The sequence below is a fragment of the Coptis chinensis genome, unplaced genomic scaffold (assembly GCF_015680905.1).
Source record: "Coptis chinensis isolate HL-2020 unplaced genomic scaffold, ASM1568090v1 utg1407_pilon_pilon, whole genome shotgun sequence".
Taxonomy (NCBI): domain Eukaryota; kingdom Viridiplantae; phylum Streptophyta; class Magnoliopsida; order Ranunculales; family Ranunculaceae; genus Coptis; species Coptis chinensis.
The window spans coordinates 47,582-119,670 of NW_028238103.1; the positions used below are offsets into that span (position 1 = coordinate 47,582).

Here is a 72,089-nt window from a genome sequence, read left to right on the forward strand (position 1 = left end):
GAAGTGAATGGTATACTAGAAAGGCGTGTTTGTTAACGTTGTCGGTTAATTACGTTAGGCGTTTTTCTTCGGCCTGACCTTAATCTCATGCAAGACTAAGACCAACCTTAATAAAAAACAACAACACTCCAAACAATCCTGATATGCTAGTATGAACCTCTAACAGAAGATGTGAGGTGTGGAAGAAAAGAGTACCTGAAAGCATCCTTGCTTCGCTTATGAATAACGTCTTGTTTACGCGTGCTCAGTGTATATAACAAGTTATAACACTAAAAAACTTGAAAGCAATGGAAGTTTGAAACAAACCTGTGGAAATCGGGTTGTTTCAAAGAGAGGGCGTGGCGCTCAAAATATTCCTAGACATGTATGTAGGTCACGCCAGGCAAAATTGGGATTCCGTGCATGTGGGGCAGGTGGCTTCCAAGTTGGCCTTGGTAGAGGCAATGATGGCTTTCGGGCAAAAGTTGGAATTCGGGCATGTGAGCTGGTGTGCTTTGTGTTTTGCCTTTTGGTAGGCGCAGTGGCTTCAGGCAAAATTCGGGATTCCAGCGTGTGGGGCAGGGTGCGCTCCACTTTGGCTTGCCTGTATGAGGTGGCCTCGAAAGTAATTTTTCGTGGAAACTTGCAAAGTCAAAAACAGCATAAACCACGGTGAGAATCCAAACAAGGGTGGGTGGGTTATGGGACTTTGAAAACCTATCAAGTCTACAGAAAACAATACTAAAGAGTACTAAGATAAATAGCCATTTGATATAACGTAAAATTGAATAGTTTTGCTATGAAATGAGCGTTGAACTCAAAACGCAAGTAAAACTAAACTTAATTACGCGTTGCTATCAAAGATTTCTATACTCTCAATTCTATCGAAATAGAGTGGAGTAAAAAGTTCGTTCCACTTTTAGTTCCTTAGTATTGAAGTTTTCTACAATTGACTAGTAATCCAAAGTCTAATGAGAGCAATGGTGGGAATTATACTACTATGTGAATTAAGACTAGACGTAATATAAAGATTATGACTTTATTAAATTTAACTAAACAATAATTTAAATCTAAACTAATAACTAAGAATTGAATAACAACAATTGAAATTAGATCTAACAAAATTAAATGACAAAAATCGAAATGAACAAGAATAACTATTTTATTTATCTAACTAAATGAAGAACAATGATTCAAAGGATTAATCTAAAACAAGGAAATGAAACTAATTAATTTAACTAATTCAATTAAAAAACTAGATCTACAAGCTATTTTAATGGCTACTTTTTATTCTAGATTATCTAACTATATCTAACTTAAGAGCTAAGTCTTGTTTTATACAAAGGAGGAGACCAGATCCACAATTTCGTACATGGGCTGAGGAGCCATGTTTTGGGCCGGAAAATCGAGCCCAAAGCCCAATTTCTTCGGTCTACAGAGCCCGTTTCAGCTGGCTTTGACTTCAGCATATTTTTCATCCACTTCTGCTCCTCTGATTGGGTCAAGGCTTGGACCATTGGGAAACTCTTTCCGAGCCGGCCATTTTGACATAAGGTAGGCCCAAATCCGAGGCCTGAGTCCAAAGATATGGTCTTCGAAAGTTCTGGTGTTGTTTCTTTACGCCGCGGTTGACTTTTCAGCTTTTGACCGGGCTTTACAAAGGCTTTGTCTCCTTGAATCTTGGCCTTTATCACAGAACTTCTTAGCAACCAACCCTTGCTCCTTTATCTCGCCAAAGTGGCACATTTCTGCACATAATTGGCTTTACTGCCTGAAATACATAAAAACACGTAATCAACATTAACTCTTATTTATTACTCGCATAATTGGTCTAAAAGTATGATTGTTAAGGGGTTAGAACTACAGTTTTGGGCTCTTATCACCCCTCTTATGGAAGAAGACAAAGATCACAATTTTGACTCTTTGAACATAACTGAACTAGAGAAAGAATTTTCCACCCTGCCTTCCGACCCTACAAGAGATGGAGTAAACCTCACAATAGACGAGATAGATGAATACCATATTTATATGGATGTGAACAACCTAGATGAGGAATTTGATGAGTTTCTAAGAGCCTATGAGGACCCACCCTCTCAAGAACTACCTAAAGAGCCACCTGATACCTTCATTTTCAGATGTGTGATAATACCAACCCATGCCACAATTAAGTTTTATGCTAAAACCACGCACTCATTTTTTCCATTCCTTCAATCTAAAACTTATCCATACCCTACATATCTTCCACAACCATCTATTTTCTCACGATCATTCACTTGGACACCTTTTCGTTCAAAGAAAAAGAAGAAAATATATGCTCGATTAGATTCTAGATCTATCAGAATTCACTCCCATTCTACTAATCCATGCCATAGGAAATCTTGGTGCTTAATTTTGTTTGATGGTGCATTCCGTGTTAACTATTTATGGAAAAATCGATCCACAATTATTTAGATTATTGATATATGGGAAACTGCATGTTAATACATATATATCACATTAAGTCTAGGGAATCTGACTTTAAAAGACCCAAGTTTTCGTACAATACCAACTTTCTAGAGTATAGGCCAAACAAAAATTCAAACTTAAAAAGAGTTTTCCAATTTTGTTTAGGGGTGGCGTATTTTGGTATTTCATTTCAAATCTTGTTGCCACCCTTTGCCTGTCATGTTTACTCCAGTAGAATTTGTGTTAGTCAGTACGTAACAGTTTAATTGTGTTTCATGTTATCATATCATCTTTATAATATTTCTGTTATAGGTACTGCCAATTTTTGCCACGTTTCTATGGTAAATTCTTTCCTTATCTCTTTACACTTTGAGGACAAAGCGATCGATTGTTTGGGGGTGGGATAGAAACATTTGCAAAAATTAGACACTTTTAGAATGTAAATTACACACTTTTATTTATAAAATTAATGTTAAAAATCATAAAAATTAGTTAGTTATATAATTTAATTGTGCTATTGAATTGTTTCATGAACCCCCCTCTCCCAAATTGTTTTGGGGTGGTATAGAAATACGATGTAAATGTTAAGCACATATTAGGTTGTATATTACGTATTATTTTTCTTATAAAAATTTAAAAATTTAAAAATATAAATAAAAAGTTTATGCTATACACTTAGGAATATTGGTATTGTTTTCTTTCGATGCTCTTAATAATCTAGAAATCTTACGTAGTACTTGAATTAGGATTTAATTTTTAAAACTTAGATTAATATATAGGTAATAGTCATTGCATCTTTCATGAGCATCTTTGATTGTACTTGGCAGTATTTTTCTGAGACCTAGGTTAGAGTACTTAATACATATCCTGTGAGCATCTAGCCTAAAGGTCTCATAAGAGTGAAATATTTGAGTGATGACACGAGGGAGAAGTAAATTCCGAGTAGAGAAATTACACATCCACTTGCTTGATCACCAAACCATATCCTAAGCGAGAATTTAGGCCTTCTTTAGATCCATATAGCCAGAAATTCACACCTATATGAAATTTATTATCCGCTAGTTGCCCTAATCGAGCCTTTCATTAGCCTTTCCACAAACCAAAAATTTTTTACCAAATAAAAAACATATATATATATATATATATATATATATATATATATATATATATAATAAAATCAGTCTACCTATCTAGATAAGTCCGAGAAATAGGATAAGTGAAGAAAAAGAGAAGAAAAACATGTGTATAAAAAAAATAGTTAGTTGCTTCAGAAAAGAAAAAGAAAAAAAAGTTTTCATCCAAAGAAAATAAAATAAAAATAAAATAAAATAAAAACTCCAAAAATAGAATAAAATGAGTCAAAAAGCCAAAATAAAAAGGCTAAAAATGGAAACAAAGCGTAGAAACAAAAGAACAAGGCTTTCTCTAGTTACATAATATGAAGACCCTATTTTCTCAGACTTGTCTTTTTGAATATCCATTTCCTTTCTTCTTTAACCAACACATACGCCCCGTATCACCTAATAAAGACCTTTAGCTCAATTAGGAATAAATTGGTGTGATAGTAAGTGGTAGATGTGTTTGATCGACCTCGGCTTCCTTGGATTGTCATTGAGATTGTGAGGAAACGTGTGCCCACTGCACACTGGAGTTAGCAAACTTGAGTGGAAAAATCAGAGTGTTACGTGTTTTGACACATTCCTTGTGAAAACCTACTTAGGCACGCTACCCAAAAAATTTAGAAACGAACCTGCCATTGCATTTCATATCATAGTTCATTGTATAGTTGTTTATCTTAAGATGATTTGATTATTATGCATGTATTAGTTTAAGTTTTAGAATGATCATTCTTGTTTAAATACTAGTGAGATGTATAGATCATTGAGACATAAATAAGGAAACAATAGTTTTATTTCTTAGTCGTTGTAGTATAGATGAAGTTTGTGAGTACCTTTAACTGGAAAACTCTCACGAGACTATAACTCTTCCACTAGGGAATTCCTAGTGGTTTAAGGCCTTGTTGCAGATATGGTCAATGCAATCGCGACTCTAAAAAAACGAGTAGTTAGAACTCCATTTTTGTCACTTATTCTAATTTCTCATATTTGCTTGAGGACAAGAAAAATGTTGTTTGGGGTGGTTTGATAAGAGCCCAAAACTGTAGTTTTAACCCCTTAATAATAATACTTTTAGACCAATTATGCGAGTAATAAATAAGAGTTAATGCTGATTACGTGCTTTTATGTATTTCAGGCATTTGAGTCAATTACGTGTAGAAATGTGTCACTTTGGCAAGATAAAAGAGCAAGGGTTGGTTGCTAAGAAGTTCTGTGATTAAAGGCCAAGATTCAAGGAGAAAAAGCCTTTTTAAAGCCCGGTCAAAGCTGAAAAGTCAAAGTCAACAACGCGTAAACAAAAAAAAAGAAAAGAACTTAGGAAGCCGTATCTTTGGACTCAGATCTTGGAATTAGCCCTACCTTACGTCAAAACGACTGGCTCGGAAAGAGTTTTCCAATGGCCCAAACCTTGACCCAATCAGAGGAGCAGAAGTGGACGAAAAGTCTATTGAAGTCAAATACAGCTAAAAAGGCCTCTGTGGACCGAAGAAATTGGGTTTTGGGCTCGATTTTTTGGCCCAAAACATGGCTCCAAGCCCATGCACGAAATTGGGGATTTCTTTCTCCTTTTCAAAGGAAGAAAGGAGGCATACTCATTAGTTAGACCTAGATTAGAAAATAAATTAGTTTAGACTCCATTAATTAGTTTTAGAACTTAGTTTTTAGTTAGTTTAGATTGGAATAACTTTGTTAGATCTAGTTTTATTGCAATAAATTAGTTTTTATAGATCAATCTAATTAGTGTTTAGAACAAGATTTAGTTTTTAGAATCAATAATTAGTTGTATTTCAAGTTTATTTTAATCAAGTTTAGTTTAATTTAATTATGTATTCCTATTATTGTTTATTGTCAATGAATCCAATGAAACTAGGCTAAAAACTCCATTAGAGGAGGTTAAAGAAGCCATGTAAGGATGATTGCTTGTTAGAATAGTTGTTATTTAGAATAGAATTTCAAGTTCATTATTATGAGTGTTTAGAGATAAACCTCATAATGATGAACTAGAGTTTAGGGCCACCATCAAAGAGATTTGTGGTGGAGCTAAACTCTCATGCTAGTGGAACCTTGATTCGAGAGGACTTAGTATTCACTAGGGATCAATATTCGATGACTAACTAATAGCCAATCGAATTGCATGGTGGAATTTTCCCCCTCTATGTTCTTCCAATTCATTAAATTCCCCTTTTAATTGCTTAGTTAAATTAGTTAAATTTATAATTAGTTTTAGTTAAACAAATCACATCACACATTGCTCTCACCATTGTTCCTTGTGTTTGATTAGTTAAATTCGGTTAAGTCTTGCTAGTTTAAGAGTGGAACAATTACGTACTCTATATATTGCATGAATATACATGTGAGAGTAGGAAAAAAAGATAATTGATACCGTAAGAATTAAGTTAGAGAAATCTAGTTATAGTTTTTACAGGTTATCAGCCTCTGAGGACACGAACATTTGCTTTAACAGCTAGGCTTGTGAAGGCATTGGATGCGTTGTACCCTCGAATGTTTTGGCGGAAATTCTTTGCTAGCCAATCACCACCTTCGAATAGTGATTCAAGGGGTTGGAGTAAAGGTTGAAGGCAAGGGACTTTTATTTTTCCTTGTAGACAACACGACCCAAATAACGGCTTCTTCTTGGTAGACCTGGTTAATTGCTCAGCACTCCAATGGAAGGCAGAGCAAGACCGACATTGGATGTTCATTTCACCAAGATCATGGCGCACATCTGGAACAACAGGCAGGACCTCAGATGGGATCCCAAGCTCAAATACATCATAATCTTCTTCATCGGACGTTTCTGCGTCGCTTTCAGAGGTTTGGTTAAAGTCCACCTCCTTTTGAGAATGTATTAAGTCTATATCAGACGTACTCATAAGAGTAGTATCAACCGATCTGAAATTCAAAGTATAACCAATCAGATTTTATTGACCACAAGATACCAAAACAAAGAATTTGCAAAAGTAATATATATCATACTTACTCGGCATTATGCAAGGAAGAATATCCTAATTGGGAAGCAGAAGCGAGATTACGTGTGGAACGTGGAGAATGATGACACATATTTTCGGCACCAGAATGTGATGCAACCAGTTGTCTGAAAAATTGCCTATCATTTGGACGTTGTAAAATTGCTGTGTCATCATCGATGACATTTTTACCTTTGTCGATCAGGCGAGACGGGGCCAATATAGAATTTTGTGAACCTGTGGAAACATTGTCTTTAGTTGATGAAGAAATTAGACTTGCCACTTGAGAAACGCTCTGCAATCGTAAAGTTCTTTCCCTCTCTCTACGCGCACGTTGAGCCAATGCATATCGATTGGGTCGTTCAATTATGTTTGAACGATTGACCATCACGACTTTATGTAGGCTTTAATGGTTTCCGTCACAATTAATATCTTTTTGAGAATGTAAGTCTATCTCAGACATACTCACAAGAGTAGTATTAACTGATCTGAAATTCAAAATAGAGATACCAATGAGAATCTGATCACCATAAAATAACAATATGAAAAGTTTATAGGAGTAATATTAGACTTACTGGTTGCTTTGCAAGGGAGATGATCCAAGTTGGAGGCCAGAGGTAAAACTACGGCGGTCCATCCGGAGAAGTGTGGGGCACGTCTTCGCAAGTAGAATTTAATGGTGACAATTGATTGCCAAATTGCATATCATTTGTACAATCGTGATATCAGCATGGGATCATGTATGGAACCTCTGAAACATAGTTTTGTAATCCATTGAAGGAACAAAAGTTCCAACCGGAGAAGTGAGCTGCAATGCGCAAAGCTCATTCCCTTTCTCTACACGCACGTTGAGCTAGTTCATATTGATTTGGTCGTTCAATAACAGAAGAACGATTTACGGTGATGACATCAAGTGGCAGAGGATGTTCTGTTGTTGGGTGTAATGTTGGAGTTACAATTTTCTTTGATCTTTCACGTCGTATTTGCAATTGAGGTGTTCTACTATGACAATGTTGCGCCGAAACAGACCCACGAAGAATCTGTAGTAGCAATAACTTTAAAAGTAATATGATTTTATTTCACCTGAATTGAAGTTATACAAAGGAAAACTAAGTTTTGAATGTGGGTTGACCTCAATTTGTGCTGCTGTTTGTGTTCAAATGTACTATTGCACTATTTCTCGATTCACTGGCGCTAGTGTTTCACAATCCATATTTAACTTATGGAGTAAATTTGAATCAATTTGTGTCATTGTTTGAATAAGCATACTGAAAGCAAATATAAGATTATATTAGATATACGTACATTGAAAGTTAGACTTTTTGTTGAGACGAAAACAATAAGGATTAAATCATGAATGAACATTGAGTAGGGGAATCTCACCACCGGCGGGCCGACCGTTTGCGTTACCTTATACCTAGAACTCAATAAAGTTGTTATCTTTAAATCAAAAAACCAAGCAAGGGACTAAATCCGTTAAATCCATTTTGTCTTACCTAAAAAGATCCTTTAAAAAATAACTAACCTTGTATCTTCAATGGAAGACATCATCACAAAACAACACTGACCATCATTGAGGCAATCAAATTTTTTTGGTTTCTCTATGTAAACAACCGACCTATGCAACCAACGTATGCAATAATTTCAACAAATAGTTTTTAAATTAACTTTGAATTAACACTGACAACCGACCTATGCAAATAGTTTTTTCTAACCACTTTCATTTGTAGAAGTATGCAATGGAAGACATCATCACAAAACAACACTGACCATCGTTGAGGCAATGAAATTATTTTGGTTTCTCAATGTAAACCACCCACCTATGCAACCAACCTATGCAAATAATTTCAATAAATTGTTTTTCTACTAACTTTCAATAAACACTAACAACCGGACTATGCAAATAGTTTTTCCCCTAACTTTCTTTGTTTGATCTATGCATTTTTCTAGAACTATGCAATAGAAGACATCATAACAAAACAACACTGATCATCGTTGAGGCAATCAAATTATTTTGGTTCCTCAGTGGGAACCACCCACCTTTGCAACCAACTTATGCAAATAATTTAAATAAATAGTTTTTCTACTAACTTTCAATAAACACTAACAACCGGACTATGCAAATAGTTTTCCTGCTAACTTTCTTTGCTGGAACTATGCATTGTGTATAGAATGCACAAATGTGGCTCAAAACATAATCCTGTGCATTGAAGAGATATTATTTGTTTTCTTTACTGGGAGGACCATGGTGTCCGCGGAGTTGATACGGATGGGAGTCGTTGTATACTTCGCACTGAAAAATAATTTCTTTATATATTACTGACTGTTGAATGATCTGACATTTTTGCACAGTAATTTATTTATATAGATTAGTAACTATGTCCTGATATGACATCTGTTGCACAATGTAAATCATGTTGTGTTTTATTGTATAGATTATTAGATAGACTAGTTGATGCCCGTGCCACCCGGCACTCAAGACGCAATGTTTTTGCTTGTACTTCTTTTTCGTAAAATAACTCATTTGCATAGTGAACGATTTTGATATTGTAAAGGTAACTGTAGAAGATCAAGTCACTGGACTTGTGCCTTTCTGTTAAGAATGCCCACTTTCTAGTTTGTACTGAGCCTTAAGCTTACGCAGGTTAGGGAGGCAGGAAGATGAAGCAGACCAAAAGGTTAAAATATTAGGGTGTGAAAAGGTTTAATTGTCTAGCTACTTCCCTAGCATGCAGACCTGACATATCTTTCCAGGCATCAGAATATGAAATGTTGTGAAGAAAAGGAAATATAATCAACTGATAAAGCAACTAATTAAGCTCAAACCCAATTTATTATTTTTTTTTGGCTTCCAGGGTGTTCTATAAGAAAGCTTCAATGAATACATATAATCTTTCAGTGTTCACTTTAATAACCCAAGACTTAAAAAGAAGTTCAAATGATAAAAAGAGTCCATTCCAGTTTGATGCAGCCAACCTGCATAGAATTTATCACCGCAAATAAAAACCTTAAGCATAATGTAGGTACCCTCATATTCAACGGCACACTAAATACACAAAACTACTTGAAACTTGCTACTTGCCTGTAGTTTTCGAGCAAGGATGCTAGAATTTCTTTCCTAGTTTGTTTGTGAGCAAGTAGTGTCCAGTTGTACAGATGAAATGAATGAAGTTTATTCCTAACAATCTCACAAACTTTCTGCAAGGTCTCAAGTTTGGCCTGCCAATCAACCTAATATAGGCATATGCGGCTTTATTAGACAAACAGTTCCTTGTGAACATCAAAGGAAGAAAAAGAAGTAAAAAAAATCGCAAAGTAAATTATTTACCGAGCAAGACAACACACAGAAACCAATGCACCTTAGAGAAGGAAAACTCTTACTTTTCCAACCTGCATGAGTAAACTTTGCCGTGGATGTCCTCACATTTACCTGGACACATTTTCAAGTTCACGACTTCATTATGTTGTCTTCCATGCATTTTTAGATTTAGAACCTGAGACACATTTCAAAAGCTATATTCAATCAGACATTTTGTGCATAAATTTTTTTTCCCATGCTTGTGATCACAGGTGGGTCAAGATAATTCGTAAAAATTATTATACTATATTTTATTAACTTGCTTTCTTGAAATCATTATCTATCTAGTGCATATTATCGTTCTTGAAACATTATGGAAATGAATAAAATAGTTTTGTCAAAAGGAAAATTTTTAACTTGCCGAACCTTCTTTATAAGCTGCAAACCTATCACTTTAAGCACTTTTATTAGAATTTATTTATTTTTATTTGTAAACCCCTCTCTAGCAATTCTGTGGTGAGCAACTGAGATCCTATGCTAGATTGCTAGCGTGTCGCCAGGTTCACACTACTGCTACTACTTGTTGGTTTCTCTTAACGGTAACAATGAAACTAAACAACTAGCATAAATAAAAGAGTAATATCTAACAATTACACAGTTGGTTCTCAACAATACCTGACATCACCTGGATAGTATGCACTTCGCGACAGTGGAACACAGAAGATAACATACGTAAACTTATGAATTCCTTCACTTTACCATACGGAAACTTCTGAATTCCTTCAAGATTAATCCCATCTTGAATCAATGATGGATTAATATATAGAAGCTTCTGAATTCCTTCACTTTAACATACGGAAACTTCTGAATTCCTTCAAGATTAATCCCATCTTGAAGCAATGATGAATCAATGATGGATTAATATACGGAAACTTCTAAACTTCTGAATTCAATGATGGATTAATCCCATCTTGAATCAATTCTTCAAGATTATTTGTAGTCACAATCCGCCCACTTCCAACTCAACACCATTACATTAGTATATAGCCATCCTACTTGTAAACATCCGGTCAAAGTAAATTCAAACAGACAATCAACCTAATATAGGCATATGCGGCTTTATTAGACAAATAAAATGATTTATTCAAAAAGCACCGTCAAACTACATAAACAGTGCCTATTCTCTCACACTGCTCAGTGGGAGAGGTAATAAAGAAATAAATGGCCATTTCTTTAGAACAGCATATTGGAACAAAAAAATTCCATAAACATAACCAATCTGCTCAATTGAACCATGCACAAATGACCTATAGAAGATCCACAAGTAACAGCCGATGCGTTCATAATGTATGTCAACGGACTGGTCAACTTCGATTAGTACCAGATGCCTCTGAAAGTTAATCCCCTGACACATATGTCCTACCCTCATAATACCGCCTTTCGCTTTCAGCTTTCTTCTCATTACGTTTCTGGTGGAAAGTTAAAAACAAATTTCATTCAACCAGCAGTTACAATAAGAAACTATACTTCAAATAATGACTACAAATCAAAGTGAATCATCAGTTCACTGAAAACAGGTGTCTTAGCTGAATTGGCTGTTGAGACTACTTCATATCCCAATAGTTTATTCTGGGACATCTAACAATGTGTTGAGATTATTAACACCACATCGGGAGTCTAAAGTCTGGCCAATCAATATACAAATCCTAGGGCCCCTCTACTTCTCACCAATTGGTTTAGGGTTATGGTATTAGAGCGGCCTGCTTCTCTAACCCAAAAGACCCATGCCACCAATTTAAAAAAAGTGTCCACGTGTTCGCTTAAAAAATACACATGTGAGGGGGGGTATTGAGATTATTAATTAATCCCACATCGGGAGTCTAAAGTCCAGCCACATCGTGTTGAGATTATACATATCCTGGGGGCGATCCAACTGTCACCAATTGCTTTTAAGTTGGATGCCCAAATGCAATAATCATGAATATATCGTGAATATATAGCAGCATAATGACAAAGCCAAAACAAAGAAACTAAAATAAAATAACCTGAAAAGCTTCCTGATTTGATACGATTCTTTTAATTATTGTGGTAGTAGTAATATCAAAGGGGCTCTCTAATCGGCGATAGATACCCATACTTATTGGAACAACATATGGATTGCTTTCCCCCTGAAACATGAACAAACCAGATCTCAGAGATCAGCACAATAATTCAAGTCAATATATTAAAATTAATATAATCTGAAAATCGTTGTTCTCTGCAACCGTACCATGGACAACCAGTTAGATGTTAAATGTTGTAATCTGCAATCATCATATTTCACACAAGTTAAAAGTTATACAAGATGCCCCTACTGACATATAACTCTCTTGTGTCACGGCAAAAGAGGACAAAACAGAGCACCGTACAGTTGCATAAAACCAAGCAATGAGTTTATGTTCTACCCACATTTCAACCTCTCTTTTTTATCAATCAAGTGGACAATGATATTAGCATAGTGTAAGCCGTCTGAGATTACCTACGGGTACAGCGACAAAGTAGAAAAAGAAAACAACACTACATCCACTATAGGCCTATAACAAAAAGTCCCAAACTCAATGACCCAGTCTAGCTACAAAATCATCAAAAGGATCACCCTTAAACTCCAGATGTGTCTTGACCAAAGATACAGGAGATTCAATGACTGAAATGACCTTCTGGAGATCTGTAGTTGTACCCTGACGAAAGTAAATGGGAGCAAACTACAACCCTCCTGCCATTAGATTAAAAAGGACATGTATGACATTGAGTAAAAACATCCACCACACAACTGGATGACAACAAAGGTAACCTAGACTCCAAACCTAATAAAGACCATAGCTGTGGAGGAAACAGGCAGCACAATAGGACCAACACCGCTTCTTATTATTAAAAATATTCAATTTTTCTTTTAATTAATATAATTAATAAATGAAAAAAGTCGATCTGTACCTAACAAAGCTTTTTACAATTTTGAATATTTTCTCCATTTACTATTAATTTTATTTTTGTAAAAACTAAGTTTTTTTGCGCCATACAGACTAAAGCTCGAGCCAATTTTGTGCCATGTGGCCGTGACAAGCTTTGTCTCATCCGGTTTGAGCAAGGATCCTAAAACATGGCAGCCAATGTGCCATGTGACTGTGACAACCTTGGTCTTATCCGGTTTGAGCGAAGGATCCTATCGTCAGAACAGGGAAAAAGGAGGGGGCGTCTTTGGAATTAATAAATGCTTCAAACAATTAAGGAATTCATGATTGCACGAGGAAAAAATTTGAGACCATTTTTTTCAACTTAGAGGTAATATATTCACCAGTACTCCCCCTCCTACTTTTTTTTTTTTTCTCAGTAAAAGTGATATTCCATTAATAAAAGAAAAGTATGCTGAGAAGGCCTACATTACAAGAGAACAACCGAAAAATAAATATTTACAAGCGATGAAACAAAACATAAGAAGAAAAAAAAAAAAAAAACCCTGACATGCACCGTCACCCCATGTCTAAAAACATAAGACGATCCCCCTCCTACTTTGCTAACGTCACCCACTCACCCCTCCTAATATACACTAAAACATTTGATGAAATTAAGTGAGGTGGGTTTGTTTGCAAAATTCTTTGCCAGCTCAAGGAAGAAACAAACTCATCGAGATATTGAGAAAATTTACCTGCGCAACTTTACTTTCTCCTAAATATTCGTAATACAAAAGGACATTATGCTGGAGCTTCATCATTGCTTGAAATTATAATCATGATATCAAATATAATATTATGTGCACAACATTCACTAAAATGGGCTAGTAAGCCATTTACTAACAAAGACTCATCAGAGAAGAATACAATCAAGAACTGAATATTCGTATTCCAGAAGGACATTATGATGGAGTTTGATAATTGCTTTTGAAATTATAATCATGATATCATGTATAATATTCAGTGTACAACATTCACTAAAATGGGCTAGTAAACCTCTTACTAACAAGGGCTCGCCAAAGAATACAATCAAGAACTGAATATAAATGTTGAAGAGCATAATCTATAAACTGAAATGAAAAAGAACTTACCATGTCTTTTGAAACTTCCCAAGGAGCGCCAATAATGACCTCATCGACGTATCGACAAGCCAAAACGCTCAAGCTTATCGGCTCCTCTGTTAGAGCTGTGTTAGCATAGCCAAAAAGTGCAAACATATTAAACTCAGTGGAATTTTCTTAAGCCCGCGTACCCCCATAAATAAACAGTAAGGAGAAACTTATAAAAAGAAGTGAGAGCCTAGTATGACTATATTATACAGGATTCATGTTAAAAGCAACTAACTCATGAAATGCAGGTAAAATAACACTAAATATATTGCTTTCAAGAAACCTTTTGTTTCACAAAACTGAAAAAATAACAAAAGATAGAGAAATTCAATTACTAGTTTAAAAAGTGTATCAAGTACGTACTTCCGTATATCATATACTACTGGGAACCCTTGGCTACAACACTCGTGACATAACGGCAATTTTACTAGCCCATTCAAGACATTACAGTAGCCGGCATCACACCGTGGTGCATCCAGGAAAACTTGTAGCACAACAACGCGCCTTCAACACGCCTCGACGTGCCCTCAAGGCATTTGCCTTTGGCGCAATTCTGCACAGCCATGAAGGCATGAAGCACTGTCAGAGATTATATTATTATGAAGCCCTAGGGGCAGTTTAGTACTTTAATCTGTTTTCACATTATATTAATATAGGAGGAGGTCCAGTATCTCTCTCTTTCTCACTTCTCACATTTCTGCTCTTCTCCATCTCCTTCTCTTCATGTTGTTCTCCATACCATATGTTGATCATATACTCGTCTTTTGTCCAATTGTGGCTAGCATTTGGGATATCTTCCTTTCTTCCTTCAGTATGCCTCGACCCCCGAACATTGGAAAAACGTTGGGTAACAACACCCTCATCATCCATCCTCTCTCTACCAAGGATCGGTGCTTTGCAGACTCCTTCCCCATGTATCTTTCTATCTATGTTACATGGACATGCCATATTTTGAAAAAAAAATATGTGTCGGATAGGTATCCATGTGTCCGTGTCGGACACATATCGGACACATTTTGTATGTGATTTACCTCAATATTTGATATTTTGCTGGGTCAGACACTTTGTACCCATGTCGGACATGGCTACACCTATCTGTGTATGTAACTTAGCTTTCTATACATTAGGTTTACAAATTCAATCATTTTCCTCTAATTGCCGAATTTGTTGGATTTTCCGTATATGTGTCCATCACCGCCTCATTTGATAGCGTTATAAGAATATAAATTGTGACCAAAACGCCTCATGTACCCTCTTGCACCTCTTACACATATTAAAGCACACTCTTTTGCCTCTTTTGTGTTTTGCCTTTCAAGTGATATTTATTTAGAAACCATGTCGTGCAATCTAAAACCAACATCAACCATTAATGACTGGATCCAGAAATCTTGCCCTCCTGAGCCGTGTGATAGCCGTTAACAAAGATTCAGTTTTTTCTTCTAAAAATAATAATTCAAATAATAATTTGTTATATGGAAAAATTTATAATTACAGTATATGATATAACACCATAGTTGGTAATATTAACAGATTCAAATTGAAGTTGATTTCATATACAGAACTATTTAGTTCAAACAAACAGTTACAAGTCACACCCCCAAAGAAGAGCAACACGTAAATGACAAAGCAAACGCTATGCCTTGGAACAACCGAAATGGGGTTGTAACTTTGGCATGACTACACTTGTCTCCTTGAGATTCTTAATGTGATACTGTAATATTGGCATGACCATGCATATACTCTTGCAGTTTGTGATGTGGTTCTCTCAGTCACATTACCTAACAAATAAAAGTTATTACTTTGCCATAAAAAAAAGTTAACAACGTGTCATGACAACTATATATTCATGTCAGAGGGGTCAAAGGATCGAAGTTCTGAGATACAAGAGCAAGACGATTATTTGCAATAGCTAATGCACTAAGTAGTTATTTGAGCTGCTTAGGTAGCCATGAAATTACCATAGAAGTATGTGTGTGTCAAAGAGACAGAAGACTGATAGGAATCTCAATGGCAAGATGATATAAGATTCCTTAACCAGGGGCAGTCAAGACTACCCTCAGTCTTAGTCTTAATCTTAATAAAGTACTAAACCAAAATTAATTAGCGGAAGAGGGAAACATTAATAACAAAAAATCCAACCTGAGTACACGTGATAGATGCTCCCATGTTGAAAGCACTCACCATGAGCTCATAAACTACCCTTGCCAAGGTAAGGCCGTTAGATACAAATATATATACGCTACTATTAGATTGATCGTATCTCACAGCACTCATTCAGAAGAACCTATGAGTGTAAAAGAAATAAGAACAATACCATTTCTATCAAGTAAATTATATCTCAACCCTCACTCAAGTCAGCAGAAGCCTAAAACCTCAAACCTCAACAATGAGATTATATCACCTCATGGCCTCACAACTAAGTAATTGTCTCGTTAGGGGGAAATTAGGCGAGGACTCTAGGAGCATCACTCACTTTAAGGACTTGAGACTTTGAGATTTTACTTGCAATTGGGATACAATATCTTGTAATTTGTAATTTGCTTTGACGGATTTTGTGACAAGCTATTAGTGAAAAGCTTTAACAAAGGATTGTTTTTATATGGGGACTCACTCTCTTTAAATAAAGACTAAACACATACTATCACTCTTACCTACTCTATGCAGGAATAAAATCCTATATAATAGAACAGTACTACTTATATTTCTCTACTCCCTTGAAGACGTAATATGCACAGTGTAAATTTTAGGCTTGCAATTACATTGACTAACCCCAACAAAATACATAGATACCATCCCGCCCTTACGCAAAATCACAAATACAATGATAATTTTAACAGGTGCAAGCATCCTCCTCGAACAAGCACCCACAACAACAACATCAACAAACAGTAACAAAGGCTCTAGGTTCGTAAACCTCTGTAGCTCCAACCTTAGTCACCAAATCGTTGAGCGGGAGAGGGAGAGGGAGCGGGAGCGCCTATGAATATTATATATAATATAATTTTACTTCGGGATAAAAACAATAATTTGAAATCAAAAACAAAAGATCTTATACCACATTAAGATTGATTGCTGTTAAGATTATTTGAATAAGCTACCTCAATCATGATGCATCAATAGATACAACGAAAATGCATTAAGTAGGCAAGCAATAGTTAAACACTCAAACTCCAAACCCTATACCACTTTTATACCCCACTTTTAGATACATTTAAAACCAATATTTCGTTTTCCTAAGCCACTCATCTCAAAATTCTCTTTTTACGGTAACTCTTTTCTCTTCTTCTTCAATTTACTGCTGCCAAGAATCTCTCCCTAAAGTAGGCCATCTCCACCCAACCCTTTTTGGTTTCAAAGGAGTGTTTGAATATGGCAGTTCAAGAGCAAAATCAATTTTGGCCTGTTAAGAGTGATTGATGAATTTTCAAACACCCTACCACAAATTGAGGCAATTCTGATGGGGAATCACTTTGTGAGTGTTTGAATTTTCATTTGTGAGAGAATTTTGACTACGAATTGAACTACAAAAACTCAGAGCGCAGTTTAATAGCGATTTTGCCAAAAAAGCGCCAAAGCGCGATTTGAGAGCGGTGAGGTATACCCACGGTTTGTGTGACTAAGGCTCCAACAAGGCTCGGCTCGAGGCACATAGGTCTCGGAAGCTCCAATAGCAAATGCTCTTCGCTTAGAAGAGAGCTTGTCCAACAAGACGAACAAAGGCTGGGATGGATCCAAATTGCTAGACGCACAAGAATCAAATTTGATAACATGGGAAGTACAGATGATGAACCGACTAAAAAGGAAACATCTTCAACTTACTATTAATAGACAAGTACTTATAATCCAACTTCCAACTGGTTGTCTACAACTTCTGAACAAGAAAATGTGGGTTGCCTCTATCAATACTTCCTACACTTCCCTTCAAATATACCCACAGGCCTACATAGTAAGGAACTTCTCATAACATCAGCAGCAAAAATAAAGACGGCACTAAAGAAGACATACCTCAACAAGAGGTAGAGATAGTAAAAGTTGGTAAAACACCTTATTACTCGGCACCACTGCGGCATAAAAGGGAATCAAACCCTGCTGTCACTGACAGCAGCATATATATAAGTAGGGCCGGCTCACCCTATAGGCAGTGGTGAGGGCCTCACCTTAAGGGGGCCTCATAATTTTGTAGGCCTATATTTGGTTGGGTATTTTTCTTTTTCTTTTTTGTTTCCCCGCTTCAAAAGCCCACTAAGAACATGTTTTATTGAGGCCCAAACTGTTTTCTTAACCTTCATTTATATCGACAACAGCTAAATAATGGCAAGTTATACATTAACTAAACACTTAATTAACTCATTAACTACAACTCTTCGTTTACCACTACTAACCCTCTATTTATCTCCACACTCCCCTTCGTTATTCTCTAGAAACTACTCTTGGCTCTAGCTTCCTTGTCTTCTCTCTTCAATCACTCTATCTTTCCATCTTTGTTCTCTTCTCATACAACAACCCAAAAAAAAAAAAAATGTATGTGCATTTGTCCTCTCTCTGAAAAACAACGCAAGAATTTTTTTAAACTGATTTTGTGAATCCAATCATCCTTTCAGAGGCTGCAAGACATTAGAGGTAACTTTCACTCATAGAATGGGCCTCGGTACCTACCCAAAAAAAAAATGGGCCTCGGTCATACTTTCGCCTAGGGCCACATACTGTCTTGAGACAGCCCTGTATATAAGCTCCCCAAGAAAAAAGCTAAACCAAAAAACTGGTGAAACACAAGCACAACATCAAAAGGAGACAAACACTGAGAAAATTGAACCATCAATCAATGGAATTGCTTACAAGTATACCCAAGCAATAGACTTATATTGCAGCCATCAACAACCAAAAAAACTTTCCACGCCATCAACTACCATCTCTAAGCATCAAACAACAACACACAAATAGCCTCAAGCATACTTGCCTTGGACGCAAAATGGGCCACTAGCTAGGTTACATGGACACGCCATATTTTGAAAAAAATCCGTGTCGGATACGTATCCATGTGTCCGTGTCGGACACATATTGCATGTAATTTACCTCGAATTTTGATATTTTGCCGTGTCCGACAATTCGTATCTGTGTCCGATACGGCGTGTCAATGTAACCTAGGCCACTAGTATCATGCACTACTAAACAAGCCCAATAACATCACTTACTCTGGCATAACAATCTTACTCAATTTAAGGAACCACACATGATGCATAGAGAACAGTGGAGATAAGGCTTGATTAAAGCCAGGTATATCTGACATGGCGGTAGCTCTAACTCAATAGTCCAATAGCGCACAAAGGTACATGTCATCAAAGCTGCAACTCACGTGTCAACAAAGCTCACACACACACACACACAAGAATCAATAACAATAGACAAACTCAGTACTGTGGTATAAAGAGCAGTGAAATTTCCCATAATTTGGTGAAATAATCCGGCGAAATAAGTCGATTCAATGCCTGGGAATAGGAACTCATTTTACCGGGAAAAAATCAAGATAATTTCTAAAAAAATCGATTTTTACTTAATTTACCATAAAATTTTGGTTATTAATAGGATTATAGAAGCTCTACACAACTGACTACAGAATAGAAATTGCATCATTATTTTCTCTCTTCCACCTCCAGATGATTGTTACTACAACACTAAGTTTATAGTTGAAAGCTTCTAACACAGGTAGTCTCCTTCCTCCTCAGTCTGCACAAATCCCCATACCTCTGCTCTAGTGTTTATCTAGAGGATTGCTCCTTTCCACCAATCTCTACTCTTTCCTCTTCAATTCTCTTATTTACCCTTTATTCTCACCAAAAAACATTTCAGTAATACCTCATCTTCTCCAATTTAATACATCATAAATCATCCATTATTCCAACCCATCGCTAACTGCTTTTGGGTTCTCTTTCAATCTAGCAAGTTAACACATCTTCTTTATCTTATATTAATTTGGGTCCTTTTTTTTTTTTTGTAATCTAGTAATTTGGGTGTTGGTTTTGGTGAAATTGTTTTTAATAAACCTAATCGTTTTTTGTATATCAATTCTTTTTAATGTGCATAAACTCATAGTCATAAACAGATGAATTACTAAAGTCCGGTACAACATTTAGAAAACTCACCCTTTACCCCTTACAGCATACCTCATCTTACCGTCAATACTTATCGTAATATCACGATATATATGACAATTTGCCAGCATTTCAATCATTCCAAAACTCATCTTATCAGCCCTAGATGAATAATATATACCAAAAATATTGCAAATTTGTACTATGCTCAGCACCAATTAGTTCTTCTTTTATTTCTTAAACCCATGTGTGTGGTCCACTATAGCTGAGACTTTAGAGCCCCATGTGTGTTGTCCATTTGGAGTCTAAAGTCATAAAACCAACTAAATAGCAAGGAACAGGTTGCACAATATGTATTCTCACAAGCAAATTGGATCGCACATTCTATCTGATGCATAATAACAAGCCAATAGCAAGCGTGCTTCACATGGGTGCACAACAATAAAACCATTTAATGTTGTACCACACAAGGTCGAAAATATCAGTGATATATCGGAAATACCGGCGATATACATCAGGATTTTGGGTACACAATATTGAAATGTGCGATATATCGGCGCAAAATATTGAAGGTTTTTCAAGGTGATATATATCGTTTGACTTTTTTACGATTTGACCGATATTTCCGATATATATTGTTATATATCTGCGATATTCTCGATATATGTTGATATATAGCAAAATTTTGACTTGTTCACCAAAAAGATAAATATCTTCAATAAATCGATATATACCGATATATATATATATATATATATATATATATATATATATATATATATATATATATATATCGGAATTTGGGGTTTAGGGTTTAGGTATCACATACGGGAACCTCAAGATTGAAGCAACGACCAATATGAGTATATTCATCTTTTTTAATGTAACAATGCCTTCGGCCCACAAAAAAAGGACTCGTCTATCTACTAGCACCAAAACTTAACTGAAAAAGAAATCAGTTAATCGTCGAAACTTGTGATGCCTTTAGGTCTGAATCCTAAAGGTCCAATAGCAAGTAAAAAGCTTTGTTAACATCAGGAACTCACTCTCCTTAAATAAAGACTAAACACATACCATCACTCCTACCTACTATAATTTTTAACTTGGATAAATAATACAAATGACTCTCCATATAAAAGGAGATGAACACTTAAACACTTCTCTTCTAACCTATGTGGGACTAACCCAACACACTAACAGAACATATATCTCAACACTCCCCCTCAAGCTGAAATATACTGACTGTATATTTCAGGCTTGCAATTACAATGTCAACCCTAACGAAATACATTGATAAGACTCCCCCTTAAGCAAATACAAAGACAATAGATAGATAATGTCTACATCTCCATGCTCCAGCCGGAAGACACCCATGAATGAGCTGGTAAGAACAACAATAATGACTCCACTCGGAAACTCCAAAAACAAACTCAGCAACTCCAACAATAAATGCTCATTGACTAGAGATAGCTTGAGAACCAAGGCAATGCTCAAAGGAAAAGCTTGACCAACACAATGAAAAATGGTTGAGCTGTATCTAATCCACACAATCATAGCTCCAAAGGGGTGAAGTATCCAATCAATCAAATATTAACCAAGGGGAAGAATTAAACACAATAGCTTCCACTACTCCCCCTTACTAAACAAAACTTTCCCACACCATCAAATACCATCTCCAAGCTTCAAGCAACAGCGACAACAAACCACAAGCTCTAACATCCAACAACACACAAATAGCCTCAAGCACACCTCGGGAACACAATGGGCCACTAGTATCACGTAGTCACGTACTAGGGCAAACACAGCAAGGCCGAAAGCATCACTTATTACGGCACAAAAATGTTCCTCAATTTGAAGAACCACAAATGGTGCATAGAGAACGTGGTGGATACGATGCGTGCTAAGAAGAAGTGCAAACATGCTAGAAGATTCAACTAATCATGAATACAAATCACTTCGAATCAGTAGCGTCGGGGTTGTGCAGTAGAAAATCAATACTGGGAGTGCATCGACGAAGACAAAACCAACTCAAATAACCAAGAACCAACAAACAGAAATTCAGCATGACCTCTAAAAGAACGTTTTCTCCATCGAGACAGCCATTGGATCTCCATACACCAAAGCTGAGGAAAATATCCACCGACTGTTGCTGCCTAAATTCGTTATTTAGGACCAAATAATGGATCAACGCAACTCCAATGAACATTCACCATGTCCAGTCAAAGGAACTCGATGCAACAATTCTTCGCAAACGTATTCACTCCAATCCACACTTAAATTTGAAACTAGATTCATAAACCAATACAGAGTTCGTGCATTGGCAACGCAAAGGTTACTCCATAGAAACAGACTTGATTCATTCAATACACCTTGTAAAAAATGACCTGAATCTTCAAACGTTTTTCAGCAAAAAATTAACCCAACAAACAACTAAGAGTAACTAACAATCAGACTTGAGTAAAGCCAACGAGAATCAGGACTAATCAAATCCACAACAGAGGAACCCACGATCAAAATTTTCCTTGTTGTCGAATTAAAAGAACCAAAACTGGAACCATACTCTAGCATGAACAGTAACGTGAAGAGTTACTCGAATAGTAACGCTAAAGGCAATGCTAAAAGAAAATTAATTCTGAAGAACAAGACTTTGGTGAACAGTAATGCTAACAAACAATTTTTCCATGGACAGGTATGCCGATGAACAGTATCTTTGAATACCCTGGCCTTTGAAGACAGAGATATAAAACCCGAACCAAAATACTATCCAGAAGCACCAATTAAAGACAAACGAAATTTCAAGAAGCATTAACACCAAAACCAGAAGAGAAAAGAACAATTAAACTCACTGAAAAAAAACTGATCTTGGCCGGAGCTCCGGAAAACGTGAAGCCCCAGGTCTGAATCCTAGAGCTCTGATACCATATAAAAGTCTAAATACTTAATATATTTTTAACTTGGATAAATAATACAAAGGACTCCATATAAGAGAGGACACTTAAACACTTCTCTTCTAACCTATGAGGGACTAAAATCCCATACGGTAGAACACTACAACTTATAATTCTCTACACTATTCTTAGCAACTTGCTAAGAGCAAGCTATACAGTTTTACCATAAATGAAATATAACTTTTACAATTCAAAAAAAAGATAGAAAAGAAACAAGTAAAGAAACTTTTATGGATTAAAGATAAAAATTTGTTACCTGACAGTTTGATCAGTGTGGATCCCAACAAGCAGAAAATCACCAAGATCTCGAGCAAGCCTAAGTACCTATGAATCAAAGTCATAAAAAACAAAGACAACAGTGTTAAGGTAAACAACAATAGGCCATGACCCCCATACACCTAGTAACATACCCACCAAATAATTATGTTTAAGAGAAAATGATTTTGATATGGGTAAGAGATATACATGAAGCAAAACATGTCATCATAAAACACAATCACAGTACCAACTTTGATACACAAAAATACTTAAAGAGTTGGGATCAACAAGAAAAAGAAGAAGTCGGTAGAAGATTATGCTCACTTGTTTGTATTCCGTTGGTGTTTGGGGCCCCCCTTCTGGAGGCCCAATATAGGTCCGGACCAATAACAACAGACATGGGATCCGGACTGACACAAACATAATGGGCTCCTGCCCAGTTACGGGATATTAGGCTATGGCCCAACAGACTTGGTGCACTACTTGAATTCAAAATTCGGACAGCTGCTTGCTCCAGAAGTGAAAGGATCATACAGCTCTCAATCAACCAAGGCAGATTAGGCAACCAAGGCCAATCACAGATCTACGAATATCTCAATCAGATGAGATATTCCTTCTCTCTCTACTAAGGGATTCAGGTCCCCTACTATGATTGGTACGTAGGCAGCCCATCTGGGGTCCAGTCTAATCCCTCTCCCAAAACCAATTACATTTCACATTTGCAAGCGTTTGAGGTGAAGTCGTCAAATTCTACCCAAACAGTCAGGCATTTGTATTCTGTTTTATCCCTATCATAAACTTTCCCTCAATTCTAGAAAGGATGCAGCTATGACAGTTGATTTTCAAAATAGGCATTGTGAGAAAGTCAGGAATTCCTATTCTGTTTTATCCATGTCTTACACTAATCTTTCTTTCGATTCTAAAAAGGTTACAGCAATGACAAATTGCCAATTGATTTTCAAAATAGGCATTTTGAGAAATCCTTTGTTCAAAGGGGGGGAATAAGCTCGCTTGGTGATTCCATGTTATACTACAGAGTGACAAGCCACAATGTGACACAGTATCACAAACCACCAGTCAATCTTCTCCCTACTTAGCCAACCAAAGGCCCGAGCCCAAAGCTTGGCAATACCATGGGTTTGGGTTTTGTCAAAAGGCCACGACACAAGTAAGAGGTGGATATTACAATTTATCCAGGATCCAAAACTGCTCCTATCTAATGTTGGACTAAACCTCCATAGGCATCACATCTAGGGTTGGCAATGGGTCGGGTAAGAACCGATACCCGATCCGGTCCGAACCAATAAAAGCAGGTCTGAGACAGGTAGTTAGCATATTGGACCGGTTCTGGGTCTTGAAAATCAGAACCGGACTCTTATTGGATTGGTTCTGGATTAAGTATGTACCGAACCGTTATGGGCATGATCCGATTAAAATTTTTAGTCTTATTCTTCATAATTTTCCTCCACCATATATTTCTATTACCTTATGCAATATTGCAATATTTAAAGTTCCAAAATAAGATATGTCAAATACATATGTAATATTACGATATTTTTTTACATAATTAAAATATGGTTTCTATCTAAAGAAAAATTCCCCTTTACAAATTTGGATTTCAAATCATTCATTATGCCTTTTAGATTTGTGTACCTTGTTTTTGTGTTTAGCAAAAAAAATTATTTAATATTTATATAACGAAAATTATGATCTAATTATAAAAAAAAACTCGATTCATCGGGTTGAAATTGAGCTTATTGGTTCGGAACGGATCGGATCCGGAATCAAAAAAATGTTTTCGGTTCGGTTCTGGTTCTGTAACTCAAATATCCATTCGGGTTGGGTCCGGTTCTGGGTCTATATTGTTGAAAAGCGGATCGGTTTTGGATTTGCATATATCCGGACCGATCCAACCCATTGCCAGCCCTAATCACATCCCACCACCATAGGGCGAGCTATTTTGGACTCTCATACCAAATTTGCAACGACACACCACATACTACCTGTCAATATTGTCCCCACTTAGCACCCGAAGGGACAAGCACAAAGCGCTTGGCCTGTTCATCAGTGCAGGTGTTTTCTCAAACGCTTTGACAACCTTAAATTGTCTATACAGCTCAAAACAAACAGAACATGAGAAGGCCCAAGAAGGCTTACTAAACATATGGAATACTAAATACCATTATAACTAAAAGAAAAAATGCTACTAGAAGGGGTTATAAGATCGAATTTTTACTTGAGCCCTCTCAAAATTGATGATTCTTATTCCCTTTCTCTCCTTTGCTCTCTCTGTTCTTCCGAGTCGTTCACTTGCTCATCCTCTTCAACTCTTATGCTTTTTTTGAGAAGTAATTTTGTTTGTTTTAATATTTGAGTTATGGTTAATGTGAGGTTAGATTACTTTCGTCGCACTTTTTATAAGTATTCAAAGTTTGATTTCTTCATTTCTTGTACTTGTGGGTGTGGTTTGACTATATACAATACATATGTATCATACCAAGAAAAAACCACCTAACTTACTTCGCCTTCTCCCTCCCACCACCCACCACCACCTCATCCCCAATGGTCCACTCAAATTTCATGTATGAGTGGACAATTTTCCAAGACACCCCCAATGGTTCACTCATCCCACTAATCCCTCCATTCATCCCTCACTTCATCCTTCAAAAATGAGCAAGTGTTTCTCATCCCTCATTTCATCCCTCAAAAATGAGCAAATCTTTGAATTCTTATTGTGTTGCTTGTTATTTTTATTGTGTTGCTCATTTTAAGCCACAATGTGACCGTACGCATTGTGATTAGTAGTAAGTGAACAAAATATACATTATTCACGATATTGCTATTGGGCACATATGTTTTCAATATATGGTTAGGCGTTTGGTGCATGGCGAACAAAATTGAGGAAGACCAAAACATACCATAGGGAGTTGATTTGTTTTGACTCATTTCAATTCCTAAAATCATGGACAGCAACCTTTGTGGCACACTAAAATTTGAGTGTACCATTGGGGCTCTTATTAGAGAACCATCAGTAAACAATTTTATCTCTTACTCATTTTGCTTTTAGGTTACTTTCAACTACTTACTCTCCCAAGATTTTAAACCCTCTCGTGGCTAAAGAATGTGTATGCTAATAGTTCGGCTTCATCGTCTAATTATTGCATTGGGACTTTTGCACCCTAATGCTCATTGCTCAAAGGTAGGCGCATGCTGCAAAACTATATCGTTTTACTCATCTAAAAACAAGGGAAACAAAAATTGAAAATTGAAAATTCATAAATTCATAAATTATTTGAAAATTTTCACCTGATCGAAATGTGAACAATTTGATTAACTCTTAAAAATATAAGTTGAATTGCATCAACGATAATAGATCTGTTGCCTTTATTCTTAAATTGCTTGAATCCTTTTAATAAAAAAATAATAGTGAGTAATTCATGTTTCAATCCAAAAATCCAACAATATGCTTCAGAATAAATCCAAAAAACTTTAAATCAAGGTTTGAGTAAATCAGCAAACATCATGATGCATGGGCATGGAATTAATAGTATTTGGTTTAGTTGGTTTCTATTTTTATTTGTTATGTTAGTAGTAGTTTCCTATTATGACTATAATTAGAATTAGAAGTAAGATTTTATTATATGAAGGCATTTAGGCCTTCATTGTGAGGTCGGTTGTTTTTGGATTGTTTAATTACGAGATTGAATTAAGAAAATTTGTTTTCCCTTTGAAACCCTAGTTTTTTTGTGTTTATCAATTTTATTCATTGGTGTTATTAATTCGAAGTTGCTTCCACCTTCGTATACATCAAATTGGTATCAGATTTTTAGGTTTTTCCTGGTTTGCTCGTCATGGACACTCAACACTCAATGAAGAGGACGTGGACGACCACTAGCAGTAAATACACGACTACACCGTGTAGAAGAAGAACTACAAGATAGCAAGATGGAATTGCGAGAGATTAAGGAGATGTTGTCGAAACTCTCATACCAAACTGTTGAAGAGTAACTCATGCCAAGGGAAGAAGACAATGCCCCTAGTGATCACAGTTTGCATAGTTCCAATTCCGATATCGAAGTACGCGACCCTCCAGCACCTCACCGTAGTAGCCACGCACCTTCTAGGCCACATTCACCAACAAACTCTCGCAAGACAGAGATGTGTATTGCACAATGGGTGGTTGCTGCCGACCCCCACAATCACAGCTTATCACACTCACCGTCTCCAGTTCGTCCATTGCGAACTCCAGACCCTAGTGATTTTGGAGAAGAACGCGGAACTCTCCACCACCAAGTTAAGAATTTGGATCCTCCAAATCAAGTTGGCAACCACCACCATCAGAGAAATCAAAGAGGTCGACAAGGCGATCAGCAAGCTTACCACACAGATCGAGTATTTGCTCCCCTAGCAGTTCGTCTTCCACAACCAGTTCGTCAGGGAAGAAGACCTCTTCCTTCTATTTTTGATTGTGCCATTGAAACCCCACACTGGGCTTCTACTGACCAAGCCCAATATGCTACTAGCACTGGACCAGGACTAGGTTCTAATTATGTTGCACCTAATTTCCAACTGTGGGCTTATGCAGACCAAGCCCAAGGCCGAGAACAACATGCTTTCAGGCCCAATCCTAATGGTCACGCCCATCAGAATTTTAGACGCCACCAAGGTGCTCCCATAGCCCGTGGTCGACAAGCTTCACCCCTAAGTTCTCCACGACGAAATCGCCGACAGCCACGCCGGTTAGCACCAGCTTTTGATCCTCCAAACCCTTCAGATTCTCTATCTAGTCCTTCTCCACCAAGGCGCAATAACCACAATGGTCGCAATCAAAGGCGTGGGCATCAACAACATGTGCACCATAATGCAGGTAATTTTGATATTAATCGTTTATTGCGCATTTTAGAGAAGAATCAGATAGGTGATATTAAATTAAACATGCCTAAATTTGATGGAAAATTACATCCTGATGCTTTTGTTGACTGGTTAAATAAAATTGGAAAGGTTTTTTACTATAAAATTTGGAGGATCCTAAGTTTGTTAAATTGGTGGCAACTAAATTAACTAGTTATGCACTTGTTTGGTGGGATGAGCTACAATTGACACGTGCTAAGTTGGGTTACAGTAAAATTACCACTTGGGATAAGATGCGCTGAGAGCTGAAAAGGGAATTTATACCTCATGATTATGAGAGGGATTTATTTATGCGCCTCCAAAATTTAAAACAAAAGCTTAAGAGTGTGACCGAGTATACCGAGGTATTTCTTTTATTGGCCATCAGGGCTGATTTATCTGAGACTATGGAACAGAAGGTAGGAAGATATTTGAATGGTTTGAACCAGTCAATACAGAAAGATTTGGCATTTAAAGATATTTTTTATATGTTTGACACTATCAAATATGCTCTTAAGGCTGAAGAACTGCATAAAACATCTCTGTCTATTGCTATACCACCTCCAGATATTGTTTCCAGAAGGGCTCCTGATGCTACATGTTTTGAGTGTGGCAGAGTTGGACATAAGAAAAGTGATTGTCCACAGTTAAAGAAAGTGGCATTACTCCATGATGATCATAGTGTGACTCAGCTTGTTGTTGTTACACCTCCTGATTCTGGTGTTCTTGCTTTGATGATCCGTCGATCCTTGGTTACATCTTCTACTGAAAAACCTTTTTGGTGTAGTTTTGCCATTTTTGAAACTCGTTGTATTGCAGGAGGCAAACTTTGCAATGTCATTATTGATAGTGGTTCTAGTGATAATCTTGTCTCGCAAGAAATGGTTGATACTTGATAAGCTCCAATTGAAGACTGAACTGCTTCCAGAACCATACAAAATACAAGGCTTGAGCAAGAGTAGTGCAATTGAGGTTACTCGTCGTTGCTTGGTTTCTTTCTCCATTGGCTCCATGTACAAAGATGCAGTTTGGTGCACTGTGATTCCTATGACTACTGTTTGCCATATATTATTGGGGCGACCATGGCAACATGACCGAGACACAACTTATGATGGCACTGCCAGTACCTATTCTTTCATTTTTCAAGGCCAACAGATTGTATTGACTCCACTTCCTCCTACATCTACTGTTCAAGGACTGCCACAACATTCTGTCTTTTCTTCTTCTTAAACTCAAGGACGAGTTTGATTTTAAGTCGGGGAGTCTGATGCATGGGCATGGAATTAATAGTATTTGGTTTAGGTAATTTTTATTTTTATTTGTTATGTTAGTAGTAGTTTCCTATTAGAATTAGAAGTAGGATTTTATTATATGAAGGCATTTAGGCATCTAGGCCTTCATTGTGAGGTCGGTTATTTTTTGATTGTTTAATTAAGAGATTGAATTAAGAAAATTTGTTTTCCCTTTGAAACCCTAGTTTTTTTGTGTTTATCAATTTTATTCATTGGTGTTATTAATTCGAAGTTATTTCCGCCTTCGTATACATCACATCAGCTTCCTCCTTCAAATATGAATAACATATAGAGAATTTTAAGTGGATGAATCTCAACTTCACATTCGACATATAGATTCCATGTACATACTTAAATTTCATATTCCAATTGAGATGGACCCTTTTCCTTTAAGTAAATATGTTTCCTCGCATTCAAGTGTTGGGATTTTGACAAATTGCATGTCAAGGTGTTGTGCTAATATCTTAATCGAACTTTTACGAGATTAATATAGGAAATTGGCTATCATGTCAAAAATGGAGGTGGAAATTACAAAGACCTTCTGTTTAATACAAAGAAAAATCAAATTGAAGAAAGGAATCAAATTTTTGATGGAAATGAATGAGTTTAATAAGAACATATATTCCACAACTTTCAACACAAAAACTCAGGCATCTTAATAAGAAAATATAGAAATATTTCTCAAAGAACAAGATATAATGGAAGCGGCAAAAGGATCAAGCTCAAAAGGAATACCTCCACATGCCCTGCGTGAAAAAGATCAAAAGCACCATCTATACAAACTATACGAGCATGTGGTCCTGGGCCCTGCAATAATGACCGCAAACAACTTCTTATTTTTTAAAATTCTGCAAACACAAATTAATTTGGAAGACAAGGCGATATTGACAATTACATATTCTTAATAAATGTATAAGCTACCATCACTCGTAAAATGACTAGGCGGATCAAATTTGGAAAGATGAATTTCATCAAATTTGATCGATAGAAGTAGGGTATATTATGCAAATCAATAAAGGGAATAATATAGATTTGTTGATGCGAGGGATCTGATAGATTATCATGTGCACAAAGACATGCATAATGCTGACTAGAGTTTATCTTTTATTCTACTTCTATTTTAAATCCTTAGTTAATTAGAATTAGACTAGCTTCTATTTTAGTTTCCCAAGTTCTATTATGATTAGGATTTGTTAACTAGTTCTCTATATAGCGGATGTAAACCTTAAGATTTTTGAGGACTTGATTATTATTATTGAATTAAAAGAATTCGTTTTTATTCATTAAACCCTAGTTTTGGGTATTTTTATATATTGTGTATCTATTGTTCTTGCTTCCGCGACAAAGATACATCAAATTGGTATCAGATTTTTAGGTTTTTTCCTAGTTTGCTCGTCATGGCCACTCAACGAAGAGGACGGGACGACCACCGCCGATGAATACAAGATTGGTTCGTGTTGAGAAAGAATTGCAAGCAAATTCGATTGATTTATGCGACATAAAAGAGATTTTGATGAAGCTCGTGCGACTTTCAACCCAAACACACCATTGGCGCCAGGATGCCGGGCGATTGGGTGGACGATGACCCCAAGATTCCCACCACTGGTTACGAAGTTGAGTTAGTTGCAGCCCAAAATACTCAATCGAATCGACGCCAGCTTATGCACCCTCGCGAAAACTTCTCCACATCCATCTTCCATTGAAAGCGATAAAGAATCGCTTGTAGCTTCAAGCACTAAATCACCATCTTCTCAATTCGCCGATTGGGGACGACCTATTGTTGATGGAAGTGGTCCGATTTTGAATCCCAATCGATCGGGTCGATTTCCTCGTCGTTGATTTGGCCTTCCCGAAGTCAAGATCGCAGACGAATCACATAATTCGAGTTCCCCATGTTGATCAAACTTTTCAGCTTAAAGATTTTGCTACCGAAATTTATTATGATCACGGATCTCGATGCAAATCGCGATAAGCCATCGTCAACATCCGTCCGGGGCCTTGGCGTGGTCAAAGGCATATTGATGCTTACATTTACTCCGGTCATCTTCTCAAAGAGAATTTTCGATCGGCCAAAGAGGCGATCCTATTTGCCTAATTCACGGGCGGGCAAACTAATGCTCCTTGGGCTTCTAATAATGCAGCCCATGGAAGACCTCATGATACTTTCGGGGCTACAAATTATATTCCAATCCAACATAATACTAGGCCTGCCCGCAAAGAACGGCTGTTATTGCTGGCGACTAGGGTGCACCCCATTCCCGACCCGTTGTTGATTCGTCACCCCGCCCCGACCGATACCACGTCGGTTAGCACCGACTTTTGATCCTCGGACCCTTCCGTGATTCTCCATCTAGTCCTTCTCCACCAAGGCTAATAACCACAATAAGCGCAATCAAAGGCATGGGCATTAACAAAATGTGCACCATAATACGGGTAATTTTGATATTAATCGTTTATTGCATTTTTGAGAAGAATCGATAGGTGATATTAAATTAGGCGTGCACGAATTTAATGGAAAATTGCGGACCGATGCTTTTGTGAATTTGGTTAAATAAGATTGAAAAAGTTTTTGATTATAAAAATTTTGAGGATCCTAAGTGTGTTAAATTAGTTCGCGACTAAATTAACGGGTTATGCACTTGTTTGGTGGGATGAACTTCAATTGACTCGTGCTAAATTGGGTTACAATAAGATTACTACATGGGATAAGATACGTAGAGAGTTGAAAAAGAATTTATTCCTCATGACTATGAAAGGGATTTATTCATGCGCCTCCAAAACTTGAAACAACGGCTTCAAAGTGTGGCTGGGTATACTGAGGAGTTTCTTTTGTTGTGCACACGGGCTGATTTATCTGAATCCGTTGATCAAAAAATTGGGTGTTATTTGAATGGGTTGCGAAAACCACTTCGAGAGGCATTAGCTTTCAAAGATGTTTATGATATGTCCGATGCTTTATTAAATATGCTCTCAAAGTCGAAGATGCGCTTCGCTTCATCCCTTCACTCTTTGCTAGTGCCACTTCTACCCATGTTCCTTCTTCATCCAAACCTCCTCCTACCCGAGTGGGTCCAATCACATGCTATGAGTGTAAGGAAATTGGACATGTTAAGTAGTGGATCGTCCTAAACGCAAGCGTGGGTTTAACACGGGATGAAGAAAATCTCAACCATCAGGAAGAAGACGCCACCGAGATTGATGACTTTTTAACTTATGCAGATTCGGTTGTCCCCAATTGATTGTTTCGTCGTTTCTTTAATTACTCCGGTTGTTAAGCATGATCCTACGTCATGGCTTCGTCATAATATCTTCCGTACTTTCATTTGCGACTTGAATGGCATGTTATGTAATGTTATCATTGGCCGGTTCAAAGATGATAATATTGTTTATAAAGAAATGGTGGACAAGTTGAAACTTCGAGGATGAGCCACATCCACGAACCTTACACTATTTCTTGGTTACGGGATGGTGCCACGGTCCAAGGTTTCGCCGTTGTCTAGTTTCGTTCTCCATTGGTCCTAAATACAAGGATGATGTTTGGTGTTGGCGATGCCACTTGTTACTTGGTCGCCCCCGGCAAGTATGATCTCCTTGTTATTCCAACGGGCGGAGAACACTTATACTTTCACTTCTAGTGGCGAGAAAATTGTTTCGGCACCCGACTCCATTTAAGCCCCGCTACCGATACGCCCACCGGTGCTGAAACGGGTTTTCTAGCGGGACGGACGTCATTGCGGTATGTTTCTTGCTCTTCTTGCGTCATTTCTTGCAAACCCTACTACTATACCCACGTGTTACAAACCAATGCTAGATTCATATTCGATGTTTGTCGCGAGCACGCTAATGGAGGATTGCCCCCCTTTACGAGATATCCAACATGCTATTGATCTTATTCCTCGAGCTCCCTCCCTAACTTACCACATTATCGCATGGCTCCTTCCGAACAACCCGAGTTCTGAGAGGCAAGTTCTTGAAGTTATTAGCTAAAGGGATTTGTTAGAGAGTGTATGTCCCCTTGTGTTGTGCCAGCTTTACTTACTCCTAAGAAATATGGGAGTTGGAGGATGTGTGTTGATAGCAGGGCTATTAACAAAATCCCTGTGAAATATCGTTTTCCCATTCCACGCCTTGAGGATATGCTTGATTCATTGCATGGTGCTAAGGTGTTTTCCAAGCTTGATTTGCGATTTGGATTTCATCACATTCGTTTCGCCTTGGAGATGAATGGAAAACGCCTTTAAAACAAAAGCGGTTTATATGAGTGGTTGGTCATGCCCTTTGGTCTTTCTAATGCTCCTTCTACCTTCACGCGTCTTATATTTTCGGGTTTGAAGCCTTATCCGGAATAAATTTTGTGTTGTCTACTTTGATGATATTTTGATTTCTGATTCTTCCCGAAGTCCGAACATATCAAGCATATTGAGATTCTTTTTGGGTGTTTTCGTCTTGAGAAGTTTTATTTACAACTCAAGAAATGTTCTTTCATGGTTGACTCGTGGTATTTTTGGGTTTCGTGGTTTTACGCGATGGTATTCGTGTTGATGATTCCAAAGTCGGGCTATTATTGAGTGGCATGTTCTTCTACGGTGACTTCGGGCTCGTAGTTTTCATGGTTTAGCTTCTTTCTATAGAAGGTTCATTCATAATTTCAGCAGTATTATGGCTTCTTTAACTGCTTTGACATGTGAGAAAGCTTTCAAATGGACTCTTGAAGCTAATGAGGCATTTGACTTGATTAAGAAGAAGATGACTTCTGCTCCTGTTCTAGTTTTGCCAGATTTCACTCACCTCTTTGAGGTAACATGTGATGCTTGTAAGCACGGCATTGGTGCTGCTTTTTTGAGCCAAAATGGCAAGCCGGTTGCTTCTATAGTGAGAAACTTTCGGTGCTAAATTGAATTATTCTACATATGACTTGGAGTACTATGCAGTTGTCCAAGCTGTACGACATTGGCATCATTATCTTATTCATCGTGAATTCCTCATAAAGTCTGACCATGAAGCTCTTCGTTATCTTAATACTCGGAAGGATGTAAGTACTTTCGACATATCAAGTGGAACTCTTTCTTTGCGAAATATACTTTCCACTTACGGTTTAATTTGGAAAAGGATAATCGAAGTTCTTGATGCTTTGAGTCGTCGTCGCGATCTCTTGGTTACTCTCCATACCTCTTTGTTTGGTTTTGATGAGTTTACGCGACTTATATGCTCGGGATGCCTATTTTGGTCCTATTCATGAAATTCGTTTGGTACATCATGGTGTATCGGTGAATTTTTTTCTCCATGATGGTTTCATATTTCGGGGTTCACGGCTTTGTATTCCGTTTCTTCCCTCCGTGATCAGATTATGATTGAAATGCATCTTTGGGGGTTGAGTGGTCACTTTGGGATCATAAAGACCATTGCCTCTATCGAGGAGAAGTACTTTTGGCCTACTATCGTAGAGATATTAATCGGTTTATTGGCGATGTTACGTGTGGGGCATAAATAAAAGGTAAGCACACTAATGCTTTGGTTTGTATACTCCACTTCCGATTCCCCGACAAACCTTGGGTTGATGTCTCCATGGATTTTGTGTTGGGTTTACCACGCTCTACACACGGAAAGGATTCTATTTTTGTGGTTGTGGATCGTTTCTCAAAGATGGCTCATTTCATTCCTCGCACTTCGCATTTCGGATCTTTGCCCACGGTTGCACATTTATACTCCGTGAGATTGTTCGTTTGCATGGTTTACCTCAAGACTATCACTTACGCCGAGAGATGTCAAATTTACTAGCTATTTTTGGAAAACATTATGGAAGCTTTTTAAGAGTAGGCTCAATTTTCTCTGACTTTCCACCCACGACCGATGGGCGGGCGACCGAGGTTGTAAATCGTAGTTTGGGTGACCTATCGAGGTGTTTGATTGATGATAATCCCAAATCTTGGGAGTTTGTTCTAACACAAGCGAGTTTGCTTATAATAACTCTGTCAACCGTTCTGAGGCCTTTCTCCTTTCATGATTGAATGGAATAACTCCTCTTAATGTTCTTGATCTTGCTCTTATTCCATCGACCGTCCCGTTTGTGCATCTGCAGAGGAATTTGCTTCCGGATTCACCTTATTCATGAGGATGTCAAGAAGCGTTTGGAGAAATCTTATGCCATGTACAAGACTATGCAGACAAACACAAGCGCTTAGTGACTTTCGAGGTTGGTGATTTGGTGATGGTTTATTTGAGAAAAGAACGTCGGCCTACATCTCACAAGTTAATGATGCGACGATTTGGCCCATTTCCCATTATTGCCCGTCATGGAGAAAATGCTTATGAATTGGACCTCCCCCGAGATCGCGTATCTCGCGACTCATAATGTAGCGAGATCTCACTCCTTTTGTTGGCAATAGTATTCCACCTATTCCCCACGTAGATCATAGTGTTGTTCGCCATCGCTTCTGGTCGGATTGAAACCGCTGTCATTGATGTTTCTACTACTACGACTTCGTGGTACTTATGATCGTTATTTGGTGAAGTGGGTGACCGTCCATTCTCGGAAAATTCATGGATTTCGATGCTACATTTCAACTCATGGATCCTACTTTCTACCGAAATACAAGGACTTAATCTCGAGGGCGAGCTCTTCTTAAGTGGGGGATTGATGTGAGGGCCTTGATAGATTATCATGTGCACAAAGACATGCATAATGCTACTGACTAGAGTTTATCTTTTTATTCTACTTCTATTTTAAATCCTTAGTTAATTAGAATTAGACTAGCTTCTATTTTAGTTTCCCAAGTTCTATTATGATTAGGATTTGTTAACTAGTTCTCTATATATAGCGGATGTAAACCTTAAGATTTTCGGACTTGATTATTATTATTGAATTAAGAGAATTCGTTTTTATTCATTAAACCCTAGTTTTGGGTATTTTTATACATTGTGTATCTATTGTTCTTGCTTCCGCGACAAAGATACATCATTTGTAGGATGAGATGTCCTACAGAAGTAGGAAATAAAAGTAAAACAACGTCATCTTCACCAAAAACCAGTTCTTAATTTGTCGTTCGAGTTCACTGTTGAGTTACGGTGTGTACAAGACCATGGTTACACAGATCCATCTCCCATCCCTTTGAGTGTTTGCTCTCACATGTGATTTTGTCCGTCAGGTGGAACTTCAATTTTTTCTTAGGCCCTTTTCTCTTCTCTTAGTCCCATTGCTCTTTCTTATCTTTTATTTTAATTTTCATTCTTTAACGACTACATGTATACTTTACCACCTAAAACACATGAAAAGAGAGACAGAGAGAGAGAGAGAGAGAGAGAGAGAGCAGGGGTTGAATGGAAGAAAAAAAAAAAAAAAAAAAAAGGAAAATAGTATCTACAGTAAACTCTGAACATTATAATATTTAGAACATTGAGAGTGCATATGCTTACCTGATTTTGATTTCCTGTATATGTTTATCCGATATAGAATACAGCATTCTATAGTTCTTCAAATCAAACACCTTGTACACACTAGATCATAAAACAGAAGTTTCAGATTACATAAACGAAGATGTGGAGAATTTACACAACGACAAAAGTTGCAGTATACCTGTCTTGTGCAGAATATGTGACGACCTTCGTGTTCACGTCATCAAATTCAACAAAACCAGGCCACTTGAGTGACTCTGATTCAAAGAGAGGAAAAGCTGCATCAGGTTGACCTCTTCGTATGTACCTGAACAAGTTGAACAGATTAACATTCAGCAAAAAAGTTAGAGTAAAAACATAGAGTGAGAGTGTGAATCTAGAAGCAAGGAAGAAAAGGGAGCCACGCACTCAGTCCTTGTAGTTCTGCATTTCAAAGAGCTGAAATTATCTGAAGCATAAACAGAAACAGTGATAAGTGAATCATTGTTCTTATTATAGAATAAGCTACGAATGACTTCATCAGAGCTCACATTCAGAAAGCATATCCTCTTATTTGTCTCTTCAAAATGAAGTAATCTAGACAATATAAGTGATTGTGAAGAGGTTGCAACTTGTAGTATGACAAGAAAATATGTGAGCTGACCTCTACTAAATGCTGCACAAACACCAGATTGTGCAAGAGCAAATATCAAGTCGTGGGCAGCAACAATCTCAACAATTTTGGATCTCTTCTTTAGGAAATGAAGTGTTGGGGAGGAATAGTGTTCATGAGGATCTTGAGTGTCGTACTCTTCCTGAACAAAGAAAGGGATTGTCAATTATAATATAACTTTGTCATAGGGAAAAAGAATATAGTTTTAAAATAAAAATAAATAGAGGGACCTGCAAGCGAATATTGCGGAAACGCTCGAGAGAGTTGGTCATACTAAAAGAGCGGCCTCTCCTGGAGCAAATCTCGCGACGCTGAATCTTGGTGACGCTGTTGTTCGCAAACACTCCCCTCCGACTTTGACTAATATCACTCCTCCGTTTCTTACTGCCTCCTCCTGCTAATACGCGACGAGCTGAGCATGGACGAGGGCTTGCGGATATCTTATTATTCCTCCCACCACTGCTCTCCATCCCAACTTATTATTATTCCGAGACTGGGATTTTATAATGATTCATTCAACACTTTAGATCCTCCAAAAATTCTTCCTCTCCAGCATACAACTGAATAATTAAAAATTCAATATGAGGAGGAAAACAGAGAAAGCCACTTCACTCACGAGTCAGTTTGACTTGGTACATTGCATAGACTGATAGGACGGAATTGATTGAGATTTTCTAGGCCCTGGATCTTGGGGATGAGGGTTATGTTAGTATGGTTAAGCTCCCTAAGTAAGTGGTCAGAATTCATAAAACTCTTCACCATGTGTAGGAGGTTCAAGTGGATGATGCCGTCCCAGTATTTTTGGTAGAACAGGGGAGTAAAACCATCCGGTCCAGAGGCTTTGTGTGGGTCCATCGAGAATAAGGCATCTCGAATCTCTTCAATAGTGACTTCTCGAGTAGCGTCATAGTTATCTTCCTCGGAGATGAGCAGCTCGATGATGTGCAGCTCCTTATATCAGGTTTTGATGAGGTAAAAGTGTTTTTGAAATGCTCCACAATGGTGTGTGTCCTTTGCACCAAACATCAACTCTAGTTATAGAGGAAGGATTTGGACTCTCCTTTTTCATCTAATTAATCAAAAGTCATTTTCTTTTTATGGATTTGACCTGTTTTAACTTTAATATCGTAAACCTGGCGATCATCAAAGATTCAAAAGCATGATTGCATTTTTTGAAAAGAAGAAAAGACAAAAAAGTAAACCAAAGCGCAAAGAATTCCAAGACAATAACTCAATAAGATTGATGGCTTTTTGAGAGTTTAGAACTTCTTGTGGTGGTGTGAATCCGACACGTGTTGATTTCTTTCGATCTTGGTGACCACATTTAGAAAGAGATATTTGAAGAGGTCCGCAAATTTTTCGAAAGTGAATACAAACTTAGCAACACCATCAAACCCCACCAATCTCTTCATCGAGAACGCGTGTGATCGGGTTGTCTTGTTTTTAGGGGAGTTGTTGGAGGGAAGAGGAGAATAGTAGTAAAGGGCACGATCAAAGGTAATTTGTCTTGAAGACCAAAATAAATAATAATGAAGCAAAAGACCAAAAAGTTTGTTGAAAATAAATAGATAATAAATGAAAATAGAATTTGTTGGGAATTATGGTTTGGTTCAGTTCTGGGTTTTGGTCGGGCATTTTTTACCCTCTATAGGGTTTTGGGTTCGGGTTCGGTGCGGATATGGTTTAGGGCTTTTAACCCTTTTAACGGGTTTAGGGCCAAATTATCTGGTTGGGTTCGGCCTGGTCCGGGTTTAGATAGTGTGACCAAACCCGACCCTATGTATTTCATCCGGGTTGGGTTGGATTTTGTCGGGTTTGGACAGGATTCGGTCATGTTTTTTTCGGGTTTTAGTGCGAGAATGGACATCCTTAGGTCCATTTAATTAAGCAAGAAGGAATATATTCAATTGGTATTTTTTGTTTACATTTTCACAAAGAGAAACAAATTGTAAAAATGGATATGTTTGGAATTTTTATTATTAGTATGTTCTTTACTTCAGACTTTATCTTCTCAAATAACATCTTTTAATATTCATCAAGATATTTATGATGTTGAAACCTCTTTTCCATTGAAATGGTGTTGTCGCAGGAAAGTGGATGTATTGCACTGAGTTCATCTAACAGTTTTTTCTTAGTTATCCTTGGCCCTTTAGCAACCTTCCAAGTTTTACACAGGCCCATTCAAACATGTGGTGGAGTATAACTTTCAAACACCAAACCTTGGAAAATTCGAACAAAATATACTAAGAAAATAAAGAACAAGTTTTTATTGTAATGGCTTTTAGCTACCAATTTCAAAGATTTCCAACCCTATATTACTTAGAAAGTGGAGCATGTACTCTTAACATTTTGAACCCGTGCAGAGAAGCACGCATTTTTGGCTAGTTTTCATAATGTACATGTCTTGTTGTAGAGTTGAATAGAGGAGAGTGTTTTGGTCAATGACATAAACATTTCTAATTCAATGTACAAATAATGGTGAACATAAGTGCATTGTGTTAGTCTCTTGTTTCCTTTTGATCAATGGATCTTTGAACTTTTATAGGAGTTATTAGGAACTAGGCTAGCTAGGTGACTTCGTCTATTCAGTATTTGTGGTGCGGCCGTGATTTATGGGATGCTCATTTGCTAGAGGGTTGTGTAGAGGATTTATGGTCCGTGAAGACCTTAGTTTTCCATCCTACTTTACTAGTACAGGTGTTACAAAAAAGATTTGGCAAAATTTGTTTTTCAGCTTTTGATGTTACAAAATATTTTCTTTCAATTTTGGCTTCTCCATCGTCTATTCATGTTTCAAAGTCTTCCAAAGAGTAAATGCTTTGATATTTTTGTCACTAGGTATAACCCGTGCCTATATGGCGGTTGGTTATTAGGCACTAAATATATCGAATGGAGTTGCTTATTATGTTTTAAAGACATGTACACCTTGTGATCCCATGTAAAAAGTGTCATTTGACTTGCCATCTTGGAATAAGAACTGACAAACGAGAATTGACTTACTAAAAGCTCTCAATGGAAAGAAGTTCTTCCAAAAAAAAAAAAAAAAAAAACAAATTGAACCTAACATAGTGTAATATTCTACTATGAATAATAGAACCTATATTTCTTTGAATATCTGCGCAGAAGAAATTATTTTTTATGCCCGATTTTAAATCCTCAATGCTTACAAACCGATGACTTTTTTTAGGACAATTTTGAAACATAGATTAATTAGGACCGATGTTTCGTTTTGCAATTCTAAGCTTTTGTCTTTTTAATTTCTACCAGTTCTTTATAGTTGTAATATTTTACTTCAAATGTATACACATGACGCAATAAGTCAATTGCTCCTCTGGCAGCTAAATGTTCTGATCCTTCTTGTATTGTCAATGGTGTCCCTTTAAATTTGTATATCGGTGGTTTGTATTCCAAATGTTTCACTTATATTATCGGAACAGTTGTAATGAGAATAGAAAAAGAAAACTTAGGAAAATGTAGATACAACAGGCTTAGTAAAGGACATATCATTTAACATATGAAAAAGCATACTGTGTCAGTTCCGAAAAAATTATATTTTTTTCACCCAAGTCTAACGGATAATCATTACCTTAGAATCGAGCATTACAAATTCAATGCTAATGGTGCAATTTTTCTTCAAATTAATTGGTTTCCACATTCGTGTGACTCGAACCCTAATCTTCCACCGGTTCGTTCGAGTGTGAAGTTTGTCGAGATCAGTGAATTGCTGATTCGACATTTTCTCCAGAAACTATTATTTAGAAAATTCAATACGTTAAACTGGGAAAATGGGAAATGTGTCAAAATGCCTTAAAATTCAACAGGAAAAATATCCGTCTCGGTTTCATAAACGATTAGCATAAGGCGCAATAAAAACTCATAACTATTCGGCAAACTGATCAAGCATAAATCAAATACATACACCATAAACATTACAAAGAAACTAACTAAACATGGCGCATACACTTATAAGAGTCACAACGTAAATTTAAAACATTAAACCGGGGAGGAACAAAGTGAAAAATGGAAAACCACCATAATGTTGGTTTTAATGCGCCGACTCAGAATGGTGTTTCAATATCCACCATACACTTGTCTACCCACTAACAAAATCTCAACCTAATCCGACCTTGCCTTAACAACCCGATGTCTAAAAAATTGCAATTTACAACTCAATAGAATTTGAAAGTGTTTCGACCCCCTACCTACGTGGCTTAACGCCCATTGGTAGGAATCTCCACTTTATTAGTTGAATCGACGGGGCTAAAGCCCAATTCGCAATACCATGGATCAATGTACGGGCCCATTAACTCATGTGTCAAAAGGTGAACCTTAGCCACATGGCTTGCCCACTAATGTACGTTGATTTATGTCCGTGATTCATTTCTTATCAAAGAGATAATTATCGGTTGAAAGTTATAGTCTATCACAATTACTCAAGCTACAAGATTACTTGAGCTACAAGGATTCTCTACTCTACCTATATAAATACCAAACTGTTTTTCATTGAACTACGTTCTTGAGACTTGATCCCATTGATAATTTGGAGTGCGTAGGCAACCGCAAGGTACAGTTTCATCATTCCCCCGATCACCATCATTTTTCCAATTACTTTTCTCGTTCTTCGTCTCTTTTATCAACACTTGATGTTTTGATCATATCCGGTCGAAACATAATTTGGCGCCCGTGGTTCTTATACTACACCCACGACCACGTTCTCGCGAAAAGTTATGACGATACTCGAAGAGCTCAAGGTCCCGATGTGATTATCGACGATCATCACGAACATGATGGTCAAGGACAACTTATACCGACGGCATAATACCTTCTAATACCGTCGTTCCACCAATCGCCAAATTATTCAGGCGATGAGGTTGTTGCCTCGACGATTCTCCAAAGATATCGATCGCGGATAATGTAAGTCATATGTCTCGAGAAGCACTTCTTCAAAAGTTAAAGACGTCATAAACGAAAAATTACTCACAGCGTTATCTTAAACGACTTCGCTCCACTCGCGAGATGATGTTGTATCCGCCACACCACAACGCCACACACGCCCAACGACATAATAGTGTGTGGGATCATTTAAGTGGTGAGGATGAGATTAGCGATATTCGCAACAACCATCAACGAAGTTAAGAGTAATGGGCTTGACGAATTCCCGACCTCCGCCGAGAAATCTCCACCCACTTGGTCACATTTCGGTAGGCAAGGTAATTGTTAATAATCGTCCGACTACACCCCCCACGGTCCTACAAATTATCGGCAAGTCGAGGAATTCGAAAGTGGCTTAACAGATTAATGATCGCGACTCATGATCGAAACCATCGGTATGGTGAAACACTTCAAAGAACGCGGTTCTTATCATTCGAACATTATCGCATCGAAAGCCCAACGCACTATCCACAATCATCTTGACACGGAAACGATGAATCTTCATCATTTTCTTCTCGTTCGTTCGCTCCCATAGGCATCATCGTGACTATAATTACGATCTAACAGATACGGATCTGATGACTCCTTAACGTGTCAGAGAAATGATTAAAAAAGCTCTTCTGGACAACGATCATTTTGAATCGACACTAGAAAATATGGCAGTTGAAGATGGTATTTTGGACAAATTTTCTCTCGCCGTCCAAAGGGCTACTCATAACAAAGACTTCAAACAACCAGAGTTTGATCAATATGATGATGTCGAGGGTTGCCCTATGCTTCATGTGATTAATTTCACAAACAAACTGGTTTTATCGGGAGGTGATGATGCTATAAAATGCAAAATTTTCCCTTCTATATTAAAAGGAGAAGCGTTGGTATGGTTTAGCGAATTACCTCCGCGCTCTATTCATCAGTTCAAGGACTTAACCGAAAAGTTTTCAAGACGTTTTCATCATAATCTAAAACGTCCAAATGGAGTCCGAGTTCTTTTCAACATCAACCAACAACGTGAGGAAACTCTCCGTAGTTTTATCGCTCATTTCCGCCAAGCTGCAGCTGAGATTTCTGAACAATCCGATCTAATGGTGGTTTACGCTTTTAAAGAAGCTATCTTGTTTGATAAAGATGGGTTATACAACTCTCTTGTTAGGGATATTCCATCTTCCCGGCGTGTGTTATACCAAATGAAGAGTTCAACAATTTATTAATGTTGAAGACGACATGGTCGCTCGAACTTCGTGACAAAGATAATAAAGGAAAGGATTTCAATGATCAGTGAAATAAAATGTAAGAATTCGACTTTTGATCAACAAAGAACCCGGTCGAAGCCTCCGTGATAAGAAAGAAGACTCCACGAGCGGGGATAGGAAAGCCTTTTATCGATTTTGAATTAACTCCGTTTAATACCAAATATACTGAGTTTACGACAAAATCAAGGATAAGAGTCCGCTCACTCCGCCGTTTCCCTTAGCGGCGACACTAAAACAACTTCGTGATAAATCGTTATGGTGCAAATTTCATAATGATTATGGTCATGAGACGGAGAATTGTCGGTCTTTGCGGGGAAGAATTGAAAAGCTTTGCGCGAATGGGAAACTTGATCAATATGTGCGAGAAGAAAGTAACAACTCAAGCTTTAACTATCAGCGATCACAATGTCATTAAGGTTGGACATGCCATCATTGATTCATTGTCCAATACTCGGTGGAAAAAAATGCTCGCCGTTCTAAAGTCAAATATCCGTCTAATTCTTACGGTTAACGGGATCAATTTCGTGGAAGGTTTTCGTGACGGAGACTATTGAAGATGAACCATTATGTTTCACTCGACCAAGATCTAATGGGCGTGCATGTTCCTCATCATGATCTTTGTCGTGATAAGCTGGCAGATATATCACCGTGTATCGGCGTCTAACGATATAATGATCGACACGGTAGTTCAGCTAAGCGTCATGTTTTCTCGGGTGTTATCGTAGTATTCCTTTTATTGATAACTTGATCACCCCCGAAAATCGTCTATCGTTGGTTTTGATGGTACCGCTACTCATTGCGTTGGAAAGGTGTCTCTCCCGGTCACTCTTATGCAAAAGGAAGTCAATATTGATTTCCTATTGATGGATTGTAAATCCCCTTACAATGTCATCCTTGGTCGCGATTGGATTCATTATATGGAAGCTGTCGTCTCAACATATCATCAAGCCATCAAGTTCCCATTCAATAAAAAATTCTATAAGGTGCTCATCGATCAACTGGGATCTCTAATTTTCCATGACAATGTTCTCGATGATTATAAGAAGTCTGAAGTTGTTGGATGAACTATTCTGAGTTCCAACGCCGTCAAATAGCAATTACAGCATCCGGGACCTTCAGTTTACTCTGCTAATAGAAATGTTGAAGGACCCCCGACAGTCGATCCACTTTTAGAAGTTCAAATTGGCCAACTCCCTGAAGAGACTACTTTTATTTCAACCGAACTTCCAGAAGCGGAGAGACAAGAGCTTATTTTGTTATTGCGGAAGAATAATCATGTTTTTGCTTGGCGAATAGAGCAAATGCCTGGTATAGATCCTTTGGTGGCTTGTCATAAACTCGACATTGATCCCAATGCAAAACTAGTTCGAGAAAAGCCCGAAGGATGGCCCCGATAGAAAGATGAAAGTGAAAGATCTAAATCGACCGTCTCTTGTGTTAACTTTATAAGGCCCGTGACTTATCCAACATGGATGTCAAATATTGTCGCTTGATTGCCTAAAAAGAACGCAAATTACGTGTTTAGGTAGTGCATATCTTAATTAGTAGACTAACAACTAACTAATGGTTCTATTTTTCTAGTTAGGGTCAAGACATAGGTAGTGGTGATCAAGGCATACAAACTACTCCCGCGGGGTAAAATATTTATTTTTGCAAGCGGGGGTAATTTGTGGCTTACTTGGTATGGCGTGATATTTTATCGAGTTAAAAAGGTCATTATGATGCACTAGGGCTATAAGATTAGAGTTAGTGTTCTTAAGGTGTTGGTGAAATTATGAACTAGGTATAATATCAATGAAGCTCATAGTAGGTACATTTGTGGCCGATGCCTCTCTGCTCTTTGTTATGGTTTTCCTATACACATGTATTAAGGAAAGAAAAACAAGTTCTGCTTGCATGTCTTGTATGCTCTTCCTCCATTTCTTTGCTTGCCTTAGGTATCTCATACCCAACACTCTAATGTTCCAACATGCCACATTACTCATTTAAGGTTATTAGGCGTGGCCCTCACCACTCCTTTCCCACTTGTACCAGGAGAAAATACTGCATTCGTTCATGATCATCTTCAGCAGAGACTTCGAGGGGGCGCGCACTTATAAGTATGCTGTGTTGTAAGGGTGTGCGCCAATCCTTTAATTTATAGTTCTTGGGTTAATAACTTGTTTATCTTTACTTACCCGCAATTCGTCTCTCGAAGTTGGATCTAACCCCTTCCTTCCCACTTGTAGCTAGCAGATGTCTTTGCCTATTCGATATCATTTTCATCGGAGGATTCAAGTATGCTCCCCGCCTATTGTTATGCCTTGATGGATAGGCATCGCCCATCTCGCTCATAGTCCACATTCGCAATTCGGTGTTATTTTGCGCCGCATTCCACATTCGAAATCTTGTGTTCAGTCTCGCCCTCACCATGTGTCTCCGTGATAGGTGACCGCCATCCTTCACTCTCATTACCCGTACCTCCAATGAGCCTTTCTCTTGTATCTGCATCTTGTGTTCGTTTTGCCCTTTCCTTTGCTTGCCATGATCCCGATCTTTCTTCAACCAAACATGGTTTCTTCCGATGAAACTTCCAACTACCAACTTCTCATATATTTCTTCTTAATATTGTCAAACTGATTGGACTTGATAATTTGTTGCTTGCCCATCCACCATTGTTGGCTTGATATATTCCAAGTTCTCTTACCTATTGCCTTTGCGGCCGATCACTTCCGCATCATCGACTGCCTCCCATAGCAAACCCACCTATTTCGGAGTGGGATTTTCGACGAGCAATCAAATTAGTAGTAGGATTGACTTGGACCCTCGGTGGTTCTCGGGAAAACTTCGGGAGACATGGGGCAGTAAGGGGTAAGCCTAAAAAGAAAGGGATTGAATTAACGCCCCTTTTAAGCGGTCGGTTAGTACATAGAGTACAAGTAGGGACTTGTTTTGCGAAACATAAGGCCTCAGATTCGATTCATTCATTCGCTCAGCTCTAGCGACATGAAGATCATCAATCGACGTCGACGAGAAGCCCCCGCCGCTTCTAGTGAAGCCCGGCCTCGAAACCTTCCGGCTAGCCTCCGCTAAAACCATAATTTCTTTGGAATAGTCGTTGTTCGCCGCCCTTCGCCACCTCCTCCTCCCGGGATTTGGATCATCGTAGAAAGTCGATCTTTCGAGGCCTCAAAGTCCTAAAATCAGAGTATACGACTTTGAGAGCATGCCTCTAGATCATCTAAAGTCTGATTAGTCTCCAATGTCTTCGTTAGTCGGAGTAGGCATAGTGGAGCTAGCCGTTGAGGAACTCAATCGCTAGCGGTGGCAAGAAGAAAACACTTGCAAAGAACTCCTTGAGCGAACGGCAGACCATGCACAATCACTTAAGCTATTACGTTCGGGCCTCTCTTTGGGGAGAACTCCTTCACTACACTCCATCAGATTTAATGCTTAGCAGCCAACTCTCTGATAACTCAAAGGCGCACCTAGGAGCTAACTACACAACCGGATAGAGGAATATCGACTAGGCGTAGGCAAAGCTACCCGGCAAGAATTCATCAACCACTAGCTAGCAAGGAGAGAGCTTTTACAGTAGCTTCTTGCACAAAGACTTCCTATGCATAAGATCGATACAACGACTAACATCTACTCACACCAAGCTACTACTACTAACTCACCGTAACACGGCTATACTAACACACGGTGACAAACCGAACTCGAGTAGAGAGGAGTTTACTCCTTGATGGAACTACACCTAAAAGAACAACGCTAAAGATGAACTCTACCCAAAGAAGAAAATGGTGCGCGTTAAGTTAACGGCTTCGTTCGTCGTACGCCGTTGCTTGTTGGGTCACTGCCGAGTCTGGTATAATCATGTGTTTGTGTTTGTGTTTGTGTTTGTGTTTGTGTTTGTGTTTGTGTTTGTGTTTGTGTTCTTCCCTCCACCTTCTCCTCCTTTGATCCGATAGTTCTGCTGGGCTTCTAATGCTTGTTCTTCACTTCCACTTGCAGTTCCCGAACTATCTTCCCCAGCTTGCCCGATATCATCAGCCCAAGAGCTCTTCGTTGTTGGTGGTTGTTGCTTTCTCTGCGCATTTCCAGTAATGTTCTTGTTTCCTGGATGTAATGTTTCTCGAGTTCGTTCTCCCTGGTCCTTCAAACTCGCAACTTTATTCACTGTGTCTTGCGTTTCTTTTGTTCTGGCTTGCGTTTCCTCTGGCTGGATCTTTCTCTCATTCCCGATCACTCCTCCCTCCATGTTAGTTAAGTTGTATCTAATTAACTCCTTCTACTCATTCTCTTGACCTTCATACAGTCCTAAGACAATTTCCAGCACCTCGATCTTTCGGTCTTCTTTGTTGGTTGCCCAACTCTCATCAGGTCCGACTTCTGTTAGGTCTAGCCTTCTCCTAAATCTCTCCAGCAATCCTACTCCATACTTCATGGCCGACTTAATCAGTGTGGATCGATATAGACTCGATCCATTGAGAGTTGAGCGGGTTATTTGGGTATGTTTGTTTCTTTAGTTATTTCTTAGATTGTGGTTTCGGTTAGAATATTCTTTTGCAAGTAGATTTTAGCAATTAGTATTATTCTAGTGTAGGATGATTAATAGATTGGATATTATTGATGACCTATTGACTACGTTTCAGAACATAGAGCTTAGTTTGAAATTATTTTGTTTTCCATTCTTGTACTACTACTTTCCATTTCTCTTATATATTTTCTTCAGGTTCACTTTTGGAGTTAATAGAGGTGCAACAAGGTTTGCATTAGAGCAACAGGCAGTAAATGAAGCTACTTTCCGTTGCCATGATGAGTTTGGATGGAAACCCCAGGTTAGTTAGCTCCCTTGTTGGCCATTGCATGATGTATTACATTATTTAGTTCACTATTCTCCATATTTCATTTAACATTGATGAAGTACTTGTGTTTTAATAAAATCCGAGAAAGCCCCAATCGCTCCTCGCAGATGGAAGTATAACCCGAACACGAGAGGTACATGGTGCAATGTTAATTAAGTTCATTTTGTGTATCGGCTCATCTGTTTCCTTGGCAATGTTAATTCGTTCATGCTTGTGAGGCCATTTTGTGCTTAACTAACGGGCTAGCTAGAGATCGAATGCTTAAGAAGATTGGTAGGGGAATATATGCAAGTTGGTTGTGTATGGGTCCGTCGACAAGAAACTCATTGTGCACTTCAAAAGGCTGCTCGCTTATGGATATATTTTTAATTTGTAGGGTCAAGACATAGGGAGGCATCATGGAATACAAAGTAATCCTCCATCTACTCTTCCACAAGTAAATATATTTATATATATATATCCCTAACCTTTGCTTCAGTTGAACTCTCTGCAATAATCCACAAGCAGTGCGAACCATATGATTATCTCCACCCGCATGCAAAACTTGAAACATGAGAGGACATAAGGAGTTATTATACTTTGTTATTATACTGACTTTCTTTTTGTTTGGGTAGGGTCAAGGCATAGGGAGTAATGATCAAGGTATACAAACTACTCATTCAACCACTCTTCTACAGGTAAAATATTTCTTTATGCAAGAGTTTGGCATATTTGATGTTAACTTATGGTTTGTATATTGAAATTAGTTAAACTTCATAAGTCGAGTCCCATCTACAGGTTTAATGTATAATGGTGTAATGTAATGTGTGCCTAAGACTATTCTTTTGTTTTGGAAATCTAGTCACATGGACGACAGTGCAAATTGTTGAATTGGGCGGCTCCACATGAATTAGTTGCTAAAGGACGTTGGGAGAGTGACGATCCTTTTAAACCGGTATATGGTGTACCTCTTGGAGATAATGCCTCCAAAGTTTGGGTAGAGGAAGTTGTGAACGCAGAACCACGTCTTTGGAGAAAAAATTTTGAATTGCAACAGTGGGAGATGCTAAAGGGACCGCGAATTGCGGGCCTTCAAAGCACATAATATTTATCGATTACCACCTTGAAGTAAGCCGATGTAGCATTTTCTTTTCTTACCAAAAGAAACTTTTGTGAAAACTTGAATCCGTTTTTTTTTTTTTTTTGTCCTTGTACAATGGAATTGAATACTATATCTTTTTTTTGTTGTTTTGTCCTTGTACGTGGAATTGAATACTATATTTTAGCTATTAACGAATGAAGTTATTTTTGTTTATTGTGTATTAGGTTTTAAAGTATATTTGCACAGTTGGTTACAACAATAATTCAGCGCCATTGAAAATGTATATTTGCATAGGTGGTGGTTACATAGGTCTCCAAAATTTATAATTAAAAAAAAAACTATGGAAATAGGGATAGCGCCTAAAGAAAACGATATTGAAATGCATAGCGCTTATATAAAAAACGCAATCAAATTTTCATTGAGCTAAAATAAAACACTATCATATTTATAGCACTAATAAGAAAACGCTATTGAAATTTTCATTGCGCTAAAATAAAGCGCTATCATATTTATAGCACTTATAAGAAAACGTTATAGATACGTTCACAGCGCCAAAAACAAACGCAATTAAAAGCATAACGTTTACAACAAAATGTTATCAAATACATTGCGTGGTTCGGAAAAACGCTACTAATAAAAGGATAGCATAGCCTTTAATAGCGTTTTTTAAATGCTATAAAATAAAATTCATAGTGTTTTGGGCATGCTATCTATGCACTTTTCTATAGTACTCGTAGCACTTGCTACTGAGATAGTTACTTTGTTGTGAACTTCGGACGGAACCTTTCCTCGCATTTTTTTTTCTTCGGACGAGATGTTTCATTCCGTCCCTCGTGTTTTTCCACATTTTTTTTGACGTGATGTTTCATTCCATCTCGCACGCTTTTTTCGATATTTTTTTCATTTTTACATTCAAGCGGGATGTTTCATTCCGCCTCGGTCTCAAAAAATATAGTCGACGGAATAAAACATCCGGTTTGAATTTTAAAGTCGCATTTCGTTGCTATGCAATGTCCGGTAGCTTTTCACCAACAAGATAGCTATGAGGGAAAATAGTCCTATGTGGGCTGTGATGTGGAGGTAACAAATTGTTGTTTGCATTGGGAATGCTCTTATGGGCTTCTACTATGAATATGAAGACAAAGTGTAACGCGTTGCTATGGTACTTTCATGAACTTTAGAATTTCAACAACTGCTTCTTTGGTTTGAAAATCTTTACATAATCTTTTGCTTGCAATGGCATGGCGTGACTTCGTGGGTTCTTGATATCGTGCCTTTATCAATACCTTCGCTGCCCCATACTCTAGACTGTCATTTGGATATGGTCTACACCTTTATTGTCCCCGTGGCTCGATGCTAGAATGAACTCAATGAAGATAGTATATATATATATCACTTCCATTAATTATAAACTCACCCTCAAATTTCATTTCTCGGGCACCAAATAATTATTAGGTCAAGACTAATCGATTTATTAGGCTTTGCTCCTAAATCATCTTAACTAACAAATCAACCAAAGCTTAATAAGTTGATTAGTGTGGACCAAACCCCAAATATCCATTATTTAGGAGGACAAAACCTAAACAAACCCAATAATTAAGAGTTGTCTTTATCACGGTAAAAGAGTGCATATTTTGTGCTATCTAATCACTTTATGCTTGAAGCGGTTGTTCCATGTCATCGTTATTAAAATGGGAATTTCTTTCCCTATTAAATAGGAAAATTCAAGCAAAACTAAAACGGGAATCCTTCTCCTACTAAAATGAGAATCACAATTCTAAATTAGGTAAACTATTACAACCGGATCTCTTCCCAATTAAAAGTGTGGGTTTTAAAGGACGGTTTAACGATTTTGTCACTTAAATTTGTATATGTTCTTAAGCAAGTTTTCAAACCTACAAGCTAGTATAGACTATAGAGTATAGGGTAGAGTGGTAGGCGATTCATGGGGTAAATCTGAATTCGGAGCACACACAAACGGGTAAGCGGTCAGATCGATATCCTTTGAAAGGTAGATTATTCAATTCCAAAGTGGTTGCAAACTTGCAATGGTCGGCTCAATCAAAATTGGGGACACCACTTCGTAATGGCTTTCACTTCGTCAGTATTCAATTTTGTCCATCAAATTAAATTCAATTTTGTCCATCAAATTAAATTCGGTTTCATCATTCAATTTAAATTCAGTATTCACGAAGCCCGGACTCCAATAGGATAAGTGGTTCATATCGTTTGATATCCATGTTGAAAACTCCCAATTCATGATTCATATTTCCATCCATACGTGGAGAAGGATGCGACCAAATGGATGCAATTCGGTTTCCATCCGGGAAGTCCTGGAAGGTGATAGGGAGATGGAGTACGATACCAACAAACACCATAACGATTGCAAAGGCTCTTCATCTCAACCCACTTTAAGCTCAACGAGGTCCGGTTTGAAGACAAGAAATTCGGGAGTAAAATCAACGTGTCCTCTCTGTTATAGTCATTGTCATCGTTATTGTCATTGTTTATGCCCATATCCCTAGCCCTTTGAATAGGAACCGATCCAAGTCACAAGAACGATTTTCCATAGCCCTTGTAATTAGTATCGGATCCCCGCCAGACTACTACAAGATACTTGGGGTAAAAGTCTCACGACTAAAAGGGCATGGTGCGACGGTTGCCGGCATGGGCTCATTTGGAATTGTTTAGGTCACAAGAAAAACATGTCCTTTATGATCGACAAAGTAAAACCGATCTCGATAACAAATAATGTCTTTCACCGGGTTCATAATCCAAGTTTACGTGGGTCCAAGCATTGTCACCGGCTGCAGAAGATTAATCTACCTTCGAGACCACCGATTGCCATGACTAGAAAGTTGGGATCGATCTTTGGTCGGGCGGACAAAAAGCTTTTCAAGACGATCTGTCAAAGTTTCAATAGAAGGGAGATGAATCTCATTATCAACGGATAGGAACGGATTGAGTAGACAAACATTACCGTGGTTGTCAGCAGTTACCAACCATCCACGGCTAGAACCACGGATGTGCAAATTACGGGTACATGTAACTTGGAATTGTAGACTCTTTTCTCATTAATGTTGAACAAACTTTGTGTTTTAATGTCGCCGAAGTTGAGTAGGAAGCATGAGCATAGGAACTTGGCGGGGTATATAGCGGCGAATGTCGTGATAAACAGATTGCCATAACTTACAAACCGCACCAAACCTCGATGTAATCCTTGGTGTAGGATTTTATCGATATCTCATGCATGATTCCTACGATATATACAATTACGTTATACCACATGCATAAAAATAGCAAAGAAATGGAAACGGAAGATCGTACCTTGGTCACGCGGCTTTCAATTTGAAGTTCCAAGCTTTGATCTACAGGAGAAGATGTTCTTGGCACACTCAAGATCTTCTTCTTCTTAACTTTGCCGGAGTCAAGTTCCAACCATGAAGCGGAAGCAACCTTTTCTTCACCAACCAAGAACCAAGAACTGACAATGGCTGGGAGGATACCACCTATGGAATCTCCACAAAAATTACCGGGCTTCTACTTTAGAAAATGTTGAGGTGCCATTAAAGGAGAGAGCTTTTCTTGTTGTTCGGATGATCAATATGAGAGAGGTGGGGGTCTATTTATAGAGGTTCCCACCTCCTCAATATTGGATAGGATAGTGGTCCTATACTCATCTAATATCGATAGGATAGAGTCATATACTCATCTAATATCGATAGGATAGAGTCCTATACTCATCTAATATCGATAGGATAGAGTCATATACTCATCTAATATCTCGATAGGGTAGAGTCCTATACTCATCTAATATCGATAGGATAGAGTCATATACTCATCTAATATCTGATAGGATAGGATAGAGTCCTATACTCATCTAATATCGATAGGATAGAGTCCTATACTCGATTGGTTTATCCTTATCTTGGTGGGCGTCTATCCAACCTTATTTCCAACATCTCCCACTCGCCACAATGGCGAAGAAGGTTTCTAAGAGAAGCATTTAAGTAGAATGCTTAGCCATTTGTGTGTCTCATAAGACAAATGGTTCGTGTGACCATAGCACACGCGTATCATGATATCTGTGAAGTAGCAAGTCGCAATGAAAAGCACGCGACCGCGATGATCTACCATGAAAGTGATCTCAAAGAAGATGAATCCGAAAACCTAATATCCGGAGAGTGTGTATACCCCAAGATCTGTTTGTTTCATCACTTTGACAAATAGCACTCATCCCTATGAGTCCACACCATAAAGTCAAAACGTATCACATGATTCACAATTATCATTAATTGTCCGGCCGAGTAGAATCGGTGATTGTGTGATAAACCTTCTTTTTTTACCCTTTGCACGCAAGTCATTGTCGCCGAGTTCTACCAACTTCCCAAGATGCATCCGGTCGACCTTTTAGTAAGAGCTTGTGGGGAGCAAACCAAAGTTACGAGTAGTCCTCTTATTTTCTTGACAAGGTCAAAAGTTCAAGGAGGGTACCATTCGATATGTTTTAAATAAAAAATATATCAATAGAGCTCACATAGCAAGAATTTTAGGGATATTTCTTTTCTTGCTATCAGGTGGTCAACTATACACATGTTGTGTGAAAACATGTCATGGCAAGAGTATCTAATTTGTTTACTCAACAATAGATATCTGTATCTCCACTCATACCATGCAAGTGTTGTCATCCCTAATGACAATTCCAAGGATACTATGCTCCCACTTGGCAACAACCGTTTGTAGGTTTAGACTGAATCTTCCCTATGAAGCCTATTTCTTCTTATCCAATTATAAGAAGGGGCATGACTCAGCACTAGGTCCACCCTTCCTATAAGGTTTAGTGACTTGTCAAGCTAAACTCCCAATCGTTTAAAATGGAAGTGAATGTTCATGTGAGTGAACCGGTCCAACCCTAACCGACATACATATGAGATGATAAACGATTATAATGAGAATGCAATCGATCTGGAAAGAATGCACTTTTATTCATTAAACCATCAAAGTGTTCTTAACATAATCACATCCTCTTTAACCCAAGCATTTTAACATGTGCAAGGAAGAGTTCCTTTGGAATAGGTTTGGTCGGTGGATCCATAAACCATCCGATCGGTGGATATATGTTGTAGAACCACTTTCTTCTTCAATATCATTTGTCGATGACGTAGTGGTATTTTAACTCTATATGCTTGGTTCTTCCATGGTACTTTGGATCTTTAGCATATGCAAGAGCAGCCATCTTTGTCGATCCGGATGTGAACCGGTTCAAGAAACTCTTGAGAACACTAACAAGTGTTTGATGAAATCGTCGAGCCCACCACCCTCGTGGTGGCGGAAGCAACATCAATATACTCGGCTTCCATAGTTGAAAGTGCTATGGAAGTTTGTTTTGCTGCTCTAGGATATAGCACCTCCATTCATTATGTAGGTATATCCGAAGTTGACTTCCTCTCATCAAGGTCTCGACCCGGTCGGCATCGGAGTACCCAATCGACTTAAGATCTTTCCCTTGGTAGACAAGTGAGTAGTCCACGGTGCCTTTTAGATACCTCATTATCTTTTTGATGACCTTCCAAAGGTGTGACCCGAGGATTTGTTTGGAACCTTGATACTAACCCAACCAAGATAGCAGATGTCCGGCCTTGTACACAACATTGCATACATAAGGCTTTTCATTTGAGTATGGTACATTTTTCATAGCCCGAAGTTTGATAGGATTCTTGGGAGACATTTTAGAACTCAAAGACTCTCCTAGACTTCTTGGGAGATCCACTTGCTTACAATCGGGTCATGTTGAATCTTTCCAAAACCTTCTTGATATATGTCTCCCGAGACAAAGATAACAAGCGTTTGGGCCGATCCACGAAGTTATTTTAACTCCTAAGACATAACTAGCTTCACCCATGTCCTTCATTTTGAAGTTTAATGACAACCACTCCTTAGTGGAATTTATCAATGCCTTATTGTTTACCGCTAACAAAATGTCATCCACATATAGAGATAGAATCACAAAACCATTTTTAGATGTCTTGACATATCTGCAATGGTCCTCATTTACCATTTCGAATTTGTCTTGAAGCATTGCTTCATGGAATCTCAGATTCCAATCGTCTAGAGGCCTGTTTTTAAACCATATATGGATCATTCGGTTTACACACTTTGTGTTTCTGACCCTTGATTGAAAAACCGGTGGGTTGATCCATCTAGATTTCCTCTTGTAATTCTCCATTGAGAAATGCAGTTTTGACATCCATCCGGTAAAGCTCTAAATCTAAATGGGCAACCATTGACAAGAGGAGACGATATGGAGGCAAATCTCACTCTTGGTGAGAAGGTGTCCTCATAGTCTATTCCTTCTTTTGGGTGTAACCTTTTGCAACAAGCCTAGCTTTGAATTTGTCTATGTTCCTTTCGCATTTTTCTTGATCTTGAGAACCCACTTGTTCCCAATAGATCTCCCTGTTTGGAGGTAGATCAACTAAGTCCCATACTTTGTTTTTCTTCATCGACTCAATTCTTCCTTCATAGCTTCCATCCACTTACTTGTATTGGACCTTAAATAGCCTCCTTGAGCGTTTTAGGTTCATCGGATATTTCTGTAAGTGCATTGGTCATATTTATCTCCCTTCAATCTCAAACCGACGTTTGGGGATATGGCCTCTAACACTCTTACGAGGTTGGGATTGATCAATCATTTGACCAATGCCATTGTTACTAGAATCGGGGTTGATGAAAGTTTCATCTTTGCCTTGTTCATCGGCAGTTATAAGGTTATCAACTTCAGAAAGTTGTATATCCTTATCAACCTCACCCTCAATGGGTATTGATCCTCTAAGAATCGGCGTTACGTGCTTCTATTTCGTGACATGCCCTTGAGTATCCTCCCCCTAGGAAGACATGCCCCTTAGAAGTCTCACCGTATCTTATAAAGATACACTTCTTTCCAGAGCACTCAACTTTCCAAATTCTCGATTTTGAGAAGTGACAAAGGCAAAGACACCCCATGGTCTAAGGTACTTCAAAGCGGGTTGTCTACCAGTCCATAGTTCATAGGGTGTTTTGTCAACAGTTTTGAAGGAACTTGGTTAAGTATGTGCGCAGCCGTTAACAATGCATCACCCCAAAATGAGATAGGCAAGTTAGCCTGAGCCATCATAGATCTAACCATGTCCAGCAAGGTTCTATTCCTTCTCTCAAAGACACCATTCTGCTGAGGGGTATAAGGAATAGTTAGCTGTCTAGCTATACCCCTTATTTTCACGAGTTCCTTAAACTCATCGTAAAGATATTCACGCCCCATGTCGGGTCAGTTCTTAAGGCCTTTATTGTCCTATCAAGTTGATTCTCAACTAGGTTCTTGTACTTTTTAAAACAATCCAAGGCGTCTGATTTGTGAGACATCAAGTACACGGTCCCATAACGTGTATAGTCATCTGTGAAGGTAATGAAATACAAAGCCCCATGCCTTGCTGTTACATTCATTGGTCCACAGATGTCTGAGTGAATAAGTTGTAAAGGATAAGTTGCCCTTTGGGCTTTCCCAAAAGGTTTCTTGGTGGCTTTTCTAGCAAGACAACTTTCACAGGTTTCCATTTTAACAGAGGTTAAGTTACCTAACAACCCTCCCCTTGCTAAGCGGTCTATCCCATCAGGTCCAATATGTCCTAGTCTAGCATGCCACAATTGGCAACCAACCATTTTAGACATAACTTCAGTTTGTGCTAAGTGTAATGTCATAAAAGAATTCATTAAATAAGCATGACCTATCAAAACTGTTATTTAAAGATATCTCAAGCGAGTTCGGGGAAAAATTAAACACATAGGATTCTTGAAGTAATTTCAAACCGATAAAAGATTTCTCCTAATTGAGGGTACAAAGAGTACTTCTTCAATAAGGATGGATCTCTACTCGCAAAATCCAACCTACAAGTGCCTGTGCCCAAAACATCAGCTACACTTTGGTTTCCCATGTGGACTCTCCGAGTTCCTTGTGGAAGTTTCCGGAAATCTTCAAACAGGGACCTATCCCGGCTTATGTGGTGTCTGTCATTTCTGCTGAATCTACAATCCAATATTGTGATGAATCAGAAAGATGATGGCCGATACTTATCACATTAATGATCTTAAAGTAAAACTCACCTCGGAGAAGGACATGCCCTAGCATAGTGTCCCATCCGATGACAACGGAAGCATTCAACACTAGTCATGTCTATCGACTTCCTAGGTTTCCTTTTGCTGTGGGTTAGGCTTGGCCTTTTCCTTGCCTTTCCCTTTTCCACTTTTTGTTCCAAGGAGCCTTCCCTTTTTGGAGTTGACAACATTTGCCGGTTTGAACAACGGGCTTTTCATTGAGAAGCCTTTGTTCCTCAACTCTCACATTTCCTTTGCACCTATGCAAAGTTTGTGATCTTGTCGTCATGTGTCAAGATAAGGCGAAATTGTTCCCAAGTTTTAGGTAAAGACCTAATGACGGCTTGAATTTGTTGTTCATTTGACGGGACACGGCCCCGCTTGGGATAACTCAACAACCATGTTTCTCATCACCGTGCAATGTTGTGTCATAGAGGTATGGGGCGACTTGATAAATTTGTCAAAACTCATTTGTAGCCTCCTCCGGTTTGTGCAATGAGTCGTACCCCAAGGTCCACCTTTTCTTTGCTTCCCATAGCTCTTTAGCCGATCCAAGGCCATCATACCGCATCATGAAGTCATTCCTCATGGTGCCAAGTATGGCAACATTATCTTTGCTTGTATACTCATTGTACTTTTTTAAGTGCAAAGATTATAAGCGACTTGTGTTAATCCTTCAGGTAGGTTCTCGCATCTTGTCTCGGTTATTACATCAATGACCTTCTTATCCGCGAGAATTAGCCTAACTTTCCTAGACCAAAGTTCGTAATTCTTATCGTTTAACAAGTCCTTTCAGGTAGCATCGTAGCGGGGATTTTCCATCGGGTGCCATTCTATCAAGTTTGAATTCCAAAAATAAGATACTTAATAAGAATCATCTCTTAAATTAAATCTAAGTAATCCACATTTTCACAGAGATGATCATGATAATCTACTAGCATGATTCTAGCCATTAAATAAAATCAATGCATTTGACTATCAATAACATAGAATATGCAAAAATCTACTACTTAAATTTCCATTTCATAAAATTGTTTCTACAAAAAAGAGTTTCCTATCTTTCAAAAACAATTTAGAACTAAATGAGAGCTAGTCAACCATGAACATAGAAGCGTCCGGGTGCCGGGAGTCATCCTCATCCTCACAGATCACTATCGGCCATTTGAAAATTACTAGCCACTTCCCTGTTTCCCGTGAGGTGGGAAAATAAACCCCGATGACACATCATATGGATTTTGTTCCTTAGCATCGCCCCATAATCGATGTAGGAGAGATTTAAGTGGTCGAGCCTCATTCCTATCTGAATAGGATTTGGGGCTCTTTGGTGTATATATTCGTGTGATGGTGGCTCTGTCTCTATCTTATCGATTTCAAGACAAGTACTCTTGAAAGTTCTCCTATATTGCTTAGCAGTCATGCATTTCTTGGAAGCCCGTCTCCCAAGATCCGGGTTCGATTTTTCCTACAAGTTTTGGTCTATGTGACTTAGGCATTGTGCCTTAGTTTTCATATGACCGTTGATAGAAAAACAAACAATTTTATATTCATGCAATAGTAAAAATCCAGATTCAAATAATTACTGCATGGTAAAAATAAACATCCTAATGTCAATTTTTAATTGTGGAAAAATACATGTGAAAAAAACTTAAAATTTATAGAGAAATAATCTCATAAATAAATTTCCATGTAAAAATTTCTAAGAAAAAAATTTCCAATAATTATTTCCCATAAATAATTTATTTTGCAAAAAAAATTAAGCAATATCTAATTAATTTTAAACAACCTAATTATTTAAAAATTAATTAAAAGATTTTGAAAAAACCGCAGTTTTTCAAAAATTGTAGATCACAAGATCAAAACCGCAAACAAAAGCATGCAAACCATGGAAAACTGGCTCGATGCCAATGTAGAACTTTATTGATATCTCATGCATGATTCCTACGATATATACAATTACGTTATACCACATGCATAAAATAAATAGCGTGAAACAGAAGATCGTTACCTTGGTCCGCGACTTTCAATTTGAAGTTCCAAGCTTTGATCTACGGAGGAGAAGATGTTCTTGGCACACTCAAGATCTTCTTCTTCTTAACTTTCTTTGGAGTCAAGTTCCAACCACGAGCGGGAAGCAACCTTTTCTTCACGAACCAAGAACCAAGAACTGACAATGGCTAGGGAGGATACCACCTATGGAATCTCCACAAATTATTGGCTTCTACTTTAGAAAATGTTGGAGGCTGCCATTAAAGGAGAGAGATCTTTTCTTGTTGTTCAGATGATCAATATGTGAGAGGTGGGGGGGTCTATTTATAGAGGTTCCCACCTCCTCAATATTGGATAGGATAGAGTCCTATACTCATCTAATATCAGATAGGATAGAGTCATATACTCATCTAATATCTGATAGGATAGAGTCCTATACTCATCTAATATCAGATGGGATAGAGTCATATACTCATCTAATATCTGATAGGATAGAGTCCTATACTCATCTAATATCAGATAGGATAGAGTCATATACTCATCTAATATCTGATAGGATAGAGTCCTATACTCATCTAATATCAGATAGGATAGAGTCCTATACTCAGTGGTTTATCCTTATCTTGGTGGGCGTCTATCCAACCTTATTTCCAACACTTGGCATCGACCAATTCGCCCAATTTCATAGAAAATATGGTCGGGAAGTTCGACCAGTCAACCACTGAATAACAACATCATCACATGGGGTATTGGGCAGGGAAAAAGCCGCGACTTCCAAAGCATGTTGCCTCTCCATCCTTAATCGATCCATTAAGATGAGAAGATCGGAATATATATGTTCGATAATACTACTAAGATATATTATTATTAGAAAAAAAAGAGGACGACGTTCTTCTACATTATCACAAGGCATAATATATATAGCTAGGTGAAGCTAAGAAGAAGTTCCCTAATCATGCAACGGACACTAATTCCCTAATTGTACTCTAATAACAAAACTATGATACTTACATCCCGAATAAAGTGTAACCCACATATATCGGCATACGAGAAGACAATAAGCAAGCCTACCTCAAAAGACCGAGGAAACGGATCCTCTTGAATCTTGATTGATCCCTTGGTTGGACTTAAACACACTAGGCCTTGTGGGCTTCCCATTAAGAAAAATAATCCCATGGTCCATTAAAGAAAAATACCTACCTTTCGGTCGGAACTATCTAATTCTTATCTCTACACCATATGATAGCACGGTTATCGAACCACACTTCTCAACCCGAATAAGCTATTTCTAATCTCGCATGTTTTACAATTTAGAAACACCTCCCTCAATTATTCTAATAAGCTCCCTCCATTTTAAATAATTTACAAAAACTCCATCACCTCATTGAAATTAGAATTAGCGTTCCTTTGAAATTAGAATCACCCCTCCTAATGTTTTATATTGTTTTTAAAAATGTTAGAGTGACAGGTTTAAAGATTTGAAAAAAACCAATGCGTAGTATGGTTCACATACTTGTAGAAAATGATAGCTAGACATGTATATCAAATTGGTACTATTTCACCCCTATGTCTATCATTTTCTTAACCTTTACCTTCCTTCGATAATTTGGTAATACTTTTTGGGTTAACTAGTAGAATTAGAAAACAAGTATGAAACCGTACTGCGCATCCCCCCCAGGTAGGCCCCACTTGAAAAAGGAGCCCAGTCCCCCTAGATAGGGCTCCACTTGAAAAACGACCCCGGCCCATTCTCCGAATGAAGTTTATGGATCAAACTATAGATATGTGTTTCCTATTATAAGAGAAAGGGAAAAAATGAATTTCTGGGCATCAAACTAGGCTTAATTACATAAATATACAATGTACTTAGGTCCATTAAGAGATGTCCAAACGGGTACCCGACCCAGGCCGAACCTGATTTTTCGGGTTTTGAATGGGTATTAGGTTACCGGGGACCGCCATTCTTTCTTGGGTCGGGTTCAGGTTTGGGTATTTGTTGGATACATGTAACCCTACCCTAACCAAACCCTACCCTAACCCTATATTTTGGGTATCCGTCGGGCTCAGGTTTGGGTTTTGGGTATGATAAAACCCGAAATATATGAAATAAAAGAATATTAGATCTTTTCATCAGGAACGTCATTTTCAGCTATAAGATCTCAAGAAAAACCTCTTTTTCATCTAGCTAATTAATCAAAAGCCATCTTCTTTTATTGGATTTGATATGTTTAACTTTAATAACGTAAAGCCACCCAATAGTCATCAAAGATTCAAAGCACACAGGATTGCATTTTTTGAAAAACAGAAGAAGTCAAAAGTAAACCAAGCAAGGCAAGCAATTCCAAGACAATAACTCAATAAGATTGATGACTTTTTTAGAGTTTCGGCTTCTTGTGGTGGTGTGAATCCGACCTGTTGATTTGCTCAGCCTTGGTGACCACATTTAGAAAGAGATATTTGAGGAGGTGCTGCAAATTTTCTGAGTGAATACAAACTTAGCAGCACCATCAAACCCACCAATCTCTTCATCAGGAACGTGTGATCAGGTTGTCTTGTTCTTGGGGAGTTGTTGGAGGGAAGAGGGAGAATAGTAGTAAGGGTACGATCAAAGGTAATTTGTCTTGAAGACCAAAAGTAAATAATAATGAGCAAAAGACCAAAAGTTTGTTGAAAATAAATAGATAATAAATGAAAATAGAGCTGTTGGGAATTATGGTTTGGTTCAGGTTCGGGTTTTGGTCGGGCATTTTTACCCTCTATAACCGGGTTTTGGGTTCGGGTTCGGGTTCGGTCTGGATATGGTTTCGGGCTTTTTAACCCTTTTAACGGGTTTAGGGCCAAATTATCTGGTTAGGTTCGGGTCGGTCTGGGTTTAGATAGTGTGACCAAACCCGACCCCTATGTATTTCGGTCTGGGTTCAGGTTCGGATTTTGTCGGGCTTGGACAGGATTCGGTGCGGGTTTTTTTTTTCGGGTTTCGGGCAGAATGGACATCCTTAGGTCCATTTAACACTTGTATCAACATACAATTTTTTTTAACAAACGTATCAATGTATTATGTCCGATTTCACAAAAATAGCAATCTGTTAGCATCCGTTAGTTAAGTGATGATGTGTCTGTTTTTTTTCAATTTCATTTTATTAGTATTTTCCACTCAGCATACCACATCAGCATTTCTACCACCCATTTAAGTGATGATGTTAGTTTATTGTGACAATACTTGTTATTTTGGAATAAGTATCAAAACATAACTATAAGCATCTAACTTTTGGGTTTCGGTCATATGGACTCGAACATGTTTCTTTCAGGTTCTCATTTTTCTTCATCGACTTGGCTAAAACCCATTGAACAACAGTGGCTATAATAGAAAAAAGATTTCGAAGAAAACAACGAAGTCTCAATCCTATAATAGGCTAGATTGATCTGGCCTATGTGGTGACACCGTGAGACTTGAGTCTCGTGATCCCTCAGGCAAACCGATCCAACAATACAGCTAGCACACCATGGCTCCCACCAATGTTAGATCAATATAGGTAATGGAACTCAAATTCCACAACAAATTCAAGTTGCTCTTGTACTCAATTATGCCTAGAAGGATTTGACATAAGTATAATCATGTATATTGAAAAAATTTAACTACAAATAAGGAGATGATCCTTATAAATAAAAAAGTTGATTCTCATGAAGAGTATATGCATTATAGCTTCTACGGTTCCTTATCTTAAAAGGAGAACTTGACAAACGAAGGAGAACTGTCTATGTCTCCCGATTGGACTTTAGCAAAATAAAGTTGTTTGTTCTCATTAGGGTGTCTTTGTCATAAGTCATAACATCTTGTTTCTCGAGTTTGCCACTTAATCTTGTTTGTAGTTCCATTTAATGTAAAGAAAATAATTACATTTTGATACTTAACATCTGAACATACTTAGAGACTCCTTTCCAAATCTGATATTATATTTTTTTTTTTGAATTTTTTTTTTTTTTTTTTTTTCTGGTTAAATAATATTCGAGAATCTCACTAGATCTAAAAAATCTCTTGCTCTAGTAGTCATTGCCATTATCATCCGCGATGAAAACAACTAGGAATTTCAAATGAAAATTACGTAAACGCGTTTTTCTAGGACAACACATGAAAGCAAGCAAAGTAACTTCCCAATCCCCAAGAATGGTAATCCCCAAAGAAATACAAGAAAATCAAGCAAAGATTTTAAGAAAAAGTGAAAAAAAAACATATCCAAATGAACCTAATGAAAATATATACTCGGTCGGATGATGGTACCTAAAAATAGCATGTGTCTTTGCAAGCATAAACTTCCCTGGCTCCCCTCTTTTATGCAAGAGCTCGCGACCTATACGCAATAGTCCCGAAGAAGCGAAAAAAATATAACATTTTTATTAAGAAACAACACAACATGTAAGTATTTTAAAGATAACAATAGAGAGCATTATCAATCAATGACTCCTGATGTATACACTAGACAATGAGTGGGTTGAACCCGTGTTGGATCTACTTATATCCATATTTGGATGAAACTTCCTCAGCTAATCCAACTTCAGATTATGGTGCAACTGAATCCCAAAACCACAACTATCTTCGATTTCTTATACTTTTGGTTTATTTTATCTATTATAATAAAACACAATGGCAAAACAAAAGGGTGGTTGGGATTGTGCGGTGATCTGAAAGTTAGATTGGGGAAGAGATGTGCGATCTAGAGCATTTTGAAACTCCTTTTCAATGCCATTTAAAAATATTATGCTTGGGTTTGAGAAAAATATCATACCACGAAACAAATTGAGAAATTTTAGGAGTTCATTAAACATAGGGGACGGGATTGCTTCATTTAATATCTAAATTAGTAAAACCATTAAATTCTGACATAAATTCATTTAAATCATAAAACGTTCAAAAGGAGGTGGGCTGGGCTTTAGTAATAAAGTAAATGACAAATGGGTGTTTTAAATGGCGAGTCCTCTTTAAAGATTTGCTAAACCAACGCCCTTCTTCATCTTAAATGGCATTAACGCCTACCCATTTCTTACTCTCCCTTAAACCCCTTTCCTCCCTTAAACCATCCTTCCCAAACTCCACAAATTACATCTTAAAGTTCCCATCCGTTACTCCCTCATTCTTTCCCATCATGATAGATTTCCTTTTTTATGGTGCTTCTTCTCTAACTATAAATTTCAATATTTTGGCTAGCTTCTTCCATAACGACTACGGTTCTATACTTCTATCTTTCACCCTTTTATGCTTTTGTTTATTTTTTTGACAAATAGAATAAATATTACTTTATGGATCTGATAGGATTTGTTGTTGAGAGCATTACATATTTTTGTTTGTTTGCATTATTACTATATATTGTTATTAGTATATAATTACTCATTATAGTTTTGACAATTAACATTTTGAAGTTTCGTTTTGCTAATGGTTAACTACCACTAATAGTTACGAATTTTCATGCCTACAGGATGAGTTGCTTTTAGTCTACGATTATCTTCTCAATGGACAATGGTAGACAACGTTCTCTTTTACGTGGTATCACAGTAAGATCTTGACATATGTGCAATCAATTTCCAATGATTTTTTTTGCCCATCATAAGGTGCGTTAAGTGTTTGATTTATTTTGATTTATGCGTAGGTGTTTGAAATTGCACCGTCGGGTAAGCACTTAATTAATTCATGTTGACAATGACTTCACATTTCATTTCATATATAATTAATAGAAAAGTAAATTAGTTTGCAGCATTAATTGAACTACAAACAATAACTACCTAACCATCAGCATTGCACGCCTTCTTAACATTTACTCAGCGTGTCAATGCATGCCTTTGGCAAGAATGTGAGAAATATATAACCTACCAAACCTTATAACCAAAAAAGAAAAAAAGAAAGCATTCTATTCTGATTTGTGATGACGAATATCAATTAGAAGGAGAACAATTATAAGGAGGACCCAAAGGCAAGAATGTGATAAATATATAACCTACAAAACCTTATAACCAAAAAAGAAAAAAAGAAAGCATTCTATTCTGATTTGTGATGACGAATATCAATTAGAAGGAGAAACATTTATAAGGAGGACCCAACCACAACAAAAGAAAGAATGAATATTAGGTATGTGCGTTTGCAATTGAGAAATTTGAAACCTTCATTTTTCCAATAGAATTACGTGGAAAGATCAAGGGGTGATTCATTCCCTAAGACTTTCTCTTTACATTGTATATATACTGTAATTTAATGGCGTTGGTTGTATCTGAACTGTATAGTATGTTGTGCTATCAGCTTTTGGTTTAAGTTAAATTTTGCTTACTTTGGTCATTGAGACACTGAATTAATTTTTTTTTAAACTAATTTAGAGAACTACCCTTGTTATGTATATACTTTGTGTGATTTATGAGCATGCATAAGAAATTGTAGCATACCTTTGGTATGAACCAAAAGTTTGCATGTACATGATTTTGATGGAATTTGGTGTTAATCTACTTCATGTTATGATGTTGTAGTTGTATGGATATATACCAAGACGGCACCGTAACAACCTTAACAACCTTAAAGGACAGAACATAATATGTATGTGTGTTAATTAAATGCTTTTTAACAGCGCATCGTATGTGTCAAAGTGGAACATGTTGGACTATCCATGGTCTCTACTTATCTATTTCGTGAACTTGACCAAGTGGACAAAAGTATTAATTATGTGTCAAAGTTGTAACTCCTAAGGATTAGCAAAAAAAAAAAGTAATTTCTAAAGAGATATGCTAGAATAATAATTCTCAAAAGTCACCAATAAATTACTCTATCATGTCACAGTCCTGGAGTTGCAATGGTGGTTATCTTAAACATGTGTCGGAGAGGGATGGGGGGATTCAATGAGCAGCTGATCTGTAGGTCATACATGAAATACTAAAAGTTGTGCAGTTTCATGTCTGAGCTGTAAAAATATTGAAGGAATAGTATGCTATTCAATATAATGACCAATGTGTTACTTTAGTTTTTTTTTTGGCTTGAAGTACATCTTAAGCAATGTTACCGTCAGTGAGAATGTCCGCTTATATGCATTACCCAAATATCATTGTTTATATTTTTATGGAGTCATTTTTCCTTCTTTCATCAAATCATTTTCACAACTTTATATAACTTTTGCGGTCGCGACGAGCCTCTCGAGCATGGCGCTTCTGTTGGAACAACCCTGCAGAAGTAGTCAAGAAGTGTAAGTACACCATTGGAATGCTCTCGATCCATCGCGTGTCTATCTCGGTTAGTGAGAAATTATTTGTTTTCTACTTTTTGTCACATCATATCAAATGTTTTTATGCGTGTCACCAAGTTGCAACATTTGGAAGATTTGCGGTGTGGTTTTGACAAAGATGGTGTGCTTGAGCAAATAGGAGAGGGAAAATGCTACATTGACATTTCAACAGTTGATGCCGATACTTCGTCAAAGATCAGTGAGGTAAACTTGCATACCAATGGCAATCCTAATTTGGCCTGATTTTTTAAAGTCTTTAATTCTCAGATCTTCTATATTACACTATTATTCAACTTGCTCTTATATATTAATTTGAGGGTTAACGAGTATTACCCCCCATTAGATGAGCCAATTAGGATTTCCTCCCCACTAGATGGGAAATTAGGGCCTCCCCCCCTAAATACACACAAAAAGAAAGTCAAATTTCAATTCCACTATCAGTCGATCAATTCTACTGTCTTATTTATTATATTGTCGTATTTATTACATTATTAATTTATTTTTTCATTTTAATAAAACTAAATGGCATACTCAAGCCATTTTATTATAATAGATATAATAAAATGTGCATTCAATGGCACATTATTATAGGACTCCTAACAACTGATTTTTTTGACGTGATGGCTATTTAATTGCATATGACATTGTTATTTGGTTCAGTAACTAATGTGCTTATCTAACTTTATTTGCCCTAATTTTTGTGGGTTGTTGATTTGTTTAGATAGCTAGAAATGTTTAACGTATCTATGTTACTTCGCCCAAGCTTCTTTACAGGAACACCAAAACGTTGAATGTCTGGTGTTGGTGGATTTTCAGGTACGACTTTGAAACCCCTTATTTATCTTTCATTAATATATTTTTCTATTAAAATTTTATTTGAACTATCATTTGGATGAGAAATTAGGTAGTTATTGGAATGCGGTTGTGATCCTTTTTGGATATTGGATGTTAAATTTCAAAATTTGGTCAGTTATTTCATCTCTAATCGTTGGTTATACACACTAAACAAATTTTGGTGTTGTTAAGTGCCTTGAGTATATTCAGAATAGGGGATCGTTAACTGAGCAATGATTGCGTTGCCAGGCTATGGTAAATCTCTCTCACTTCTCCTTTTTTGTTCTTTATTCTATGAAGAGTTTGCCAATAATAGATTTGTTTTCTTGCTCATTTGTGTGCGTGTACCATAGTCAAGGTCAAGGAGATTAAATGGGAGCCACCTAACCAACAAACAAATGACAATTCCGGGCGTAGCGAGTTTTAGAAGTGATATATAGAGATCGTGATTGCCATACTTCAGGTGCTATGCATGAATATTGGTATTAACACAAACTCGTTCGTATCGAGTGTTTGGCGATTTTGAAGTGCAACGCGTCCGAAAGGGTGCGAGGAGACTATGGGTGGAATAAAAACTCGTGGCTCTTGTGATGGCATATGGATTTTCAGGCTACTATAGTTAGTTAAGCCTAAATGGTTAAAGTGTTATAGATTGCTAGAATTCTCTTTTTTCGTCAAGTACTTGGTGTGAAGCCAACTTTACGGCTACCACGCTCTTCATCTTCAGTATTCTTCACCAATTTTGAGGAATTTCAATTCCTCAAACCAAATATAGCCTAAATGAATTTGAATAAATTCATCTTGACTTCTTATTGTTTAATAACGACTTGAAATTTGTTACAATATTTGCACATTTTTTCCCCTTTTATGCGCGGAGTTAATGGCGTACAAGACTTGCAAATGTATTCCATAGAAGAACTTGGTGATTTTGTTAAGTAGATTGCAGATGTGATGAAGAGTGGAATTCTAACCTAGTAGGCAGTAGCATGTGCTGAAGGCAATAGAAGCAATTTCTGCCCTGCTCTACACCAGTATATAATTCAGTTAGCCAGTCAGTTTTGTCAGACATTTGCTTCCAAGTTAAATTAACAGATCTTTTTTTGTGGCTAATGCAAGGTATTTATCTGTAATACTACACGTACAAAAGGAACTTAAAGAGCTACATGCCACCATGCACACCATTTTGTAAATAGAAATGGCATCACAACAGAAACAAAACATTTACTGCATATATATTTTTTTGCTTGGCAAGTTTAAATTATATTAAAAGGTCAACAACCGCCCTTCTAAGGTTCAATCTAAATATGCACTATCTAGCTACTCCCATTCATAAAGGTTCTTTAGCCTTGATTAACATTTATGCGTATTGAATGAAACACAATTGGAATAAACCATGCAACTTCGGGTTCCATAATTTTATCAAAGCGAATTATGAAACCCATGAAGTGGTTGCTAGAGAAGACAAGTCTATACTCATTACTTAATTCAATAATCTAAGAACAACCCGGTGAACACGACGCCTTTGGTAGTTCATGTCGTTTCTATCCTTGGGGATCTCGAGTTAGGTGTCGTCGGGATCGTGTGATCTCTTTGGAGCTTTAATCATTGATTTAATGCACATTTATACCTATTCCATACTAAATATACCAAATTAATCAATATTTACCAAATTAATAAATATTTGTGGACTGGCTGTGAAACGCCCCAAATTTGCTTCTGTGAAATTAATTGCGTCTCTGCTTTCGCCTCTCTCCTCTTTCATTCCCACCTTCCAAGCTCTCAAAGAAACGAAAAGCAGTTAAAATCAAAACAGAAAATGACTATCCTCAACCCCGAAGTTAAATGTTAGTCATTCAAATTACCACATGCAAACGTTTTATTGCTCGAGCCAACTTTTGACTACCAAAGAGACAAGAACCACTTAAGCAGTTCTTTTTCTTAATAAGTACTTCAAATCCCATTTTCATTGCTACGGTTGTTATTTTTTTAAATTAAAAAAATTTAAATGAAAATGTTTTTTGACCCTTTGGGGATTTAATATAAATTTACACTATAAATTTCCGTTACCATTTGGTTATTAGGGTTTTTCTGCCAAAGCAAAACGGCTAGATACTTTGTCACTTCCGCTGCATCTACCACTTCATTAACTTCTTAAACTATCCATTCTCCTTAAATCTTTCATTCCAAATTATCTTATAACTTCTTCCCTCCTTTCCATTTGGTATAAATTCCCTTTAAATTGTTTGCTGGAACCTTTTAGAAAAAACTTCAAAAGGTACGAAATAACATACCCCTATCTGTATTTCTATAGTGGAATGTTCATATTAAATTTAACATCTTTATCATCTAGTTAAGAAATTCTGTTTACCTGCTTTATTAACGTATTTTCTCAGTGTTTGTTTAAGATTTTTGGTCCAAGCTAGGTGTTTGAACCATCAGTGATCGACTTTAGTCAGGCATCTCTTCTCCGTCTCTAACCAGCAAAGTCTAAGTTTTATATTACAAATTACTTATTACGTATCCCATGGCCTTATTCGTCGGCCACGCTTGAAGAAATGAAGTTTTGCTTTGTTTCTTACTGTTTTCCGTTATGTTGATCGATGTTGTTAGTCCATTTTATCCCATGTCCAATAATGATTGTCGTCGTGAAACTTTGATCCAGTAAACGAATCCGGTGTTAGTCCAGTGTTGCGAAATATCTATAGAAAATGACAATATGGTAGTTGATGCCACTTTCGTTGAAATTTGATTGATCCAATTTGCTTGACCACTAGGAAGATTTTTTTTTGAAGTAATGAGCAAGCACCGAGGCGAGAAAAGTCTCTCAAGGGCGTTATGTTTCTCGCTGAAGTATCACATTGTTATGTTTCTACCATTATTTTGGTTAAGAAAAAGCCATTCTACCTATTGTAATGCTACACTAATCAATATTATTCTCAATAGGAAAGAACTTACATTTCGATATTATGACCGAAAAATTGATTGATTTCGATAAGTATTGCATAGTTGCGGTTCATTAATGTTTTTATGCGTCTTATGTTGACGAAAGTGTTAGGCCTTTAATCCTATATGATATCACCCACGTAAAAACTCCACGCATATTTTTCCGTCTTCCTTTGATACCTTCACAATTTCTATTCCAAGCCCATGGTCAATATCCATAGTTGCTTCAGATTGACCGAAAAAAGTGTATTTAATCATTTCTTATTTCACATTAATGAGAATATCTAATTTTATGGGTTAGGCTTTACAGTGTATCTCACAAACCTCAAAATTTTAGCCTGGAATGAATCTTTTCAGCGGTAATGTATCATCTATTTCTTTAGAAAATATTACGGTGTGACATAAATATTTGGTCTCAATTTATGAAGACTTAAGCAGTTTACGCTTGCATTCTATATTTCTTTACTTCAGTTCATAACATGCTCATTCGGGATTTCTCACTCCACTCGAAGCTTTATATGCATTCAACGCGTTTAGTATAGTCGTTTAGTGATATTGGAATATTGGTGTTACACTGCTGCCACGATCTTTTACGTGTGTGTCTCACCCATTAAGGTCTTTTTAGTATTTCTTTGAATTTGCACAAGAGTTAATTAGGAAAGAGTCCTGGAGCATGGTCTTCAAACTAAATGGGTCGAAGTTGAACTAATACGTACTGAGCTGCATATAAAACAAATGCCATTTTTGTTGCTAAAAAACCCCGTAAAAAGCTATCTATTTATATTTAACCAAGTATTAAATTGGTATCTCTAATTTATGTTAAAAAACTACATAATTGATGACCCTCCTAATGATCATGATTCTACCCTTTGGCAAGTGAAGAAGCATCTTTCTTGAAAGTGGAGTAGTATATACTTCAGCAACAACATGTTAAAATACCTAATTGAAGTAGTTTAGTTTTCCATCTTTTCTAACTGTTGTTTTCCTAATTCATGTTCTTTGTTTGTTTGTTCTAATTTAGATTGGTCCCTTATAGGATGAGCTTTGTTTCACGAGCTCTTACATAAAAGTTGTGAATGGGCCAAAAAACATGCTTTGCTACGCCTTCCAACTGTTATGTTATTAGAAGTAGCGTAACAGAGTTAGTACAAGAGCTTCCTAATCTTTATAATGATACATGCTACTATACTTAAGACCCTTTAGAGTAACTGTTTTTCCTATTCTTGAAACTTTTACAATACCAAGACCAAGTTTACAAACTGTCACCACCACACTAACTAATGCTCGCCAATAGTCTTTCGGTTTTTCAAGCAAATGAGGAGGTGAATAAGTGCACGCGTACTTCCTCATCATATAATTTTTGTTCTTATACTTTCGATCTTTTACTAATATGCAGCTTTTAATTCAAAGAAA

The 72,089-nt window shown here is 37.5% G+C and overlaps 1 protein-coding gene and 1 long non-coding RNA gene across 7 annotated transcripts; one reads left to right on the forward strand and one right to left on the reverse strand.

The window, feature by feature from the left end:
• Positions 1 to 10,924: 10,924 nt before the first annotated feature.
• LOC147473999 (uncharacterized) lies at positions 10,925 to 38,436 on the reverse strand. Of its 6 annotated transcripts, XR_015210182.1 has the most exons (10): positions 37,654 to 38,435; positions 37,415 to 37,565; positions 37,180 to 37,330; positions 36,953 to 37,078; positions 36,793 to 36,873; positions 23,196 to 23,263; positions 13,885 to 13,979; positions 12,076 to 12,109; positions 11,852 to 11,974; positions 10,925 to 11,275 (listed from the first exon to the last, which is right to left on the reverse strand). XR_015210182.1 is itself a non-coding variant. In XM_086586779.1 (9 exons), exons 1-9 carry the CDS (start codon positions 37,891 to 37,893, stop codon positions 11,204 to 11,206), a joined length of 996 nt encoding a protein of 331 aa, XP_086442905.1. In that variant the 5' UTR covers positions 37,894 to 38,432; the 3' UTR covers positions 10,925 to 11,203. The 6 variants fall into 6 exon arrangements, 3 of the variants coding, with proteins under 3 accessions (XP_086442905.1, XP_086442903.1, XP_086442904.1); XM_086586779.1 differs by lacking the exon at positions 12,076 to 12,109 and having other exon boundaries at positions 37,180 to 37,219; positions 37,654 to 38,432; XM_086586777.1 differs by lacking the exon at positions 12,076 to 12,109 and having other exon boundaries at positions 37,654 to 38,432.
• A 10,384-nt stretch (positions 38,437 to 48,820) lies between these two features.
• LOC147474000 (uncharacterized) lies at positions 48,821 to 49,494 on the forward strand. Its single transcript, XR_015210181.1, has 3 exons — positions 48,821 to 48,862; positions 49,067 to 49,129; positions 49,294 to 49,494. It is a non-coding gene; the product is annotated as an uncharacterized LOC147474000 (long non-coding RNA).
• Positions 49,495 to 72,089: the final 22,595 nt, after the last annotated feature.

What these genes read in the sequence shown, in the direction of transcription:
- LOC147473999 (XM_086586777.1), bottom strand. Translation starts at nt 37,893, where the DNA reads ATGGAGAGCAGTGGTGGGAGGAATAATAAGATATCCGCAAGCCCTCGT. An exon ending in TTGTGCAGCATTTAGTAGAG is followed by an intron (nt 37,331 to 37,414) that starts GTCAGCTCACAT and finishes TTCATTTTGAAG; the next exon opens with AGACAAATAAGAGGATATGC. An exon ending in GGGAAGTTTCAAAAGACATG is followed by an intron (nt 11,975 to 13,884) that starts GTAAGTTCTTTT and finishes TTCATGTTTCAG; the next exon opens with GGGGAAAGCAATCCATATGT.